Source organism: Pimephales promelas, chromosome 9, assembly GCF_988280905.1.
Source record: "Pimephales promelas chromosome 9, fPimPro1.hap1.1, whole genome shotgun sequence".
Lineage (NCBI taxonomy): Eukaryota > Metazoa > Chordata > Actinopteri > Cypriniformes > Leuciscidae > Pimephales > Pimephales promelas.
The window spans coordinates 20,842,360-20,912,763 of record NC_142777.1 but is presented as its reverse complement, the minus strand read 5'-3'; the positions used below and the strand labels follow the sequence as shown (position 1 = coordinate 20,912,763).

The window sequence follows — 70,404 nt, the reverse complement described above, 5'->3', positions numbered from 1 at the left end:
TCCAGAGTTTTGGGAAGATTGGAGAAACTTAATTTTTCGCCCAAAAAAAAAAAAACGTAAGGGGTACCACTGTCGTTTTTTTTTCGGGCCGAATTTTTGAGTTTCGATATCTCAGCTCTGGAAGGGGCTAGAACGTCCATTTTTGCACTCAGGTGTAAGTCTCATGGCCCTCTATCAGAATCCAGAGCTTTGGGAAGATTGGAGAAACTTAATTTTTCGCCCAAAAAAAAAAAACGTAAGGGGTACCACTGTCGTTTTTTTTTTCGGGCCGAATTTTTGAGTTTCGATATCTCAGCTCTGGAAGGGGCTAGAGCCTCCATTTTTGCACTCAGGTGTAAGTCTCATGGCCCTCTATCAGAATCCAGAGCTTTGGGAAGATTGGAGAAACTTAATTTTTCGCCCAAAAAAAAAAAAACGTAAGGGGTACCACTGTCGTTTTTTTTTTCGGGCCGAATTTTTGAGTTTCGATATATCAGCTCTGGAAGGGGCTAGAACGTCCATTTTTGCACTCAGGTGTAAGTCTCATGGCCCTCTATCAGAATCCAGAGCTTTTGGAAGATTGGAGAAACTTAATTTTTCGCCCAAAAAAAAAAAACGTAAGGGGTACCACTGTCGTTTTTTTTTCGGGCCGAATTTTTGAGTTTCAATATCTCAGCTCTGGAGGGGGCTAGAGCCTCCATTTTTGCACTCAGGTCTAAGTATCATGGCCCTCTATCAGAATCCAAAGCTTTGGGAAGATTGGAGAAACTTAATTTTTTGCCCAAAAAAAAAAAACGTAAGGGGTACCACTGTCGTTTTTTTTTCGGGCCGAATTTTTGAGTTTCGATATCTCAGCTCTGGAGGGGGCTAGAGCCTCCATTTTTGCACTCAGGTGTAAGTCTCATGGCCCTCTATCAGAATCCAGAGCGTTGGGAAGATTGGAGAAACTTAATTTTTCGCCCAAAAAAAAAAACGTAAGGGGTACCACTGTCGTTTTTTTTTCGGGCCGAATTTTTGAGTTTCGATATCTCAGCTCTGGAAGGGGCTAGAGCCTCCATTTTTGCACTCAGGTGTAAGTCTCATGGCCCTCTATCAGAATCCAGAGTTTTGGGAAGATTGGAGAAACTTAATTTTTCGCCCAAAAAAAAAAAACGTAAGGGGTACCACTGTCGTTTTTTTTTTCGGGCCGAATTTTTGAGTTTCGATATCTCAGCTCTGGAAGGGGCTAGAACGTCCATTTTTGCACTCAGGTGTAAGTCTCATGGCCCTCTATCAGAATCCAGAGCTTTGGGAAGATTGGAGAAACTTAATTTTTCGCCCAAAAAAAAAAAACGTAAGGGGTACCACTGTCGTTTTTTTTTTCGGGCCGAATTTTTGAGTTTCGATATCTCAGCTCTGGAAGGGGCTAGAGCCTCCATTTTTGCACTCAGGTGTAAGTCTCATGGCCCTCTATCAGAATCCAGAGCTTTGGGAAGATTGGAGAAACTTAATTTTTCGCCCAAAAAAAAAAAAACGTAAGGGGTACCACTGTCGTTTTTTTTTTCGGGCCGAATTTTTGAGTTTCGATATATCAGCTCTGGAAGGGGCTAGAACGTCCATTTTTGCACTCAGGTGTAAGTCTCATGGCCCTCTATCAGAATCCAGAGCTTTTGGAAGATTGGAGAAACTTAATTTTTCGCCCAAAAAAAAAAAACGTAAGGGGTACCACTGTCGTTTTTTTTTCGGGCCGAATTTTTGAGTTTCGATATCTCAGCTCTGGAAGGGGCTAGAGCCTCCATTTTTGCACTCAGGTCTAAGTCTCATGGCCCTCTATCAGAATCCAGAGTTTTGGGAAGATTGGAGAAACTTAATTTTTTGCCCAAAAAAAAAAAACGTAAGGGGTACCACTGTCGTTTTTTTTTCGGGCCGAATTTTTGAGTTTCGATATCTCAGCTCTGGAGGGGGCTAGAGCCTCCATTTTTGCACTCAGGTCTAAGTCTCATGGCCCTCTATCAGAATCCAGAGTTTTGGGAAGATTGGAGAAACTTAATTTTTTGCCCAAAAAAAAAAAACGTAAGGGGTACCACTGTCGTTTTTTTTTTGGGCCTAATTTTTGAGTTTCGATATCTCAGCTCTGGAAGGGGCTAGAGCCTCCATTTTTGCACTCAGGTCTAAGTCTCATGGCCCTCTATCAGAATCCAAAGCTTTGGGAAGATTGGAGAAACTTAATTTTTCGCCCAAAAAAAAAAACGTAAGGGGTACCATTGTCGTTCTTTTTTCGGGCCGAATTTTTGAGTTTCGATATCTCAGCTCTGGAAGGGGCTAGAGCCTCCATTTTTGCACTCAGGTCTAAGTCTCATGGCCCTCTATCAGAATCCAGAGTTTTGGGAAGATTGGAGAAACTTAATTTTTTGCCCAAAAAAAAAAAACGTAAGGGGTACCACTGTCGTTTTTTTTTTCGGGCCGAATTTTTGAGTTTCGATATCTCAGCTCTGGAGGGGGCTAGAGCCTCCATTTTTGCACTCAGGTCTAAGTCTCATGGCCCTCTATCAGAATCCAGAGTTTTGGGAAGATTGGAGAAACTTAATTTTTTGCCCAAAAAAAAAAAACGTAAGGGGTACCACTGTCGTTTTTTTTTTGGGCCTAATTTTTGAGTTTCGATATCTCAGCTCTGGAAGGGGCTAGAGCCTCCATTTTTGCACTCAGGTCTAAGTCTCATGGCCCTCTATCAGAATCCAAAGCTTTGGGAAGATTGGAGAAACTTAATTTTTCGCCCAAAAAAAAAAACGTAAGGGGTACCATTGTCGTTTTTTTTTCGGGCCGAATTTTTGAGTTTCGATATCTCAGCTCTGGAAGGGGCTAGAGCCTCCATTTTTGCACTCAGGTGTAAGTCTCATGGCCCTCTATCAGAATCCAGAGCTTTGGGAAGATTGGAGAAACTTAATTTTTCGCCCAAAAAAAAAAAACGTAAGGGGTACCACTGTCGTTTTTTTTTCGGGCCGAATTTTTGAGTTTCGATATCTCAGCTCTGGAAGGGGCTAGAACGTCCATTTTTGCACTCAGGTGTAAGTCTCATGGCCCTCTATCAGAATCCAGAGCTTTGGGAAGATTGGAGAAACTTAATTTTTCGCCCAAAAAAAAAAAAACGTAAGGGGTACCACTGTCGTTTTTTTTTCGGGCCGAATTTTTGAGTTTCGATATCTCAGCTCTGGAAGGGGCTAGAACGTCCATTTTTGCACTCAGGTGTAAGTCTCATGGCCCTCTATCAGAATCCAGAGCTTTGGGAAGATTGGAGAAACTTAATTTTTCGCCCAAAAAAAAAAAACGTAAGGGGTACCACTGTCGTTTTTTTTTCGGGCCGAATTTTTGAGTTTCGATATCTCAGCTCTGGAAGGGGCTAGAGCCTCCATTTTTGCACTCAGGTCTAAGTCTCATGGCCCTCTATCAGAATCCAGAGTTGTGGGAAGATTGGAGAAACTTAATTTTTTGCCCAAAAAAAAAAAACGTAAGGGGTACCACTGTCGTTTTTTTTTCGGGCCGAATTTTTGAGTTTCGATATCTCAGCTCTGGAAGGGGCTAGAACGTCCATTTTTGCACTCAGGTGTAAGTCTCATGGCCCTCTATCAGAATCCAGAGCTTTGGGAAGATTGGAGAAACTTAATTTTTCGCCCAAAAAAAAAAAACGTAAGGGGTACCACTGTCGGTTTTTTTTTCGGGCCGAATTTTTGAGTTTCGATATCTCAGCTCTGGAAGGGGCTAGAGCCTCCATTTTTGCACTCAGGTGTAAGTCTCATGGCCCTCTATCAGAATCCAAAGCTTTGGGAAGATTGGAGAAACTTAATTTTTTGCCCAAAAAAAAAAAACGTAAGGGGTACCACTGTCGTTTTTTTTTCGGGCCGAATTTTTGAGTTTCGATATCTCAGCTCTGGAGGGGGCTAGAGCCTCCATTTTTGCACTCAGGTGTAAGTCTCATGGCCCTCTATCAGAATCCAGAGCGTTGGGAAGATTGGAGAAACTTAATTTTTCGCCCAAAAAAAAAAACGTAAGGGGTACCACTGTCGTTTTTTTTTCGGGCCGAATTTTTGAGTTTCGATATCTCAGCTCTGGAAGGGGCTAGAGCCTCCATTTTTGCACTCAGGTGTAAGTCTCATGGCCCTCTATCAGAATCCAGAGTTTTGGGAAGATTGGAGAAACTTAATTTTTCGCCCAAAAAAAAAAAACGTAAGGGGTACCACTGTCGTTTTTTTTTTCGGGCCGAATTTTTGAGTTTCGATATCTCAGCTCTGGAAGGGGCTAGAACGTCCATTTTTGCACTCAGGTGTAAGTCTCATGGCCCTCTATCAGAATCCAGAGCTTTGGGAAGATTGGAGAAACTTAATTTTTCGCCCAAAAAAAAAAAACGTAAGGGGTACCACTGTCGTTTTTTTTTTCGGGCCGAATTTTTGAGTTTCGATATCTCAGCTCTGGAAGGGGCTAGAGCCTCCATTTTTGCACTCAGGTGTAAGTCTCATGGCCCTCTATCAGAATCCAGAGCTTTGGGAAGATTGGAGAAACTTAATTTTTCGCCCAAAAAAAAAAAAACGTAAGGGGTACCACTGTCGTTTTTTTTTTCGGGCCGAATTTTTGAGTTTCGATATATCAGCTCTGGAAGGGGCTAGAACGTCCATTTTTGCACTCAGGTGTAAGTCTCATGGCCCTCTATCAGAATCCAGAGCTTTTGGAAGATTGGAGAAACTTAATTTTTCGCCCAAAAAAAAAAAACGTAAGGGGTACCACTGTCGTTTTTTTTTCGGGCCGAATTTTTGAGTTTCGATATCTCAGCTCTGGAAGGGGCTAGAGCCTCCATTTTTGCACTCAGGTCTAAGTCTCATGGCCCTCTATCAGAATCCAGAGTTTTGGGAAGATTGGAGAAACTTAATTTTTTGCCCAAAAAAAAAAAACGTAAGGGGTACCACTGTCGTTTTTTTTTCGGGCCGAATTTTTGAGTTTCGATATCTCAGCTCTGGAGGGGGCTAGAGCCTCCATTTTTGCACTCAGGTCTAAGTCTCATGGCCCTCTATCAGAATCCAGAGTTTTGGGAAGATTGGAGAAACTTAATTTTTTGCCCAAAAAAAAAAAACGTAAGGGGTACCACTGTCGTTTTTTTTTTGGGCCTAATTTTTGAGTTTCGATATCTCAGCTCTGGAAGGGGCTAGAGCCTCCATTTTTGCACTCAGGTCTAAGTCTCATGGCCCTCTATCAGAATCCAAAGCTTTGGGAAGATTGGAGAAACTTAATTTTTCGCCCAAAAAAAAAAACGTAAGGGGTACCATTGTCGTTCTTTTTTCGGGCCGAATTTTTGAGTTTCGATATCTCAGCTCTGGAAGGGGCTAGAGCCTCCATTTTTGCACTCAGGTCTAAGTCTCATGGCCCTCTATCAGAATCCAGAGTTTTGGGAAGATTGGAGAAACTTAATTTTTTGCCCAAAAAAAAAAAACGTAAGGGGTACCACTGTCGTTTTTTTTTTCGGGCCGAATTTTTGAGTTTCGATATCTCAGCTCTGGAGGGGGCTAGAGCCTCCATTTTTGCACTCAGGTCTAAGTCTCATGGCCCTCTATCAGAATCCAGAGTTTTGGGAAGATTGGAGAAACTTAATTTTTTGCCCAAAAAAAAAAAACGTAAGGGGTACCACTGTCGTTTTTTTTTTGGGCCTAATTTTTGAGTTTCGATATCTCAGCTCTGGAAGGGGCTAGAGCCTCCATTTTTGCACTCAGGTCTAAGTCTCATGGCCCTCTATCAGAATCCAAAGCTTTGGGAAGATTGGAGAAACTTAATTTTTCGCCCAAAAAAAAAAAACGTAAGGGGTACCATTGTCGTTTTTTTTTCGGGCCGAATTTTTGAGTTTCGATATCTCAGCTCTGGAAGGGGCTAGAGCCTCCATTTTTGCACTCAGGTGTAAGTCTCATGGCCCTCTATCAGAATCCAGAGCTTTGGGAAGATTGGAGAAACTTAATTTTTCGCCCAAAAAAAAAAAAACGTAAGGGGTACCACTGTCGTTTTTTTTTCGGGCCGAATTTTTGAGTTTCGATATCTCAGCTCTGGAAGGGGCTAGAACGTCCATTTTTGCACTCAGGTGTAAGTCTCATGGCCCTCTATCAGAATCCAGAGCTTTGGGAAGATTGGAGAAACTTAATTTTTCGCCCAAAAAAAAAAAACGTAAGGGGTACCACTGTCGTTTTTTTTTCGGGCCGAATTTTTGAGTTTCGATATCTCAGCTCTGGAAGGGGCTAGAACGTCCATTTTTGCACTCAGGTGTAAGTCTCATGGCCCTCTATCAGAATCCAGAGCTTTGGGAAGATTGGAGAAACTTAATTTTTCGCCCAAAAAAAAAAAAACGTAAGGGGTACCACTGTCGTTTTTTTTTCGGGCCGAATTTTTGAGTTTCGATATCTCAGCTCTGGAAGGGGCTAGAGCCTCCATTTTTGCACTCAGGTCTAAGTCTCATGGCCCTCTATCAGAATCCAGAGTTGTGGGAAGATTGGAGAAACTTAATTTTTTGCCCAAAAAAAAAAAACGTAAGGGGTACCACTGTCGTTTTTTTTTCGGGCCGAATTTTTGAGTTTCGATATCTCAGCTCTGGAAGGGGCTAGAACGTCCATTTTTGCACTCAGGTGTAAGTCTCATGGCCCTCTATCAGAATCCAGAGCTTTGGGAAGATTGGAGAAACTTAATTTTTCGCCCAAAAAAAAAAAACGTAAGGGGTACCACTGTCGGTTTTTTTTTCGGGCCGAATTTTTGAGTTTCGATATCTCAGCTCTGGAAGGGGCTAGAGCCTCCATTTTTGCACTCAGGTGTAAGTCTCATGGCCCTCTATCAGAATCCAGAGCTTTGGGAAGATTGGAGAAACTTAATTTTTCGCCCAAAAAAAAAAAAACGTAAGGGGTACCACTGTCGTTTTTTTTTTCGGGCCGAATTTTTGAGTTTCGATATCTCAGCTCTGGAAGGGGCTAGAACGTCCATTTTTGCACTCAGGTGTAAGTCTCATGGCCCTCTATCAGAATCCAGAGCTTTGGGAAGATTGGAGAAACTTAATTTTTCGCCCAAAAAAAAAAAAACGTAAGGGGTACCACTGTCGTTTTTTTTTCGGGCCGAATTTTTGAGTTTCGATATCTCAGCTCTGGAAGGGGCTAGAGCCTCCATTTTTGCACTCAGGTCTAAGTCTCATGGCCCTCTATCAGAATCCAGAGTTTTGGGAAGATTGGAGAAACTTAATTTTTTGCCCAAAAAAAAAAAACGTAAGGGGTACCACTGTCGTTTTTTTTTCGGGCCGAATTTTTGAGTTTCGATATCTCAGCTCTGGAAGGGGCTAGAACGTCCATTTTTGCACTCAGGTGTAAGTCTCATGGCCCTCTATCAGAATCCAGAGCTTTGGGAAGATTGGAGAAACTTTATTTTTCGCCCCAAAAAAAAAAACGTAAGGGGTACCACTGTCGTTTTTTTTTCGGGCCGAATTTTTGAGTTTCGATATCTCAGCTCTGGAAGGGGCTAGAGCCTCCATTTTTGCACTCAGGTCTAAGTCTCATGGCCCTCTATCAGAATCCAGAGTTTTGGGAAGATTGGAGAAACTTAATTTTTTGCCCAAAAAAAAAAAACGTAAGGGGTACCACTGTCGTTTTTTTTTCGGGCCGAATTTTTGAGTTTCGATATCTCAGCTCTGGAGGGGGCTAGAGCCTCCATTTTTGCACTCAGGTCTAAGTCTCATGGCCCTCTATCAGAATCCAGAGTTTTGGGAAGATTGGAGAAACTTAATTTTTTGCCCAAAAAAAAAAAACGTAAGGGGTACCACTGTCGTTTTTTTTTTGGGCCTAATTTTTGAGTTTCGATATCTCAGCTCTGGAAGGGGCTAGAGCCTCCATTTTTGCACTCAGGTCTAAGTCTCATGGCCCTCTATCAGAATCCAAAGCTTTGGGAAGATTGGAGAAACTTAATTTTTCGCCCAAAAAAAAAAACGTAAGGGGTACCACTGTCGTTTTTTTTTCGGGCCGAATTTTTGAGTTTCGATATCTCAGCTCTGGAAGGGGCTAGAACGTCCATTTTTGCACTCAGGTGTAAGTCTCATGGCCCTCTATCAGAATCCAGAGCTTTGGGAAGATTGGAGAAACTTAATTTTTCGCCCAAAAAAAAAAACGTAAGGGGTACCACTGTCGTTTTTTTTTCGGGCCGAATTTTTGAGTTTCGATATCTCAGCTCTGGAAGGGGCTAGAACGTCCATTTTTGCACTCAGGTGTAAGTCTCATGGCCCTCTATCAGAATCCAGAGCTTTGGGAAGATTGGAGAAACTTAATTTTTCGCCCAAAAAAAAAAAACGTAAGGGGTACCACTGTCGTTTTTTTTTCGGGCCGAATTTTTGAGTTTCGATATCTCAGCTCTGGAAGGGGCTAGAGCCTCCATTTTTGCACTCAGGTCTAAGTCTCATGGCCCTCTATCAGAATCCAGAGTTTTGGGAAGATTGGAGAAACTTAATTTTTTGCCCAAAAAAAAAAAACGTAAGGGGTACCACTGTCGTTTTTTTTTCGGGCCGAATTTTTGAGTTTCGATATCTCAGCTCTGGAGGGGGCTAGAGCCTCCATTTTTGCACTCAGGTCTAAGTCTCATGGCCCTCTATCAGAATCCAGAGTTTTGGGAAGATTGGAGAAACTTAATTTTTTGCCCAAAAAAAAAAAAACGTAAGGGGTACCACTGTCGTTTTTTTTTTGGGCCTAATTTTTGAGTTTCGATATCTCAGCTCTGGAAGGGGCTAGAGCCTCCATTTTTGCACTCAGGTCTAAGTCTCATGGCCCTCTATCAGAATCCAAAGCTTTGGGAAGATTGGAGAAACTTAATTTTTCGCCCAAAAAAAAAAACGTAAGGGGTACCATTGTCGTTCTTTTTTCGGGCCGAATTTTTGAGTTTCGATATCTCAGCTCTGGAAGGGGCTAGAGCCTCCATTTTTGCACTCAGGTGTAAGTCTCATGGGCCTCTATCAGAATCCAGAGTTTTGGGAAGATTGGAGAAACTTAATTTTTCGCCCAAAAAAAAAAAACGTAAGGGGTACCACTGTCGTTTTTTTTTCGGGCCGAATTTTTGAGTTTCGATATCTCAGCTCTGGAAGGGGCTAGAACGTCCATTTTTGCACTCAGGTGTAAGTCTCATGGCCCTCTATCAGAATCCAGAGCTTTGGGAAGATTGGAGAAACTTAATTTTTCGCCCAAAAAAAAAAAACGTAAGGGGTACCACTGTCGTTTTTTTTTCGGGCCGAATTTTTGAGTTTCGATATCTCAGCTCTGGAAGGGGCTAGAACGTCCATTTTTGCACTCAGGTGTAAGTCTCATGGCCCTCTATCAGAATCCAGAGCTTTGGGAAGATTGGAGAAACTTAATTTTTCGCCCAAAAAAAAAAAACGTAAGGGGTACCACTGTCGTTTTTTTTTCGGGCCGAATTTTTGAGTTTCGATATCTCAGCTCTGGAAGGGGCTAGAGCCTCCATTTTTGCACTCAGGTCTAAGTCTCATGGCCCTCTATCAGAATCCAGAGTTTTGGGAAGATTGGAGAAACTTAATTTTTTGCCCAAAAATAAAAACGTAAGGGGTACCACTGTCATTTTTTTTTTCGGGCCGAATTTTTGAGTTTCGATATCTCAGCTCTGGAAGGGGCTAGAACGTCCATTTTTGCACTCAGGTGTAAGTCTCATGGCCCTCTATCAGAATCCAGAGCTTTGGGAAGATTGGAGAAACTTAATTTTTCGCCCAAAAAAAAAAAACGTAAGGGGTACCACTGTCGTTTTTTTTTCGGGCCGAATTTTTGAGTTTCGATATCTCAGCTCTGGAAGGGGCTAGAGCCTCCATTTTTGCACTCAGGTCTAAGTCTCATGGCCCTCTATCAGAATCCAGAGTTTTGGGAAGATTGGAGAAACTTAATTTTTTGCCCAAAAAAAAAAAACGTAAGGGGTACCACTGTCGTTTTTTTTTCGGGCCGAATTTTTGAGTTTCGATATCTCAGCTCTGGAGGGGGCTAGAGCCTCCATTTTTGCACTCAGGTCTAAGTCTCATGGCCCTCTATCAGAATCCAGAGTTTTGGGAAGATTGGAGAAACTTAATTTTTTGCCCAAAAAAAAAAAAAACGTAAGGGGTACCACTGTCGTTTTTTTTTTGGGCCTAATTTTTGAGTTTCGATATCTCAGCTCTGGAAGGGGCTAGAGCCTCCATTTTTGCACTCAGGTCTAAGTCTCATGGCCCTCTATCAGAATCCAAAGCTTTGGGAAGATTGGAGAAACTTAATTTTTCGCCCAAAAAAAAAACGTAAGGGGTACCATTGTCGTTCTTTTTTCGGGCCGAATTTTTGAGTTTCGATATCTCAGCTGTGGAAGGGGCTAGAGCCTCCATTTTTGCACTCAGGTGTAAGTCTCATGGGCCTCTATCAGAATCCAGAGTTTTGGGAAGATTGGAGAAACTTAATTTTTCGCCCAAAAAAAAAAAACGTAAGGGGTACCACTGTCGTTTTTTTTTCGGGCCGAATTTTTGAGTTTCGATATCTCAGCTCTGGAAGGGGCTAGAACGTCCATTTTTGCACTCAGGTGTAAGTCTCATGGCCCTCTATCAGAATCCAGAGCTTTGGGAAGATTGGAGAAACTTAATTTTTCGCCCAAAAAAAAAAAACGTAAGGGGTACCACTGTCGTTTTTTTTTCGGGCCGAATTTTTGAGTTTCGATATCTCAGCTCTGGAAGGGGCTAGAACGTCCATTTTTGCACTCAGGTGTAAGTCTCATGGCCCTCTATCAGAATCCAGAGCTTTGGGAAGATTGGAGAAACTTAATTTTTCGCCCAAAAAAAAAAAACGTAAGGGGTACCACTGTCGTTTTTTTTTCGGGCCGAATTTTTGAGTTTCGATATCTCAGCTCTGGAAGGGGCTAGAGCCTCCATTTTTGCACTCAGGTCTAAGTCTCATGGCCCTCTATCAGAATCCAGAGTTTTGGGAAGATTGGAGAAACTTAATTTTTTGCCCAAAAATAAAAACGTAAGGGGTACCACTGTCGTTTTTTTTTTCGGGCCGAATTTTTGAGTTTCGATATCTCAGCTCTGGAAGGGGCTAGAACGTCCATTTTTGCACTCAGGTGTAAGTCTCATGGCCCTCTATCAGAATCCAGAGCTTTGGGAAGATTGGAGAAACTTAATTTTTCGCCCAAAAAAAAAAAACGTAAGGGGTACCACTGTCGTTTTTTTTTCGGGCCGAATTTTTGAGTTTCGATATCTCAGCTCTGGAAGGGGCTAGAGCCTCCATTTTTGCACTCAGGTCTAAGTCTCATGGCCCTCTATCAGAATCCAGAGTTTTGGGAAGATTGGAGAAACTTAATTTTTTGCCCAAAAAAAAAAAACGTAAGGGGTACCACTGTCGTTTTTTTTTCGGGCCGAATTTTTGAGTTTCGATATCTCAGCTCTGGAGGGGGCTAGAGCCTCCATTTTTGCACTCAGGTCTAAGTCTCATGGCCCTCTATCAGAATCCAGAGTTTTGGGAAGATTGGAGAAACTTAATTTTTTGCCCAAAAAAAAAAAACGTAAGGGGTACCACTGTCGTTTTTTTTTTGGGCCTAATTTTTGAGTTTCGATATCTCAGCTCTGGAAGGGGCTAGAGCCTCCATTTTTGCACTCAGGTCTAAGTCTCATGGCCCTCTATCAGAATCCAAAGCTTTGGGAAGATTGGAGAAACTTAATTTTTCGCCCAAAAAAAAAAAACGTAAGGGGTACCATTGTCGTTTTTTTTTCGGGCCGAATTTTTGAGTTTCGATATCTCAGCTCTGGAAGGGGCTAGAGCCTCCATTTTTGCACTCAGGTGTAAGTCTCATGGCCCTCTATCAGAATCCAGAGCTTTGGGAAGATTGGAGAAACTTAATTTTTCGCCCAAAAAAAAAAAACGTAAGGGGTACCACTGTCGTTTTTTTTTCGGGCCGAATTTTTGAGTTTCGATATCTCAGCTCTGGAGGGGGCTAGAGCCTCCATTTTTGCACTCAGGTCTAAGTCTCATGGCCCTCTATCAGAATCCAGAGTTTTGGGAAGATTGGAGAAACTTAATTTTTTGCCCAAAAAAAAAAAACGTAAGGGGTACCACTGTCGTTTTTTTTTTGGGCCTAATTTTTGAGTTTCGATATCTCAGCTCTGGAAGGGGCTAGAGCCTCCATTTTTGCACTCAGGTCTAAGTCTCATGGCCCTCTATCAGAATCCAAAGCTTTGGGAAGATTGGAGAAACTTAATTTTTCGCCCAAAAAAAAAAACGTAAGGGGTACCACTGTCGTTTTTTTTTCGGGCCGAATTTTTGAGTTTCGATATCTCAGCTCTGGAAGGGGCTAGAACGTCCATTTTTGCACTCAGGTGTAAGTCTCATGGCCCTCTATCAGAATCCAGAGCTTTGGGAAGATTGGAGAAACTTAATTTTTCGCCCAAAAAAAAAAACGTAAGGGGTACCACTGTCGTTTTTTTTTCGGGCCGAATTTTTGAGTTTCGATATCTCAGCTCTGGAAGGGGCTAGAACGTCCATTTTTGCACTCAGGTGTAAGTCTCATGGCCCTCTATCAGAATCCAGAGCTTTGGGAAGATTGGAGAAACTTAATTTTTCGCCCAAAAAAAAAAAAACGTAAGGGGTACCACTGTCGTTTTTTTTTCGGGCCGAATTTTTGAGTTTCGATATCTCAGCTCTGGAAGGGGCTAGAGCCTCCATTTTTGCACTCAGGTCTAAGTCTCATGGCCCTCTATCAGAATCCAGAGTTTTGGGAAGATTGGAGAAACTTAATTTTTTGCCCAAAAAAAAAAAACGTAAGGGGTACCACTGTCGTTTTTTTTTCGGGCCGAATTTTTGAGTTTCGATATCTCAGCTCTGGAGGGGGCTAGAGCCTCCATTTTTGCACTCAGGTCTAAGTCTCATGGCCCTCTATCAGAATCCAGAGTTTTGGGAAGATTGGAGAAACTTAATTTTTTGCCCAAAAAAAAAAAAACGTAAGGGGTACCACTGTCGTTTTTTTTTGGGCCTAATTTTTGAGTTTCGATATCTCAGCTCTGGAAGGGGCTAGAGCCTCCATTTTTGCACTCAGGTCTAAGTCTCATGGCCCTCTATCAGAATCCAAAGCTTTGGGAAGATTGGAGAAACTTAATTTTTCGCCCAAAAAAAAAAACGTAAGGGGTACCATTGTCGTTCTTTTTTCGGGCCGAATTTTTGAGTTTCGATATCTCAGCTCTGGAAGGGGCTAGAGCCTCCATTTTTGCACTCAGGTGTAAGTCTCATGGGCCTCTATCAGAATCCAGAGTTTTGGGAAGATTGGAGAAACTTAATTTTTCGCCCAAAAAAAAAAAACCGTAAGGGGTACCACTGTCGTTTTTTTTTCGGGCCGAATTTTTGAGTTTCGATATCTCAGCTCTGGAAGGGGCTAGAACGTCCATTTTTGCACTCAGGTGTAAGTCTCATGGCCCTCTATCAGAATCCAGAGCTTTGGGAAGATTGGAGAAACTTAATTTTTCGCCCAAAAAAAAAAAACGTAAGGGGTACCACTGTCGTTTTTTTTTCGGGCCGAATTTTTGAGTTTCGATATCTCAGCTCTGGAAGGGGCTAGAACGTCCATTTTTGCACTCAGGTGTAAGTCTCATGGCCCTCTATCAGAATCCAGAGCTTTGGGAAGATTGGAGAAACTTAATTTTTCGCCCAAAAAAAAAAAACGTAAGGGGTACCACTGTCGTTTTTTTTTCGGGCCGAATTTTTGAGTTTCGATATCTCAGCTCTGGAAGGGGCTAGAGCCTCCATTTTTGCACTCAGGTCTAAGTCTCATGGCCCTCTATCAGAATTCAGAGTTTTGGAAAGATTGGAGAAACTTAATTTTTCGCCCGAAAAAAAAACCCGTAAGGGGTACCACTGTCGTTTTTTTTTCGGGCCGAATTTTTGAGTTTCGATATCTCAGCTCTGGAAGGGTTTAGAGCCTCCATTTTTGCACTCAGGTCTAAGTCTCATGGCCCTCTATCAGAATCCAGAGTTTTGGGAAGATTGGAGAAACTTATTTTTTTGCCCAAAAATAAAAACGTAAGGGGTACCACTGTCGTTTTTTTTTTCGGGCCGAATTTTTGAGTTTCGATATCTCAGCTCTGGAAGGGGCTAGAACGTCCATTTTTGCACTCAGGTGTAAGTCTCATGGCCCTCTATCAGAATCCAGAGCTTTGGGAAGATTGGAGAAACTTAATTTTTCGCCCAAAAAAAAAAAAAACGTAAGGGGTACCACTGTCGTTTTTTTTTTGGGCCTAATTTTTGAGTTTCGATATCTCAGCTCTGGAAGGGGCTAGAGCCTCCATTTTTGCACTCAGGTCTAAGTCTCATGGCCCTCTATCAGAATCCAAAGCTTTGGGAAGATTGGAGAAACTTAATTTTTCGCCCAAAAAAAAAAACGTAAGGGGTACCATTGTCGTTCTTTTTTCGGGCCGAATTTTTGAGTTTCGATATCTCAGCTCTGGAGGGGGCTAGAGCCTCCATTTTTGCACTCAGGTCTAAGTCTCATGGCCCTCTATCAGAATCCAGAGTTTTGGGAAGATTGGAGAAACTTAATTTTTTGCCCAAAAAAAAAAAAACGTAAGGGGTACCACTGTCGTTTTTTTTTTTGGGCCTAATTTTTGAGTTTCGATATCTCAGCTCTGGAAGGGGCTAGAGCCTCCATTTTTGCACTCAGGTCTAAGTCTCATGGCCCTCTATCAGAATCCAAAGCTTTGGGAAGATTGGAGAAACTTAATTTTTCGCCCAAAAAAAAAACGTAAGGGGTACCATTGTCGTTCTTTTTTCGGGCCGAATTTTTGAGTTTCGATATCTCAGCTCTGGAAGGGGCTAGAGCCTCCATTTTTGCACTCAGGTGTAAGTCTCATGGGCCTCTATCAGAATCCAGAGTTTTGGGAAGATTGGAGAAACTTAATTTTTCGCCCAAAAAAAAAAAAACGTAAGGGGTACCACTGTCGTTTTTTTTTCGGGCCGAATTTTTGAGTTTCGATATCTCAGCTCTGGAAGGGGCTAGAACGTCCATTTTTGCACTCAGGTGTAAGTCTCATGGCCCTCTATCAGAATCCAGAGCTTTGGGAAGATTGGAGAAACTTAATTTTTCGCCCAAAAAAAAAAAAACGTAAGGGGTACCACTGTCGTTTTTTTTTCGGGCCGAATTTTTGAGTTTCGATATCTCAGCTCTGGAAGGGGCTAGAACGTCCATTTTTGCACTCAGGTGTAAGTCTCATGGCCCTCTATCAGAATCCAGAGCTTTGGGAAGATTGGAGAAACTTAATTTTTCGCCCAAAAAAAAAAAACGTAAGGGGTACCACTGTCGTTTTTTTTTCGGGCCGAATTTTTGAGTTTCGATATCTCAGCTCTGGAAGGGGCTAGAGCCTCCATTTTTGCACTCAGGTCTAAGTCTCATGGCCCTCTATCAGAATCCAGAGTTTTGGGAAGATTGGAGAAACTTAATTTTTTGCCCAAAAATAAAAACGTAAGGGGTACCACTGTCGTTTTTTTTTTCGGGCCGAATTTTTGAGTTTCGATATCTCAGCTCTGGAAGGGGCTAGAACGTCCATTTTTGCACTCAGGTGTAAGTCTCATGGCCCTCTATCAGAATCCAGAGCTTTGGGAAGATTGGAGAAACTTAATTTTTCGCCCAAAAAAAAAAAACGTAAGGGGTACCACTGTCGTTTTTTTTTCGGGCCGAATTTTTGAGTTTCGATATCTCAGCTCTGGAAGGGGCTAGAGCCTCCATTTTTGCACTCAGGTCTAAGTCTCATGGCCCTCTATCAGAATCCAGAGTTTTGGGAAGATTGGAGAAACTTAATTTTTTGCCCAAAAAAAAAAAACGTAAGGGGTACCACTGTCGTTTTTTTTTCGGGCCGAATTTTTGAGTTTCGATATCTCAGCTCTGGAGGGGGCTAGAGCCTCCATTTTTGCACTCAGGTCTAAGTCTCATGGCCCTCTATCAGAATCCAGAGTTTTGGGAAGATTGGAGAAACTTAATTTTTTGCCCAAAAAAAAAAAAACGTAAGGGGTACCACTGTCGTTTTTTTTTTTGGGCCTAATTTTTGAGTTTCGATATCTCAGCTCTGGAAGGGGCTAGAGCCTCCATTTTTGCACTCAGGTGTAAGTCTCATGGCCCTCTATCAGAATCCAGAGCTTTGGGAAGATTGGAGAAACTTAATTTTTCGCCCAAAAAAAAAAAACGTAAGGGGTACCACTGTCGTTTTTTTTTCGGGCCGAATTTTTGAGTTTCGATATCTCAGCTCTGGAAGGGGCTAGAACGTCCATTTTTGCACTCAGGTGTAAGTCTCATGGCCCTCTATCAGAATCCAGAGCTTTGGGAAGATTGGAGAAACTTAATTTTTCGCCCAAAAAAAAAAAACGTAAGGGGTACCACTGTCGTTTTTTTTTCGGGCCGAATTTTTGAGTTTCGATATCTCAGCTCTGGAAGGGGCTAGAACGTCCATTTTTGCACTCAGGTGTAAGTCTCATGGCCCTCTATCAGAATCCAGAGCTTTGGGAAGATTGGAGAAACTTAATTTTTCGCCCAAAAAAAAAAAACGTAAGGGGTACCACTGTCGTTTTTTTTTCGGGCCGAATTTTTGAGTTTCGATATCTCAGCTCTGGAAGGGACTAGAGCCTCCATTTTTGCACTCAGGTCTAAGTCTCATGGCCCTCTATCAGAATCCAGAGTTTTGGGAAGATTGGAGAAACTTAATTTTTTGCCCAAAAAAAAAAACGTAAGGGGTACCACTGTGGGTTTTTTTTCGGGCCGAATTTTTGAGTTTCGATATCTCAGCTCTGGAGGGGGCTAGAGCCTCCATTTTTGCACTCAGGTCTAAGTCTCATGGCCCTCTATCAGAATCCAGAGTTTTGGGAAGATTGGAGAAACTTAATTTTTTGCCCAAAAAAAAAAAACGTAAGGGGTACCACTGTCGTTTTTTTTTTGGGCCTAATTTTTGAGTTTCGATATCTTAGCTCTGGAAGGGGCTAGAGCCTCCATTTTTGCACTCAGGTCTAAGTCTCATGGCCCTCTATCAGAATCCAAAGCTTTGGGAAGATTGGAGAAACTTAATTTTTCGCCCAAAAAAAAAAAACGTAAGGGGTACCATTGTCGTTTTTTTTTCGGGCCGAATTTTTGAGTTTCGATATCTCAGCTCTGGAAGGGGCTAGAGCCTCCATTTTTGCACTCAGGTGTAAGTCTCATGGCCCTCTATCAGAATCCAGAGTTTTGGGAAGATTGGAGAAACTTAATTTTTCGCCCAAAAAAAAAAAAACGTAAGGGGTACCACTGTCGTTTTTTTTTCGGGCCGAATTTTTGAGTTTCGATATCTCAGCTCTGGAAGGGGCTAGAACGTCCATTTTTGCACTCAGGTGTAAGTCTCATGGCCCTCTATCAGAATCCAGAGCTTTGGGAAGATTGGAGAAACTTAATTTTTCGCCCAAAAAAAAAAAAAAACGTAAGGGGTACCACTGTCGTTTTTTTTTCGGGCCGAATTTTTGAGTTTCGATATCTCAGCTCTGGAAGGGGCTAGAGCCTCCATTTTTGCACTCAGGTCTAAGTCTCATGGCCCTCTATCAGAATCCAGAGTTTTGGGAAGATTGGAGAAACTTAATTTTTTGCCCAAAAAAAAAAAACGTAAGGGGTACCACTGTCGTTTTTTTTTCGGGCCGAATTTTTGAGTTTCGATATCTCAGCTCTGGAAGGGGCTAGAACGTCCATTTTTGCACTCAGGTGTAAGTCTCATGGCCCTCTATCAGAATCCGGAGCTTTGGGAAGATTGGAGAAACTTAATTTTTCGCCCAAAAAAAAAAAAACGTAAGGGGTACCACTGTCGTTTTTTTTTCGGGCCGAATTTTTGAGTTTCGATATCTCAGCTCTGGAAGGGGCTAGAACCTCCATTTTTGCACTCAGGTCTAAGTCTCATGGCCCTCTATCAGAATCCAGAGTTTTGGGAAGATTGGAGAAACTTAATTTTTTGCCCAAAAAAAAAACGTAAGGGGTACCACTGTCGTTTTTTTTTCGGGCCGAATTTTTGAGTTTCGATATCTCAGCTCTGGAGGGGGCTAGAGCCTCCATTTTTGTACTCAGGTCTAAGTCTCATGGCCCTCTATCAGAATCCAGAGTTTTGGGAAGATTGGAGAAACTTAATTTTTTGCCCAAAAAAAAAAAACGTAAGGGGTACCACTGTCGTTTTTTTTTTGGGCCTAATTTTTGAGTTTCGATATCTCAGCTCTGGAAGGGGCTAGAGCCTCCATTTTTGCACTCAGGTGTAAGTCTCATGGCCCTCTATCAGAATCCAGAGTTTTGGGAAGATTGGAGAAACTTAATTTTTCGCCCAAAAAAAAAAAACGTAAGGGGTACCACTGTCGTTTTTTTTTCGGGCCGAATTTTTGAGTTTCGATATCTCAGCTCTGGAAGGGGCTAGAACGTCCATTTTTGCACTCAGGTCTAAGTCTCATGGCCCTCTATCAGAATCCAAAGCTTTGGGAAGATTGGAGAAACTTAATTTTTCGCCCAAAAAAAAAAACGTAAGGGGTACCATTGTCGTTCTTTTTTCGGGCCGAATTTTTGAGTTTCGATATCTCAGCTCTGGAAGGGGCTAGAGCCTCCATTTTTGCACTCAGGTGTAAGTCTCATGGGCCTCTATCAGAATCCAGAGTTCTGGGAAGATTGGAGAAACTTAATTTTTCGCCCAAAAAAAAAAAACGTAAGGGGTACCACTGTCGTTTTTTTTTCGGGCCGAATTTTTGAGTTTCGATATCTCAGCTCTGGAAGGGGCTAGAACGTCCATTTTTGCACTCAGGTGTAAGTCTCATGGCCCTCTATCAGAATCCAGAGCTTTGGGAAGATTGGAGAAACTTAATTTTTCGCCCAAAAAAAAAAAAACGTAAGGGGTACCACTGTCGTTTTTTTTTCGGGCCGAATTTTTGAGTTTCGATATCTCAGCTCTGGAAGGGGCTAGAACGTCCATTTTTGCACTCAGGTGTAAGTCTCATGGCCCTCTATCAGAATCCAGAGCTTTGGGAAGATTGGAGAAACTTAATTTTTCGCCCAAAAAAAAAAAACGTAAGGGGTACCACTGTCGTTTTTTTTTCGGGCCGAATTTTTGAGTTTCGATATCTCAGCTCTGGAAGGGGCTAGAGCCTCCATTTTTGCACTCAGGTCTAAGTCTCATGGCCCTCTATCAGAATCCAGAGTTTTGGGAAGATTGGAGAAACTTAATTTTTTGCCCAAAAATAAAAACGTAAGGGGTACCACTGTCGTTTTTTTTTTCGGGCCGAATTTTTGAGTTTCGATATCTCAGCTCTGGAAGGGGCTAGAACGTCCATTTTTGCACTCAGGTGTAAGTCTCATGGCCCTCTATCAGAATCCAGAGCTTTGGGAAGATTGGAGAAACTTAATTTTTCGCCCAAAAAAAAAAAACGTAAGGGGTACCACTGTCGTTTTTTTTTCGGGCCGAATTTTTGAGTTTCGATATCTCAGCTCTGGAAGGGGCTAGAGCCTCCATTTTTGCACTCAGGTCTAAGTCTCATGGCCCTCTATCAGAATCCAGAGTTTTGGGAAGATTGGAGAAACTTAATTTTTTGCCCAAAAAAAAAAACGTAAGGGGTACCACTGTCGTTTTTTTTTCGGGCCGAATTTTTGAGTTTCGATATCTCAGCTCTGGAGGGGGCTAGAGCCTCCATTTTTGCACTCAGGTCTAAGTCTCATGGCCCTCTATCAGAATCCAGAGTTTTGGGAAGATTGGAGAAACTTAATTTTTTGCCCAAAAAAAAAAAACGTAAGGGGTACCACTGTCGTTTTTTTTTTGGGCCTAATTTTTGAGTTTCGATATCTCAGCTCTGGAAGGGGCTAGAGCCTCCATTTTTGCACTCAGGTGTAAGTCTCATGGCCCTCTATCAGAATCCAGAGCTTTGGGAAGATTGGAGAAACTTAATTTTTCGCCCAAAAAAAAAAAACGTAAGGGGTACCACTGTCGTTTTTTTTTCGGGCCGAATTTTTGAGTTTCGATATCTCAGCTCTGGAAGGGGCTAGAACGTCCATTTTTGCACTCAGGTGTAAGTCTCATGGCCCTCTATCAGAATCCAGAGCTTTGGGAAGATTGGAGAAACTTAATTTTTCGCCCAAAAAAAAAAAACGTAAGGGGTACCACTGTCGTTTTTTTTTCGGGCCGAATTTTTGAGTTTCGATATCTCAGCTCTGGAAGGGGCTAGAACGTCCATTTTTGCACTCAGGTGTAAGTCTCATGGCCCTCTATCAGAATCCAGAGCTTTGGGAAGATTGGAGAAACTTAATTTTTCGCCCAAAAAAAAAAAACGTAAGGGGTACCACTGTCGTTTTTTTTTCGGGCCGAATTTTTGAGTTTCGATATCTCAGCTCTGGAGGGGGCTAGAGCCTCCATTTTTGCACTCAGGTCTAAGTCTCATGGCCCTCTATCAGAATCCAGAGTTTTGGGAAGATTGGAGAAACTTAATTTTTCGCCCAAAAAAAAAAAACGTAAGGGGTACCACTGTCGTTTTTTTTTCGGGCCGAATTTTTGAGTTTCGATATCTCAGCTCTGGAAGGGGCTAGAACGTCCATTTTTGCACTCAGGTGTAAGTCTCATGGCCCTCTATCAGAATCCAGAGCTTTGGGAAGATTGGAGAAACTTTATTTTTCGCCCCAAAAAAAAAAACGTAAGGGGTACCACTGTCGTTTTTTTTTCGGGCCGAATTTTTGAGTTTCGATATCTCAGCTCTGGAAGGGGCTAGAGCCTCCATTTTTGCACTCAGGTCTAAGTCTTATGGCCCTCTATCAGAATCCAGAGTTTTGGGAAGATTGGAGAAACTTAATTTTTTGCCCAAAAAAAAAAACGTAAGGGGTACCACTGTCGTTTTTTTTTCGGGCCGAATTTTTGAGTTTCGATATCTCAGCTCTGGAGGGGGCTAGAGCCTCCATTTTTGCACTCAGGTCTAAGTCTCATGGCCCTCTATCAGAATCCAGAGTTTTGGGAAGATTGGAGAAACTTAATTTTTTGCCCAAAAAAAAAAAACGTAAGGGGTACCACTGTCGTTTTTTTTTTGGGCCTAATTTTTGAGTTTCGATATCTCAGCTCTGGAAGGGGCTAGAGCCTCCATTTTTGCACTCAGGTCTAAGTCTCATGGCCCTCTATCAGAATCCAAAGCTTTGGGAAGATTGGAGAAACTTAATTTTTCGCCCAAAAAAAAAAACGTAAGGGGTACCACTGTCGTTTTTTTTTCGGGCCGAATTTTTGAGTTTCGATATCTCAGCTCTGGAAGGGGCTAGAACGTCCATTTTTGCAGTCAGGTGTAAGTCTCATGGCCCTCTATCAGAATCCAGAGCTTTGGGAAGATTGGAGAAACTTAATTTTTCGCCCAAAAAAAAAAAACGTAAGGGGTACCACTGTCGTTTTTTTTTCGGGCCGAATTTTTGAGTTTCGATATCTCAGCTCTGGAAGGGGCTAGAGCCTCCATTTTTGCACTCAGGTGTAAGTCTCATGGCCCTCTATCAGAATCCAGAGCTTTGGGAAGATTGGAGAAACTTTATTTTTCGCCCCCCAAAAAAAAACGTAAGGGGTACCACTGTCGTTTTTTTTTCGGGCCGAATTTTTGAGTTTCGATATCTCAGCTCTGGAAGGGGCTAGAGCCTCCATTTTTGCACTCAGGTCTAAGTCTCATGGCCCTCTATCAGAATCCAGAGTTTTGGGAAGATTGGAGAAACTTAATTTTTTGCCCAAAAAAAAAAAACGTAAGGGGTACCACTGTCGTTTTTTTTTCGGGCCGAATTTTTGAGTTTCGATATCTCAGCTCTGGAGGGGGCTAGAGCCTCCATTTTTGCACTCAGGTCTAAGTCTCATGGCCCTCTATCAGAATCCAGAGTTTTGGGAAGATTGGAGAAACTTAATTTTTCGCCCAAAAAAAAAAAACGTAAGGGGTACCACTGTCGTTTTTTTTTCGGGCCGAATTTTTGAGTTTCGATATCTCAGCTCTGGAAGGGGCTAGAGCCTCCATTTTTGCACTCAGGTGTAAGTCTCATGGCCCTCTATCAGAATCCAAAGCTTTGGGAAGATTGGAGAAACTTAATTTTTCGCCCAAAAAAAAAAACGTAAGGGGTACCACTGTCGTTTTTTTTTCGGGCCGAATTTTTGAGTTTCGATATCTCAGCTCTGGAAGGGGCTAGAACGTCCATTTTTGCACTCAGGTGTAAGTCTCATGGCCCTCTATCAGAATCCAGAGCTTTGGGAAGATTGGAGAAACTTAATTTTTCGCCCAAAAAAAAAAAACGTAAGGGGTACCACTGTCGTTTTTTTTTCGGGCCGAATTTTTGAGTTTCGATATCTCAGCTCTGGAAGCGGCTAGAGCCTCCATTTTTGCACTCAGGTCTAAGTCTCATGGCCCTCTATCAGAATCCAGAGTTTTGGGAAGATTGGAGAAACTTAATTTTTTGCCCAAAAAAAAAAAACGTAAGGGGTACCACTGTCGTTTTTTTTTCGGGCCGAATTTTTGAGTTTCGATATCTCAGCTCTGGAAGGGGCTAGAACGTCCATTTTTGCACTCAGGTGTAAGTCTCATGGCCCTCTATCAGAATCCAGAGCTTTGGGAAGATTGGAGAAACTTTATTTTTCGCCCCAAAAAAAAAAACGTAAGGGGTACCACTGTCGTTTTTTTTTCGGGCCGAATTTTTGAGTTTCCATATCTCAGCTCTGGAAGGGGCTAGAGCCTCCATTTTTGCACTCAGGTCTAAGTCTCATGGCCCTCTATCAGAATCCAGAGTTTTGGGAAGATTGGAGAAACTTAATTTTTTGCCCAAAAAAAAAAAACGTAAGGGGTACCACTGTCGTTTTTTTTTGGGGCCTAATTTTTGAGTTTCGATATCTCAGCTCTGGAAGGGGCTAGAGCCTCCATTTTTGCACTCAGGTCTAAGTCTCATGGCCCTCTATCAGAATCCAAAGCTTTGGGAAGATTGGAGAAACTTAATTTTTCGCCCAAAAAAAAAAACGTAAGGGGTACCACTGTCGTTTTTTTTTCGGGCCGAATTTTTGAGTTTCGATATCTCAGCTCTGGAAGGGGCTAGAACGTCCATTTTTGCACTCAGGTGTAAGTCTCATGGCCCTCTATCAGAATCCAGAGCTTTGGGAAGATTGGAGAAACTTAATTTTTCGCCCAAAAAAAAAAACGTAAGGGGTACCACTGTCGTTTTTTTTTTCGGGCCGAATTTTTGAGTTTCGATATCTCAGCTCTGGAAGGGGCTAGAACGTCCATTTTTGCACTCAGGTGTAAGTCTCATGGCCCTCTATCAGAATCCAGAGCTTTGGGAAGATTGGAGAAACTTAATTTTTCGCCCAAAAAAAAAAAAACGTAAGGGGTACCACTGTCGTTTTTTTTTCGGGCCGAATTTTTGAGTTTCGATATCTCAGCTCTGGAAGGGGCTAGAGCCTCCATTTTTGCACTCAGGTCTAAGTCTCATGGCCCTCTATCAGAATCCAGAGTTTTGGGAAGATTGGAGAAACTTAATTTTTTGCCCAAAAAAAAAAAACGTAAGGGGTACCACTGTCGTTTTTTTTTCGGGCCGAATTTTTGAGTTTCGATATCTCAGCTCTGGAGGGGGCTAGAGCCTCCATTTTTGCACTCAGGTCTAAGTCTCATGGCCCTCTATCAGAATCCAGAGTTTTGGGAAGATTGGAGAAACTTAATTTTTTGCCCAAAAAAAAAAAAACGTAAGGGGTACCACTGTCGTTCTTTTTTCGGGCCGAATTTTTGAGTTTCGATATCTCAGCTCTGGAAGGGGCTAGAGCCTCCATTTTTGCACTCAGGTCTAAGTCTCATGGGCCTCTATCAGAATCCAGAGTTTTGGGAAGATTGGAGAAACTTAATTTTTCGCCCAAAAAAAAAAAACGTAAGGGGTACCACTGTCGTTTTTTTTTCGGGCCGAATTTTTGAGTTTCGATATCTCAGCTCTGGAAGGGGCTAGAGCCTCCATTTTTGCACTCAGGTCTAAGTCTCATGGCCCTCTATCAGAATCCAGAGTTTTGGGAAGATTGGAGAAACTTAATTTTTTGCCCAAAAATAAAAACGTAAGGGGTACCACTGTCGTTTTTTTTTTCGGGCCGAATTTTTGAGTTTCGATATCTCAGCTCTGGAAGGGGCTAGAACGTCCATTTTTGCACTCAGGTGTAAGTCTCATGGCCCTCTATCAGAATCCAGAGCTTTGGGAAGATTGGAGAAACTTAATTTTTCGCCCAAAAAAAAAAAACGTAAGGGGTACCACTGTCGTTTTTTTTTCGGGCCGAATTTTTGAGTTTCGATATCTCAGCTCTGGAAGGGGCTAGAGCCTCCATTTTTGCACTCAGGTCTAAGTCTCATGGCCCTCTATCAGAATCCAGAGTTTTGGGAAGATTGGAGAAACTTAATTTTTTGCCCAAAAAAAAAAAACGTAAGGGGTACCACTGTCGTTTTTTTTTCGGGCCGAATTTTTGAGTTTCGATATCTCAGCTCTGGAGGGGGCTAGAGCCTCCATTTTTGCACTCAGGTCTAAGTCTCATGGCCCTCTATCAGAATCCAGAGTTTTGGGAAGATTGGAGAAACTTAATTTTTTGCCCAAAAAAAAAAAACGTAAGGGGTACCACTGTCGTTCTTTTTTCGGGCCGAATTTTTGAGTTTCGATATCTCAGCTCTGGAAGGGGCTAGAGCCTCCATTTTTGCACTCAGGTCTAAGTCTCATGGGCCTCTATCAGAATCCAGAGTTTTGGGAAGATTGGAGAAACTTAATTTTTCGCCCAAAAAAAAAAAACGTAAGGGGTACCACTGTCGTTTTTTTTTCGGGCCGAATTTTTGAGTTTCGATATCTCAGCTCTGGAAGGGGCTAGAGCCTCCATTTTTGCACTCAGGTCTAAGTCTCATGGCCCTCTATCAGAATCCAGAGTTTTGGGAAGATTGGAGAAACTTAATTTTTTGCCCAAAAATAAAAACGTAAGGGGTACCACTGTCGTTTTTTTTTTCGGGCCGAATTTTTGAGTTTCGATATCTCAGCTCTGGAAGGGGCTAGAACGTCCATTTTTGCACTCAGGTGTAAGTCTCATGGCCCTCTATCAGAATCCAGAGCTTTGGGAAGATTGGAGAAACTTAATTTTTCGCCCAAAAAAAAAAAACGTAAGGGGTACCACTGTCGTTTTTTTTTCGGGCCGAATTTTTGAGTTTCGATATCTCAGCTCTGGAAGGGGCTAGAGCCTCCATTTTTGCACTCAGGTCTAAGTCTCATGGCCCTCTATCAGAATCCAAAGCTTTGGGAAGATTGGAGAAACTTAATTTTTCGCCCAAAAAAAAAAACGTAAGGGGTACCACTGTCGTTTTTTTTTTCGGGCCGAATTTTTGAGTTTCGATATCTCAGCTCTGGAAGGGGCTAGAACGTCCATTTTTGCACTCAGGTGTAAGTCTCATGGCCCTCTATCAGAATCCAGAGCTTTGGGAAGATTGGAGAAACTTACTTTTTCGCCCAAAAAAAAAAACGTAAGGGGTACCACTGTCGTTTTTTTTTTCGGGCCGAATTTTTGAGTTTCGATATCTCAGCTCTGGAAGGGGCTAGAACGTCCATTTTTGCACTCAGGTGTAAGTCTCATGGCCCTCTATCAGAATCCAGAGCTTTGGGAAGATTGGAGAAACTTAATTTTTCGCCCAAAAAAAAAAAAACGTAAGGGGTACCACTGTCGTTTTTTTTTCGGGCCGAATTTTTGAGTTTCGATATCTCAGCTCTGGAAGGGGCTAGAGCCTCCATTTTTGCACTCAGGTGTAAGTCTCATGGCCCTCTATCAGAATCCAGAGTTTTGGGAAGATTGGAGAAACTTAATTTTTCGCCCAAAAAAAAAAAAACGTAAGGGGTACCACTGTCGTTTTTTTTTCGGGCCGAATTTTTGAGTTTCGATATCTCAGCTCTGGAAGGGGCTAGAACGTCCATTTTTGCACTCAGGTGTAAGTCTCATGGCCCTCTATCAGAATCCAGAGCTTTGGGAAGATTGGAGAAACTTAATTTTTCACCCAAAAAAAAAAACGTAAGGGGTACCACTGTCGTTTTTTTTTCGGGCCGAATTTTTGAGTTTCGATATCTCAGCTCTGGAAGGGGCTAGAACGTCCATTTTTGCACTCAGGTGTAAGTCTCATGGCCCTCTATCAGAATCCAGAGCTTTGGGAAGATTGGAGAAACTTAATTTTTCGCCCAAAAAAAAAAAACGAAAGGGGTACCACTGTCGTTTTTTTTTCGGGCCGAATTTTTGAGTTTCGATATCTCAGCTCTGGAAGGGGCTAGAGCCTCCATTTTTGCACTCAGGTCTAAGTCTCATGGCCCTCTATCAGAATCCAGAGTTTTGGGAAGATTGGAGAAACTTAATTTTTTGCCCAAAAAAAAAAAACGTAAGGGGTACCACTGTCGTTTTTTTTTTCGGGCCGAATTTTTGAGTTTCGATATCTCAGCTCTGGAAGGGGCTAGAACGTCCATTTTTGCACTCAGGTGTAAGTCTCATGGCCCTCTATCAGAATCCAGAGCTTTGGGAAGATTGGAGAAACTTAATTTTTCGCCCAAAAAAAAAAAAACGTAAGGGGTACCACTGTCGTTTTTTTTTTCGGGCCGAATTTTTGAGTTTCGATATCTCAGCTCTGGAAGGGGCTAGAGCCTCCATTTTTGCACTCAGGTCTAAGTCTCATGGCCCTCTATCAGAATCCAGAGTTTTGGGAAGATTGGAGAAACTTAATTTTTTGCCCAAAAAAAAAAACGTAAGGGGTACCACTGTCGTTTTTTTTTTCGGGCCGAATTTTTGAGTTTCGATATCTCAGCTCTGGAGGGGGCTAGAGCCTCCATTTTTGCACTCAGGTCTAATTCTCATGGCCCTCTATCAGAATCCAAAGTTTTGGGAAGATTGGAGAAACTTAATTTTTCGCCCAAAAAAAAAAACGTAAGGGGTACCATTGTCGTTTTTTTTTTCGGGCCGAATTTTTGAGTTTCGATATCTCAGCTCTGGAAGGGGCTAGAGCCTCCATTTTTGCACTCAGGTGTAAGTCTCATGGCCCTCTATCAGAATCCAGAGTTTTGGGAAGATTGGAGAAACTTAATTTTTCGCCCAAAAAAAAAAAACGTAAGGGGTACCACTGTCGTTTTTTTTTCGGGCCGAATTTTTGAGTTTCGATATCTCAGCTCTGGAGGGGGCTAGAGCCTCCATTTTTGCACTCAGGTCTAAGTCTCATGGCCCTCTATCAGAATCCAGAGTTTTGGGAAGATTGGAGAAACTTAATTTTTTGCCCAAAAAAAAAAAACGTAAGGGGTACCACTGTCGTTTTTTTTTTGGGCCTAATTTTTGAGTTTCCATATCTCAGCTCTGGAAGGGGCTAGAGCCTCCATTTTTGCACTCAGGTCTAAGTCTCATGGCCCTCTATCAGAATCCAAAGCTTTGGGAAGATTGGAGAAACTTAATTTTTCGCCCAAAAAAAAAAACGTAAGGGGTACCATTGTCGTTTTTTTTTCGGGCCGAATTTTTGAGTTTCGATATCTCAGCTCTGGAAGGGGCTAGAGCCTCCATTTTTGCACTCAGGTGTAAGTCTCATGGCCCTCTATCAGAATCCAGAGTTTTGGGAAGATTGGAGAAACTTAATTTTTCGCCCAAAAAAAAAAAAAACGTAAGGGGTACCACTGTCGTTTTTTTTTTCGGGCCGAATTTTTGAGTTTCGATATCTCAGCTCTGGAAGGGGCTAGAACGTCCATTTTTGCACTCAGGTGTAAGTCTCATGGCCCTCTATCAGAATCCAGAGCTTTGGGAAGATTGGAGAAACTTAATTTTTCGCCCAAAAAAAAAAAAAACCGTAAGGGGTACCACTGTCGTTTTTTTTTCGGGCCGAATTTTTGAGTTTCGATATCTCAGCTCTGGAAGGGGCTAGAGCCTCCATTTTTGCACTCAGGTCTAAGTCTCATGGCCCTCTATCAGAATCCAGAGTTTTGGGAAGATTGGAGAAACTTAATTTTTCGCCCAAAAAAAAAAAACGTAAGGGGTACCACTGTCGTTTTTTTTTCGGGCCGAATTTTTGAGTTTCGATATCTCAGCTCTGGAAGGGGCTAGAACCTCCATTTTTGCACTCAGGTCTAAGTCTCATGGCCCTCTATCAGAATCCAGAGTTTTGGGAAGATTGGAGAAACTTAATTTTTTGCCCAAAAAAAAAAACGTAAGGGGTACCACTGTCGTTTTTTTTTCGGGCCGAATTTTTGAGTTTCGATATCTCAGCTCTGGAGGGGGCTAGAGCCTCCATTTTTGCACTCAGGTCTAAGTCTCATGGCCCTCTATCAGAATCCAGAGTTTTGGGAAGATTGGAGAAACTTAATTTTTTGCCCAAAAAAAAAAAAACGTAAGGGGTACCACTGTCGTTTTTTTTTTGGGCCTAATTTTTGAGTTTCGATATCTCAGCTCTGGAAGGGGCTAGAGCCTCCATTTTTGCACTCAGGTCTAAGTCTCATGGCCCTCTATCAGAATCCAAAGCTTTGGGAAGATTGGAGAAACTTAATTTTTCGCCCAAAAAAAAAAACGTAAGGGGTACCATTGTCGTTTTTTTTTCGGGCCGAATTTTTGAGTTTCGATATCTCAGCTCTGGAAGGGGCTAGAGCCTCCATTTTTGCACTCAGGTGTAAGTCTCATGGCCCTCTATCAGAATCCAGAGTTTTGGGAAGATTGGAGAAACTTAATTTTTCGCCCAAAAAAAAAAAACGTAAGGGGTACCACTGTCGTTTTTTTTTCGGGCCGAATTTTTGAGTTTCGATATCTCAGCTCTGGAAGGGGCTAGAACGTCCATTTTTGCACTCAGGTGTAAGTCTCATGGCCCTCTATCAGAATCCAGAGCTTTGGGAAGATTGGAGAAACTTAATTTTTCGCCCAAAAAAAAAAAACGTAAGGGGTACCACTGTCGTTTTTTTTTTCGGGCCGAATTTTTGAGTTTCGATATCTCAGCTCTGGAAGGGGCTAGAGCCTCCATTTTTGCACTCAGGTGTAAGTCTCATGGCCCTCTATCAGAATCCAGAGCTTTGGGAAGATTGGAGAAACTTAATTTTTCGCCCAAAAAAAAAAACGTAAGGGGTACCACTGTCGTTTTTTTTTCGGGCCGAATTTTTGAGTTTCGATATCTCAGCTCTGGAAGGGGCTAGAACGTCCATTTTTGCACTCAGGTGTAAGTCTCATGGCCCTCTATCAGAATCCAGAGCTTTGAGAAGATTGGAGAAACTTAATTTTTCGCCCAAAAAAAAAAAACGTAAGGGGTACCACTGTCGTTTTTTTTTCGGGCCGAATTTTTGAGTTTCGATATCTCAGCTCTGGAAGGGGCTAGAGCCTCCATTTTTGCACTCAGGTCTAAGTCTCATGGCCCTCTATCAGAATCCAGAGTTTTGGGAAGATTGGAGAAACTTAATTTTTTGCCCAAAAAAAAAACGTAAGGGGTACCACTGTCGTTTTTTTTTCGGGCCGAATTTTTGAGTTTCGATATCTCAGCTCTGGAGGGGGCTAGAGCCTCCATTTTTGCACTCAGGTCTAAGTATCATGGCCCTCTATCAGAATCCAGAGTTTTGGGAAGATTGGAGAAACTTAATTTTTTGCCCAAAAAAAAAAAACGTAAGGGGTACCACTGTCGTTTTTTTTTTGGGCCTAATTTTTGAGTTTCGATATCTCAGCTCTGGAAGGGGCTAGAGCCTCCATTTTTGCACTCAGGTCTAAGTCTCATGGCCCTCTATCAGAATCCAAAGCTGTGGGAAGATTGGAGAAACTTAATTTTTCGCCCAAAAAAAAAAACGTAAGGGGTACCACTGTCGTTTTTTTTTCAGGCCGAATTTTTGAGTTTCGATATCTCAGCTCTGGAAGGGGCTAGAACGTCCATTTTTGCACTCAGGTGTAAGTCTCATGGCCCTCTATCAGAATCCAGAGCTTTGGGAAGATTGGAGAAACTTAATTTTTCGCCCAAAAAAAAAACCGTAAGGGGTACCACTGTCGTTTTTTTTTTCGGGCCGAATTTTTGAGTTTCGATATCTCAGCTCTGGAAGGGGCTAGAACGTCCATTTTTGCACTCAGGTGTAAGTCTCATGGCCCTCTATCAGAATCCAGAGCTTTGGGAAGATTGGAGAAACTTAATTTTTCGCCCAAAAAAAAAAAAACGTAAGGGGTACCACTGTCGTTTTTTTTTTCGGGCCGAATTTTTGAGTTTCGATATCTCAGCTCTGGAAGGGGCTAGAGCCTCCATTTTGCACTCAGGTCTAAGTCTCATGGCCCTCTATCAGAATCCAGAGTTTTGGGAAGATTGGAGAAACTTAATTTTTTGCCCAAAAAAAAAAACGTAAGGGGTACCACTGTGGTTTTTTTTTCGGGCCGAATTTTTGAGTTTCGATATCTCAGCTCTGGAGGGGGCTAGAGCCTCCATTTTTGCACTCAGGTCTAAGTCTCATGGCCCTCTATCAGAATCCAGAGTTTTGGGAAGATTGGAGAAACTTAATTTTTTGCCCAAAAAGAAAAACGTAAGGGGTACCACTGTCGTTTTTTTTTTCGGGCCTAATTTTTGAGTTTCGATATCTCAGCTCTGGAAGGGGCTAGAGCCTCCATTTTTGCACTCAGGTCTAAGTCTCATGGCCCTCTATCAGAATCCAAAGCTTTGGGAAGATTGGAGAAACTTAATTTTTCGCCCAAAAAAAAAAACGTAAGGGGTACCATTGTCGTTTTTTTTTCGGGCCGAATTTTTGAGTTTCGATATCTCAGCTCTGGAAGGGGCTAGAGCCTCAATTTTTGCACTCAGGTGTAAGTCTCATGGCCCTCTATCAGAATCCAGAGTTTTGGGAAGATTGGAGAAACTTAATTTTTCGCCCAAAAAAAAAAAAACGTAAGGGGTACCACTGTCGTTTTTTTTTCGGGCCGAATTTTTGAGTTTCGATATCTCAGCTCTGGAAGGGGCTAGAACGTCCATTTTTGCACTAAGGTGTAAGTCTCATGGCCCTCTATCAGAATCCAGAGCTTTGGGAAGATTGGAGAAACTTAATTTTTCGCCCCAAAAAAAAAAAACGTAAGGGGTACCACTGTCGTTTTTTTTTTCGGGCCGAATTTTTGAGTTTCGATATCTCAGCTCTGGAAGGGGCTAGAGCCTCCATTTTTGCACTCAGGTGTAAGTCTCATGGCCCTCTATCAGAATCCAGAGCTTTGGGAAGATTGGAGAAACTTAATTTTTCGCCCAAAAAAAAAAAACGTAAGGGGTACCACTGTCGTTTTTTTTTCGGGCCGAATTTTTGAGTTTCGATATCTCAGCTCTGGAAGGGGCTAGAGCCTCCATTTTTGCACTCAGGTCTAAGTCTCATGGCCCTCTATCAGAATCCAGAGTTTTGGGAAGATTGGAGAAACTTAATTTTTTGCCCAAAAAAAAAAACGTAAGGGGTACCACTGTCGTTTTTTTTTCGGGCCGAATTTTTGAGTTTCGATATCTCAGCTCTGGAAGGGGCTAGAACGTCCATTTTTGCACTCAGGTGTAAGTCTCATGGCCCTCTATCAGAATCCAGAGCTTTGGGAAGATTGGAGAAACTTAATTTTTCGCCCAAAAAAAAAAAAACGTAAGGGGTACCACTGTCGTTTTTTTTTCGGGCCGAATTTTTGAGTTTCGATATCTCAGCTCTGGAAGGGGCTAGAGCCTCCATTTTTGCACTCAGGTCTAAGTCTCATGGCCCTCTATCAGAATCCAGAGTTTTGGGAAGATTGGAGAAACTTAATTTTTTGCCCAAAAATAAAAACGTAAGGGGTACCACTGTCGTTTTTTTTTTCGGGCCGAATTTTTGAGTTTCGATATCTCAGCTCTGGAAGGGGCTAGAACGTCCATTTTTGCACTCAGGTGTAAGTCTCATGGCCCTCTATCAGAATCCAGAGCTTTGGGAAGATTGGAGAAACTTAATTTTTCGCCCAAAAAAAAAAACGTAAGGGGTACCACTGTCGTTTTTTTTTCGGGCCGAGTTTTTGAGTTTCGATATCTCAGCTCTGGAAGGGGCTAGAGCCTCCATTTTTGCACTCAGGTCTAAGTCTCATGGCCCTCTATCAGAATCCAAAGCTTTGGGAAGATTGGAGAAACTTAATTTTTCGCCCAAAAAAAAAAACGTAAGGGGTACCACTGTCGTTTTTTTTTCGGGCCGAATTTTTGAGTTTCGATATCTCAGCTCTGGAAGGGGCTAGAACGTCCATTTTTGCACTCAGGTGTAAGTCTCATGGCCCTCTATCAGAATCCAGAGCTTTGGGAAGATTGGAGAAACTTAATTTTTCGCCCAAAAAAAAAAACGTAAGGGGTACCACTGTCGTTTTTTTTTTCGGGCCGAATTTTTGAGTTTCGATATCTCAGCTCTGGAAGGGGCTAGAACGTCCATTTTTGCACTCAGGTGTAAGTCTCATGGCCCTCTATCAGAATCCAGAGCTTTGGGAAGATTGGAGAAACTTAATTTTTCGCCCAAAAAAAAAAAAACGTAAGGGGTACCACTGTCGTTTTTTTTTCGGGCCGAATTTTTGAGTTTCGATATCTCAGCTCTGGAAGGGGCTAGAGCCTCCATTTTTGCACTCAGGTGTAAGTCTCATGGCCCTCTATCAGAATCCAGAGTTTTGGGAAGATTGGAGAAACTTAATTTTTCGCCCAAAAAAAAAAAACCGTAAGGGGTACCACTGTCGTTTTTTTTTCGGGCCGAATTTTTGAGTTTCGATATCTCAGCTCTGGAAGGGGCTAGAACGTCCATTTTTGCACTCAGGTGTAAGTCTCATGGCCCTCTATCAGAATCCAGAGCTTTGGGAAGATTGGAGAAACTTAATTTTTCACCCAAAAAAAAAAACGTAAGGGGTACCACTGTCGTTTTTTTTTCGGGCCGAATTTTTGAGTTTCGATATCTCAGCTCTGGAAGGGGCTAGAACGTCCATTTTTGCACTCAGGTGTAAGTCTCATGGCCCTCTATCAGAATCCAGAGCTTTGGGAAGATTGGAGAAACTTAATTTTTCGCCCAAAAAAAAAAAACGAAAGGGGTACCACTGTCGTTTTTTTTTCGGGCCGAATTTTTGAGTTTCGATATCTCAGCTCTGGAAGGGGCTAGAGCCTCCATTTTTGCACTCAGGTCTAAGTCTCATGGCCCTCTATCAGAATCCAGAGTTTTGGGAAGATTGGAGAAACTTAATTTTTTGCCCAAAAAAAAAAAACGTAAGGGGTACCACTGTCGTTTTTTTTTCGGGCCGAATTTTTGAGTTTCGATATCTCAGCTCTGGAAGGGGCTAGAACGTCCATTTTTGCACTCAGGTGTAAGTCTCATGGCCCTCTATCAGAATCCAGAGCTTTGGGAAGATTGGAGAAACTTAATTTTTCGCCCAAAAAAAAAAAAAACGTAAGGGGTACCACTGTCGTTTTTTTTTCGGGCCGAATTTTTGAGTTTCGATATCTCAGCTCTGGAAGGGGCTAGAGCCTCCATTTTTGCACTCAGGTCTAAGTCTCATGGCCCTCTATCAGAATCCAGAGTTTTGGGAAGATTGGAGAAACTTAATTTTTTGCCCCAAAAAAAAAACGTAAGGGGTACCACTGTCGTTTTTTTTTTCGGGCCGAATTTTTGAGTTTCGATATCTCAGCTCTGGAGGGGGCTAGAGCCTCCATTTTTGCACTCAGGTCTAAGTCTCATGGCCCTCTATCAGAATCCAGAGTTTTGGGAAGATTGGAGAAACTTAATTTTTTGCCCAAAAAAAAAAAACGTAAGGGGTACCACTGTCGTTTTTTTTTTGGGCCTAATTTTTGAGTTTCCATATCTCAGCTCTGGAAGGGGCTAGAGCCTCCATTTTTGCACTCAGGTCTAAGTCTCATGGCCCTCTATCAGAATCCAAAGCTTTGGGAAGATTGGAGAAACTTAATTTTTCGCCCAAAAAAAAAAACGTAAGGGGTACCATTGTCGTTTTTTTTTCGGGCCGAATTTTTGAGTTTCGATATCTCAGCTCTGGAAGGGGCTAGAGCCTCCATTTTTGCACTCAGGTGTAAGTCTCATGGCCCTCTATCAGAATCCAGAGTTTTGGGAAGATTGGAGAAACTTAATTTTTCGCCCAAAAAAAAAAAAAACGTAAGGGGTACCACTGTCGTTTTTTTTTTCGGGCCGAATTTTTGAGTTTCGATATCTCAGCTCTGGAAGGGGCTAGAACGTCCATTTTTGCACTCAGGTGTAAGTCTCATGGCCCTCTATCAGAATCCAGAGCTTTGGGAAGATTGGAGAAACTTAATTTTTCGCCCAAAAAAAAAAAAAACCGTAAGGGGTACCACTGTCGTTTTTTTTTCGGGCCGAATTTTTGAGTTTCGATATCTCAGCTCTGGAAGGGGCTAGAGCCTCCATTTTTGCACTCAGGTCTAAGTCTCATGGCCCTCTATCAGAATCCAGAGTTTTGGGAAGATTGGAGAAACTTAATTTTTCGCCCAAAAAAAAAAAAACGTAAGGGGTACCACTGTCGTTTTTTTTTCGGGCCGAATTTTTGAGTTTCGATATCTCAGCTCTGGAAGGGGCTAGAACCTCCATTTTTGCACTCAGGTCTAAGTCTCATGGCCCTCTATCAGAATCCAGAGTTTTGGGAAGATTGGAGAAACTTAATTTTTTGCCCAAAAAAAAAAACGTAAGGGGTACCACTGTCGTTTTTTTTTCGGGCCGAATTTTTGAGTTTCGATATCTCAGCTCTGGAGGGGGCTAGAGCCTCCATTTTTGCACTCAGGTCTAAGTCTCATGGCCCTCTATCAGAATCCAGAGTTTTGGGAAGATTGGAGAAACTTAATTTTTTGCCCAAAAAAAAAAAAACGTAAGGGGTACCACTGTCGTTTTTTTTTTGGGCCTAATTTTTGAGTTTCGATATCTCAGCTCTGGAAGGGGCTAGAGCCTCCATTTTTGCACTCAGGTCTAAGTCTCATGGCCCTCTATCAGAATCCAAAGCTTTGGGAAGATTGGAGAAACTTAATTTTTCGCCCAAAAAAAAAAACGTAAGGGGTACCATTGTCGTTTTTTTTTCGGGCCGAATTTTTGAGTTTCGATATCTCAGCTCTGGAAGGGGCTAGAGCCTCCATTTTTGCACTCAGGTGTAAGTCTCATGGCCCTCTATCAGAATCCAGAGTTTTGGGAAGATTGGAGAAACTTAATTTTTCGCCCAAAAAAAAAAAAACGTAAGGGGTACCACTGTCGTTTTTTTTTTCGGGCCGAATTTTTGAGTTTCGATATCTCAGCTCTGGAAGGGGCTAGAACGTCCATTTTTGCACTCAGGTGTAAGTCTCATGGCCCTCTATCAGAATCCAGAGCTTTGGGAAGATTGGAGAAACTTAATTTTTCGCCCAAAAAAAAAAAAAACCGTAAGGGGTACCACTGTCGTTTTTTTTTCGGGCCGAATTTTTGAGTTTCGATATCTCAGCTCTGGAAGGGGCTAGAGCCTCCATTTTTGCACTCAGGTCTAAGTCTCATGGCCCTCTATCAGAATCCAGAGTTTTGGGAAGATTGGAGAAACTTAATTTTTCGCCCAAAAAAAAAAAAACGTAAGGGGTACCACTGTCGTTTTTTTTTCGGGCCGAATTTTTGAGTTTCGATATCTCAGCTCTGGAAGGGGCTAGAACCTCCATTTTTGCACTCAGGTCTAAGTCTCATGGCCCTCTATCAGAATCCAGAGTTTTGGGAAGATTGGAGAAACTTAATTTTTTGCCCAAAAAAAAAAACGTAAGGGGTACCACTGTCGTTTTTTTTTCGGGCCGAATTTTTGAGTTTCGATATCTCAGCTCTGGAGGGGGCTAGAGCCTCCATTTTTGCACTCAGGTCTAAGTCTCATGGCCCTCTATCAGAATCCAGAGTTTTGGGAAGATTGGAGAAACTTAATTTTTTGCCCAAAAAAAAAAAACGTAAGGGGTACCACTGTCGTTTTTTTTTTGGGCCTAATTTTTGAGTTTCGATATCTCAGCTCTGGAAGGGGCTAGAGCCTCCATTTTTGCACTCAGGTCTAAGTCTCATGGCCCTCTATCAGAATCCAAAGCTTTGGGAAGATTGGAGAAACTTAATTTTTCGCCCAAAAAAAAAAACGTAAGGGGTACCATTGTCGTTTTTTTTTCGGGCCGAATTTTTGAGTTTCGATATCTCAGCTCTGGAAGGGGCTAGAGCCTCCATTTTTGCACTCAGGTGTAAGTCTCATGGCCCTCTATCAGAATCCAGAGTTTTGGGAAGATTGGAGAAACTTAATTTTTCGCCCAAAAAAAAAAAACGTAAGGGGTACCACTGTCGTTTTTTTTTCGGGCCGAATTTTTGAGTTTCGATATCTCAGCTCTGGAAGGGGCTAGAACGTCCATTTTTGCACTCAGGTGTAAGTCTCATGGCCCTCTATCAGAATCCAGAGCTTTGGGAAGATTGGAGAAACTTAATTTTTCGCCCAAAAAAAAAAAACGTAAGGGGTACCACTGTCGTTTTTTTTTTCGGGCCGAATTTTTGAGTTTCGATATCTCAGCTCTGGAAGGGGCTAGAGCCTCCATTTTTGCACTCAGGTGTAAGTCTCATGGCCCTCTATCAGAATCCAGAGCTTTGGGAAGATTGGAGAAACTTAATTTTTCGCCCAAAAAAAAAAACGTAAGGGGTACCACTGTCGTTTTTTTTTCGGGCCGAATTTTTGAGTTTCGATATCTCAGCTCTGGAAGGGGCTAGAACGTCCATTTTTGCACTCAGGTGTAAGTCTCATGGCCCTCTATCAGAATCCAGAGCTTTGAGAAGATTGGAGAAACTTAATTTTTCGCCCAAAAAAAAAAAACGTAAGGGGTACCACTGTCGTTTTTTTTTCGGGCCGAATTTTTGAGTTTCGATATCTCAGCTCTGGAAGGGGCTAGAGCCTCCATTTTTGCACTCAGGTCTAAGTCTCATGGCCCTCTATCAGAATCCAGAGTTTTGGGAAGATTGGAGAAACTTAATTTTTTGCCCAAAAAAAAAACGTAAGGGGTACCACTGTCGTTTTTTTTTCGGGCCGAATTTTTGAGTTTCGATATCTCAGCTCTGGAGGGGGCTAGAGCCTCCATTTTTGCACTCAGGTCTAAGTATCATGGCCCTCTATCAGAATCCAGAGTTTTGGGAAGATTGGAGAAACTTAATTTTTTGCCCAAAAAAAAAAAACGTAAGGGGTACCACTGTCGTTTTTTTTTTGGGCCTAATTTTTGAGTTTCGATATCTCAGCTCTGGAAGGGGCTAGAGCCTCCATTTTTGCACTCAGGTCTAAGTCTCATGGCCCTCTATCAGAATCCAAAGCTGTGGGAAGATTGGAGAAACTTAATTTTTCGCCCAAAAAAAAAAACGTAAGGGGTACCACTGTCGTTTTTTTTTCAGGCCGAATTTTTGAGTTTCGATATCTCAGCTCTGGAAGGGGCTAGAACGTCCATTTTTGCACTCAGGTGTAAGTCTCATGGCCCTCTATCAGAATCCAGAGCTTTGGGAAGATTGGAGAAACTTAATTTTTCGCCCAAAAAAAAAACCGTAAGGGGTACCACTGTCGTTTTTTTTTTCGGGCCGAATTTTTGAGTTTCGATATCTCAGCTCTGGAAGGGGCTAGAACGTCCATTTTTGCACTCAGGTGTAAGTCTCATGGCCCTCTATCAGAATCCAGAGCTTTGGGAAGATTGGAGAAACTTAATTTTTCGCCCAAAAAAAAAAAACGTAAGGGGTACCACTGTCGTTTTTTTTTCGGGCCGAATTTTTGAGTTTCGATATCTCAGCTCTGGAAGGGGCTAGAGCCTCCATTTTTGCACTCAGGTCTAAGTCTCATGGCCCTCTATCAGAATCCAGAGTTTTGGGAAGATTGGAGAAACTTAATTTTTTGCCCAAAAAGAAAAACGTAAGGGGTACCACTGTCGTTTTTTTTTTCGGGCCTAATTTTTGAGTTTCGATATCTCAGCTCTGGAAGGGGCTAGAGCCTCCATTTTTGCACTCAGGTCTAAGTCTCATGGCCCTCTATCAGAATCCAAAGCTTTGGGAAGATTGGAGAAACTTAATTTTTCGCCCAAAAAAAAAACCGTAAGGGGTACCATTGTCGTTTTTTTTTCGGGCCGAATTTTTGAGTTTCGATATCTCAGCTCTGGAAGGGGCTAGAGCCTCCATTTTTGCACTCAGGTGTAAGTCTCATGGCCCTCTATCAGAATCCAGAGTTTTGGGAAGATTGGAGAAACTTAATTTTTCGCCCAAAAAAAAAAAAACGTAAGGGGTACCACTGTCGTTTTTTTTTCGGGCCGAATTTTTGAGTTTCGATATCTCAGCTCTGGAAGGGGCTAGAACGTCCATTTTTGCACTAAGGTGTAAGTCTCATGGCCCTCTATCAGAATCCAGAGCTTTGGGAAGATTGGAGAAACTTAATTTTTCGCCCCAAAAAAAAAAAACGTAAGGGGTACCACTGTCGTTTTTTTTTTCGGGCCGAATTTTTGAGTTTCGATATCTCAGCTCTGGAAGGGGCTAGAGCCTCCATTTTTGCACTCAGGTGTAAGTCTCATGGCCCTCTATCAGAATCCAGAGCTTTGGGAAGATTGGAGAAACTTAATTTTTCGCCCAAAAAAAAAAAACGTAAGGGGTACCACTGTCGTTTTTTTTTCGGGCCGAATTTTTGAGTTTCGATATCTCAGCTCTGGAAGGGGCTAGAGCCTCCATTTTTGCACTCAGGTCTAAGTCTCATGGCCCTCTATCAGAATCCAGAGTTTTGGGAAGATTGGAGAAACTTAATTTTTTGCCCAAAAAAAAAAAACGTAAGGGGTACCACTGTCGTTTTTTTTTCGGGCCGAATTTTTGAGTTTCGATATCTCAGCTCTGGAAGGGGCTAGAACGTCCATTTTTGCACTCAGGTGTAAGTCTCATGGCCCTCTATCAGAATCCAGAGCTTTGGGAAGATTGGAGAAACTTAATTTTTCGCCCAAAAAAAAAAAAACGTAAGGGGTACCACTGTCGTTTTTTTTTCGGGCCGAATTTTTGAGTTTCGATATCTCAGCTCTGGAAGGGGCTAGAGCCTCCATTTTTGCACTCAGGTCTAAGTCTCATGGCCCTCTATCAGAATCCAGAGTTTTGGGAAGATTGGAGAAACTTAATTTTTCGCCCAAAAAAAAAACGTAAGGGGTACCACTGTCGTTTTTTTTTTCGGGCCGAATTTTTGAGTTTCGATATCTCAGCTCTGGAAGGGGCTAGAGCATCCATTTTTGCACTCAGGTGTAAGTCTCATGGCCCTCTATCAGAATCCAGAGCTTTGGGAAGATTGGAGAAACTTAATTTTTCGCCCAAAAAAAAAAAACGTAAGGGGTACCACTGTCGTTTTTTTTTCGGGCCGAATTTTTGAGTTTCGATATCTCAGCTCTGGAAGGGGCTAGAACGTCCTTTTTTGCACTCAGGTGTAAGTATCATGGCCCTCTATCAGAATCCAGAGCTTTGGGAAGATTGGAGAAACTTAATTTTTCGCCCAAAAAAAAAAAAAAGTAAGGGGTACCACTGTCGTTTTTTTTTCGGGCCGAATTTTTGAGTTTCGATATCTCAGCTCTGGAAGGGGCTAGAGCCTCCATTTTTGCACTCAGGTGTAAGTCTCATGGCCCTCTATCAGAATCCAGAGCTTTGGGAAGATTGGAGAAACTTAATTTTTCGCCCCCAAAAAAAAAACGTAAGGGGTACCACTGTCGTTTTTTTTTCGGGCCGAATTTTTGAGTTTCGATATCTCAGCTCTGGAACGGGCTAGAGCCTCCATTTTTGCACTCAGGTCTAAGTCTCATGGCCCTCTATCAGAATCCAGAGCTTTGGGAAGATTGGAGAAACTTAATTTTTCGCCCAAAAAAAAAAAACGTAAGGGGTACCACTGTCGTTTTTTTTTTCGGGCCGAATTTTTGAGTTTCGATATCTCAGCTCTGGAACGGGCTAGAGCCTCCATTTTTGCACTCAGGTCTAAGTCTCATGGCCCTCTATCAGAATCCAGAGCTTTGGGAAGATTGGAGAAACTTAATTTTTCGCCCAAAAAAAAAAAACGTAAGGGGTACCACTGTCGTTTTTTTTTTCGAGCCGAATTTTTGAGTTTCGATATCTCAGCTCTGGAAGGGGCTAGAGCCTCCATTTTTGCACTCAGGTCTAAGTCTCATGGCCCTCTATCAGAATCCAGAGTTTTGGGAAGATTGGAGAAACTTAATTTTTTGCCCAAAAAAAAAACGTAAGGGGTACCACTGTCGTTTTTTTTTTGGGGCCGAATTTTTGAGTTTCGATATCTCAGCTCTGGAAGGGGCTAGAACGTCAATTTTTGCACTCAGGTGTAAGTATCATGGCCCTCTATCAGAATCCAGAGCTTTGGGAAGATTGGAGAAATTTAATTTTTCGCCCAAAAAAAAAAAACGTAAGGGGTACCACTGTCGTTTTTTTTTCGGGCCGAATTTTTTTTTAGTTTCGATATCTCAGCTCTGGAAGGGGCTAGAGCCTCCATTGTTGCACTCAGGTCTAAGTCTCATGGCCCTCTATCAGAATCCAGAGTTTTGGGAAGATTGGAGAAACTTAATTTTTTGCCCAAAAAAAAAAAACGTAAGGGGTACCACTGTCGTTTTTTTTTTGGGCCGAATTTTTGAGTTTCGATATCTCAGGTCTGGAAGGGGCTAGAACGTCCATTTTTGCACTCAGGTGTAAGTCTCATGGCCCTCTATCAGAATCCAGAGTTTTGGGAAGATTGGAGAAACTTAATTTTTCGCCCGAAAAAAACAAAACGTAAGGGGTACCACTGTCGTTTTTTTTTTTCGGGCCGAATTTTTGAGTTGCGATATCTCAGCTCTGGAAGGGGCTAGAGACTCCATTTTTGCACTCAGTTCTAAGGGGCCGAATTTTCCGAAAATTCGGGCCGAATTTTCCCCAGATAGGGGAAGTCTTCCTTTTTTTGGCTGTTGCCATTGCTCTAAATACAAACCCTTCACCAAACACCAACACCCTATCCCTCTCTCCTAATCCCACCCTAAATCCAAATACCAACACCAAATTACCTTAAATCCACCAAAGTGCAAAGATTTTACAAAAACAAAAAGACAAAGCAAAAAAGAATAGACTAAGTAGTGAAAAATAAATTTTGGATATTTAATGGATTATATTTATTAACTTTCAAAGTACAGCACTCTCCTCAAACACCCATCCACCAGACTAAGGCAACATTGACTCGTTAAATAAGATCTGGAGTTCGAGCCTTCTGACACCCAAAGCGAAACTCGCACGTGATCGGACAGAGAGTGAGGCTTCATTTGTCATCGATCACGTGACTCTGGAAAAACCAATAAAAACCCCGATACGGGGCTTCACTAGAAATTGTGTCGTATATGTGATACGCGCATTGAAGCTTCAGTGTCATACGTAACATTAGACCCTTCCAGAGCTGAGATATTGAGATCTCACTTAGCACTTATGCCATTATAAATATCTCAATATATCAGCTTTGGAAGGGTCTAGAGCCTCCATTTTTGCACTCAGGTCTAAGTCTCATGGCCCTCTATCAGAATCCAGAGTTTTGAGAAGATTGGAGAAACTTATTTTTTCGCAACTAAAAAAAAAAACGACAGTGATACCCCTCTCGTTTTTTTTTTTTTTTTTTTGGTGCGAAAAAATAAGTTTCTCGAATCTTCTCAAAACTCTGGATTCTGATAGAGGGCCATGAGACTTAGACCTGAGTGCAAAAATGAAGTCTCTAGACCCTTCCAGAGCTGAGATATTGAGATCTCACATAGCATTTATGCCATTATAAATATCTCAATATCTCAGCTCTGGAAGGGTCTAGAGCCTCCATTTTTGCACTCAGGTCTGAGATATTGAGATCCCTCAAACCCACTATTTTTATAATGGCATAAATGCATAGTATTAGTAGACTGAGAGGGTTAGGGTCACAATAAGTTGACATGTTGCAAAGTTAGTCAGTCGAATGTCTGTTGGAGGACCACATTAAATTGTTTGCAGATACAAAGAATACAAAAGATGGCAGTCTATGAACAGCATGTTCAAAAGGGACATTCAAAATCAAATGCTACCAAATATTCTTAATTCAATGTTTAAAACATTTGTTTTTCAACCCTGAGTGACTCACACTGTTTTCCCCAATATCAAAATTGTGATATGAGCTCTACTGTTCTGAAGAGACCTACAGTATTGACCCAATATCCCCATGCTCATGAACTTATATATAAGGGAAACAATCACCCTTTAAAGCCCTTTACCTGTGATTGCTCTTGTTGTCCAATCAGCATTCATGCTTTTAGCAACTCTTCCACTTGGCACAGGGCAAACAGATCTGTCTGTCTCAATGTTTGTCATTGTCAGTTGCTTAACCATTTATCAGCGGTCAGTAAGTGCACTGGCAGCTGGGACTTACTCGGCCATGAGTAAAAAAAAAAGAAGCATGTTCAAAAGGAATCAGGCAGCATTATTAACACACACACACACACACACACACAGTTTGTTTTTTGTTTTTTTTCCACAAACCCCAGTGACCTGTTTAAATGTTAGCATTGCCTCCCTCTGTGTGAAATGTGTAAGTGTCCCTCCTCCTCTTTGGGGCAGCACAGCACACACAACTGCCAGAAAAGTCCTCCTCACAAGGGGCAGGGCAAGTTAAGACAAACCAGGATAGAGTAAAGTAGGCAGTAAAACTAGTGCGGTTGTGGGCTGACATGTCATTTGAGCTAGAGGAAGGCAGGGGCAAACTTGAGACAGGACTTGGGAAGGACTGACTTGGATCTCTCTGAGCTTGCAAGCTTTTTAAAGAAATCCGTGGAGAGGTGTGAGTGTATGTGTTTGCATTAAAGCCCTAAGAAGAAAGGCATTACTTACATAACGTGACTTTACATCTGCCAGGCTTTCACCACACGGTAAGTTTTAGTTTCTGTGTTTAGGGTCTGTGCACACATACATGATTTTAGATGATTTGTCATTGCTCATGTGTGTTTACACAGTCATATTTGTAAATACTTTTATTTAAGACATATTATTCCAAAAGGAGAGTAAAATATGAAATTAATTTATGATCATTGCATGTGCAAAGACTAATATTAATGAAATCCTCTCACTCGTTACAGTAAGAGTAATAGATTTTGGCTCACTATTATACAAGCTGTGATGTAACTGAGCCTCAAAGTTGCTTGTCAAGTCCGAGCCCTCAGGGCCACAGCTCACAGCCTTATGCATGTCACTCTTCTCTGCCTGTGTGACTGACTCCTTAACCTCCTGAGACCCTGCGTGCACATACGGGGACATCACATTTTTGGTTCTGTGCAGCATAATACTTAATTCTGTGTGACTGGAACATGTTTTTAACAAACGAGGACACTTACACTGCCATCTGGTGGCGTCAGAAGAGAAAAAAAATTAACATAAATAATTTAAAGATGGCAGAGAAAACAGGTCACATGTCACGCAGCCACTCCAGACCAAAACTTCCACAAGGTAAACAATCTAATAACATTTCATTGTTGATTCTTGTTAAGTTATGCATAATAGTGTTGTATGTTTGAAACGGCATGCACATTTGACAAAATTTTGTAAAAATAAAGATTTACCAAGCTGCTAAAGTTGATGTCCCCATATGTGGACATTGGGACTAAGCTTCGTTGAAACTTGCAAAAAAAATGAAAATTTGTAGTTGCATTGAGCTTCGTGGCAGGCTCACACACTCGAGCGCGCGCACACACACACACACACTCAACGGGGCGGGGCTTCACTCACGATCGCGCATGCACACATACACACACTTGCTCACTCGCACACACACACACACGCGCGCACTCTCTCTCTCTCTCTCTCGCTCGCTCACTCACTCGCTATCGCTTACACACACATCACTCACTCGCGATCGCGCGCACACACACACACATACGCTCTCTCTTGCTCGATATCCACCGTGGTGGAGCTCTGAAAATCAAAAAATCCCCTGAAAAAGATGGGCTGATTTTTAGAATTGCGCATCCAATGGTGCACCTCTCCTGGGCACGAATAAAGCCCATGGAGGGTTCAGGGGCAACAGTTACACAGTCTTTCACACCGGTTAAGTGTGATCCACTGTTCCCACAGATAAAAAGAACATTTCTAGTTTGGAGAAGCAGAAATTTTGGAGCATTGCAAAAAAGAAATCAAATTTTCAATTTGTTTTGGATATGTTTTTTTATGTGGATATTATATATTATTATGGATATTATATTTCATTATTATATTTATTTTGTTTTTCCATATCAATTTTCAGAAGTTATGCATGCAAGAGTAACAATGAAAAATGTTCAGGCACAATGCTCATGCAGTAAAAAAAAAATAGATTTGCACTTTTTTACACAATGGTGTATTGATTGTTTTCTGTGCATACAGACAATTTTTTGTTTTTTGTTTTTTCAAAAAGTGCTTCATGTTCAAATATAATATCTGGTTATATTTCTTGCTCCCTCCTAACCCCAAAAAGCTAAGAAATCTAAAAGCACACCAAACCAAAACTCAGGTCTCAAGTAGTTAAGATAGACCCACTGTCCTTGCATGAGGACATCATTTTATGCAAAAACTACTTCCTGTACAAAAACAAATTTTAGTTATTATACTTATTAGGTCCTACTTGTCCCAAATAGCAAGAAAAATTATAAAATGCACACCAGGCAAACTCTCGGGTCTCAGGAGGTTAACACCTTTCACAGGTTGTAAGCAGACACAGTGTAATGCTAATGCCAAGCCATTTGCTTATACACATCACAATGTGCTAAATCTTTCTTTTTTTTTTTTTTTACAAAATGTGTTTTGCATGTAAAATAGATTATTTAGAAAGCAGTTTTAGTGCAACTTTGGTTTGCATATTCATTTACATGCAAAACAGGAAAAAAATTGATTCTCTAAAGCTGTTATATATGCTGTTTGTATATACATATACATATATATTCTACTGTTTAAAAGTTTTGGGTTGTTAAAATTTTTTAAATGATTTTGAAGGCCTTTATTTGTTCAAAATAGAGCAAACCAAATACCACTGGAAAATATTACAATTTAAAATAACTTTTTTTCTATTTGAATATCAATCATTTAATCAGAATCAGTTTTTTTTTCTTTTCTATTGCAATTTATTTCTATGATGTCAAAACTGATTACTCCAGTCTTCAGTGTCACTGTCACATGATCCTTCAGAAATCATTCTAATATGCTGATTTGCTGCTCAAAAAACACAAATATTTAATTTTTAAATAGAAATATTTTATAACATTATACATATTTTTACTGTCACTTATGATTGTTGTGTGCTGAATGAAACTATTAATCAATTTTAAAAAAATGTACTGACATGAAACTTCTGAAAGGGTTGTCTTTTAAATTATATATATATATATATATATATATAGCATTTATTTTTAAAGAGACAGTGCTATAACTAAAATGGATTTAATTTTACAAATGTTACAAAGATCATTGAACGAGGACCCTAGTGTTAACCTCAGTTTGCATTGCAGACTACATACTTTAAATACTTAAAAAAAAAACTTTATATAAACCCATTCTACTTCATTCGCATAAAGAACTTTAATAATGAACTTGTAAGCCATTAAAATAAACCAACAAGCTTAAGGCTTTAAATGCAAAAAAGCACACTGGCCAATAAGTGATGTGCCAAATATCTACGCCTATGGAATGAAATGAAAGCACTTTATCCCACTATTATGCAATAATGCCCTAGGCTTATGTAGATTGGGCAATACTAAAACTTGCTGCTTAAACTGCAGATATGTGCATGTGAGAACAAAGGCTGAAAGTGTTGTTGAATAATAAAGTTGTCATTTTGCATGCCTCAGCTCCACTTCGGTTCCCAATACTGATCTTGCAGAATCGAATCTTTACTTTGTGCATTTCTTCTGCACAGTCTGCACATAATCTTTTCTGCATGATTTGACTATGTAAAACATAGTAAAGAAAATAAATCATCTTCAGAAATCTTTCTTTTGGTACATACTCAACACTAAAAAACAAATATACATAGTGAACTTGATTTATTTATTTGAGAAATATTCTCTTGACAGTTTGTGCTAACAGGAAGAATGCTGGAACATTGCCTTACATTTTGCCGCTCCCTTGTGAGGAGGAAGAATGTGGACCAGGACTGTCTGGAGGAGTCCAAGCTGTGCCGCTGCCTCTCTACTGTCGATCTCATTGCCCTCGGGGTGGGAAGTACACTGGGGGCCGGTGTCTATGTGCTTGCTGGGGAGGTGGCCAAAGGCAATTCTGGCCCCAGTATTGTGGTTTCCTTCCTCATCGCAGCTCTAGCATCTGTGATGGCCGGCCTGTGTTATGCTGAGTTTGGTGCACGGGTACCCAAGACGGGCTCGGCCTATCTGTACAGCTATGTGACCGTGGGGGAGCTCTGGGCCTTCATCACAGGATGGAACCTCATTTTGTCATACGTCATTGGTAATTATGGATTAGTCATATTTTAAAGCAAAAATATAACAAATAAAATGATATTTTTCAAACATAAACTGATGTTTGGTTGGCACAGGAACCTCTAGTGTGGCACGTGCCTGGAGTGGGACGTTTGATGAGCTTATAGGGGGCCACATTGAAAAGTTCTGCAAATTTTACTTCAAAATGAATTTTCCTGGCCTGGCAGAGTACCCTGATTTCTTTGCTGTCTGCCTGATCTTACTACTGTCAGGTAAAAAAAAAAAAGTCTGTTAAAAAAACAAAATTATATTCTTCCTTGTTCTAGCATGCTCTATTCTGTGTTGTTGCTCATTGTTGGGTAAGTTACTCTAAAAAAGTAATGAATTGCTACTAATTCCATCTTCAACTGTGTTATTAGATTACAATACTAATTACTCTTTTAAAAGTATTTCATTACTTATTACTGATTACTTTCTAAATCCCATATGACGCTTGAACAGTTGAACAATAGAAGAATAGACATGAAACTGCTCTTTTAATTCTTTCAAATAAATAATATAAAATTGCATAAAATATTTTTGAACTGAGCAAAGTGTGAGCAAAGTTTTTAAAGGGAGATGGTTACATAAAAAAACTAATTTTAAAATTAGAGGTTAAATGTTGATGTTAAATCCACTATTATTATAAAATAGTTCTAGTCCATTAAATCATAAGTAACTAATCAAAACTTACTTACTCCCTTACTTTACTTTTTCAAGGGGAAAATTATATTACAGTAATTAATGCATTACACCCAACAATGGTTAGATTACTCATTTGTAAGTCACTTTGCATAAACGCATCTGCTAAATGAATAAATGTTTGAATGTCTTGCACCATTTAAGTTAAGTACTATTGGAAAAACTATTAAACAAATGATGTTTTTTTTTTTCATGTCTGTCACTGTGATTCTTTTATTCACAGGTCTTCTCTCCTTTGGGGTGAAAGAATCAGCTTGGGTCAACAAAATTTTCACAGCTGTAAATGTGCTGGTGCTGATCTTTGTTATTATCTCTGGATTCGTCAAAGGAGATGCGCTCAATTGGAACATTTCAGAAGAATCTCTCATAAACATCACCATTGTCAGAAGGTGAAGAATCTCTCTTTCTTATTCCTTCTCTTCTTTCATATGTTGATGAATTATGCAGCCTGATATGTGAATTATGATCATAACCATTCAAATATGAAAATACACTTCAATCTCCTTACAGGAATTTCTCACACACTGTTAATGTCACCAGCGATTACGGGGTAGGGGGCTTTTTGCCTTATGGCTTTAGCGGGACACTTGCTGGCGCGGCCACATGCTTTTACGCCTTTGTGGGATTTGACTGCATTGCAACCACAGGTATACAGTCACGCACAGTTATTTTCATTCCTCCAATCTGATCTTGAGTTCCAAGTGTGTTGATGTTTGTGATTCTGACCAGGTGAGGAGGTGAAGAATCCCCAGAGGGCTATTCCCATTGGTATAGTTGTTTCCCTGCTGGTCTGCTTCCTTGCCTACTTTGGAGTGTCAGCGGCACTCACCCTCATGATGCCCTACTACCTGCTGGATGAGAGGAGTCCTCTACCTTTGGCTTTTGAATATGTGGGCTGGGGGCCTGCGAAATATGTAGTAGCGGCAGGATCGCTCTGTGCTCTCTCAACCAGGTAAACATCTTTCTTTGTTCCCATAATGTTGTTCTGCTGGCCAAGTCATCTCACAAGACGGTATATTGAGATAGCATACTCGTATCAAACATTGGGAATACTTACAAAAAAAGTGCATTTATTAATTTTGTAATTTGTTTGTTATTCGGTTAAACACAACACTTTCCTAATTCATTTGGAATTCTCATGGAGTTCTTAGTTGGGTTTGTGGTGGTCTGATTATATGCTTTGCATCCCTAATGACTTTTTGATGGTGGTTTGTTTGAAAGAGAGCAATTTAAATAGTTATACATAGCATTTAATTAATCACGTTATTTTTTTTTTTAGCTTTTATATGATACAAGTTTTAACTTGCTCTATTTCAGAACAAAATTGTCATGTGGAATGAGTTTCTGTTTTTTCCTGGTGATATAAATCAGTAAGAATATTGTTTGGCATTAAGCAAAGCTGCATGAATTACACTCCACGGTATTTTTGGAATTATTATTAGATTTTCTCTAATATTAATCTTGATTAAGTTTAAAAACATCCTGGTGTGTGATTGGTAAAGTATACACCTCTTTTCTTGAACCCATGGAGTGCAACAGTGCTTCCAGCAGCGTTGGTTCCGGAAGTTTTTTTCCCTATTCATTTGTCCCAAAGGTATTTCAAAAAGTCTTTGTTAATGCATTTTAAGTCACTAAGCAAGCCAACCAGCTACTAAGTGAATCATAATGTTACAAACTTTGATTTGGATCAAAAAAAGTATTCAGACAAAATTACAAAGGTACAAGACAATCTCATGAAGCATTGCAAGCAGCATAATCAAATTAAGAAAGATGGAGTAATAAAACGACACTCGGTTACTTACGTAACCTCAGAATTCTCTAGCAGAGGAAACGAGTGTATGGGAAAATCCCTTTTCTCGAGAATACTGCAGCCAAAAATTTATCCTTTGATTTTTCTTATATGAAAAACACATTGTTGCACGGAGCAGAGCTTGGCGAGGCAGCTGGTATGCCTTTTGGTCGCTCTGTGGCAAATGCTGCAACCAATCGATGGACTGGTCATGACGTAAGCACCAATGAGGGAGCGCAGGCACCCTTGTGTGTCATGTCCCGCCAAAATAGGCGTGGCTTATTCCTATGTAAGCCGAGTCCAGAACGCAGCACTGCCTTGCCTACCTCTACTCATTGCAACAATACATTTTACATATTATTTACTTGTTCAGATGACATTTTCCTTGTTAGTAGTGAGTCTGAATGCCAGTATCAACACTGTTGATTGACAGCTGTAGTCTCCTCAATGTGTTCTTCCGCAATGTGTTGTGTAGAGGGTGTCGAACTACAACTCACGTAAAGTTGATAATTCTGCGAATGACTGCAATTGCAGATTTCAAACAGCTTTTAAAAATCTATTTCCTTATGGAGAAAATGAATGGAGTTTTTACTTCCAGAACTCGACTGTTGCACTCTATTGCTATAAAAGACCAAAATTGGGTAAATTATTACCCAAGACCAATCATTTTGATTCAAACTACTTTTCTTATGAATTCTCGTGGCATTAAAGCTGCAGTAGGTAACTTGTTAACATTTTTTTTTTTTTTTACATATTTGTTAAAACTGTCATTATGTCCTGGTAGACTATGAGATAGATGATCTGTGAAATAAATCAAGCTCCTCTGGCTCCTCCCAGTGGTCCTATTGCCATTTGCAGAAATACAACGCTCCCGGTCAGAAACAACCACATCAGTGCCAGGAGGAGTGTCTAAAGCTGCCTTTCCACTGCACACGAAAAACGACCACCATCATACCGGAAGTCATTCATTTCCAATGGAGAGTCGTACGGGAGCTGCGGGGAGTTCCGATCATATACATATGCGGAAAATTCGGATCCGATTTGAGCTTTGAACTGTTGAAATATCTGAACTTCTGCTGCTAGACCGTATGTGACCGGGCAACCGGATGTGATGTATTCTAATAAAAACTATGAGCGCGAGGCTAGAATTACAAATATTTTAACTCTTTAGTGTTTTTATGTAAACGCTCTTTTTGTAAAATATTGGTTATAATTAACTACAGCAGAAAAAAATATTTTATAATTATTCAGACGATATTTATATTGATTAGCTCTATAAAATCTACTAGCCTATGTTTTTATTTGAGATGTATTGAGGGTCATTTGTTTTGTGTAGATATATTTATGCATGCATTACATTCATTAAAATCATTAATTTTACCGAGGGATTGAGATTGAATATCCGACGGTAACGCGTGCTTCACGACCAATTTCAAAGTTCTGTGTGACTGACACTAGGGAGCAAAATACAACAATCATATGCGAATGTCGTGTGCAGTGGAAAGGCGGCTTTAGCAGTGTCAATCACGCTCATGTACGCGCTGATCACAAGGGGGTAATCCATCGACCGGAAGTTGAAGCCTCGCGGGAGCTGCCATCTTCCAATTGACTCCCATTCATTTTGGTGTCACTTTGACAGCGAATAACTTTACATCTGAGGCGTTTGAAGAGCCCATTTGTCCTTTATTTATTTCTAAAGAAACACGACAATGTATAAAATGCTCCATTACCTTGTAGCTTATGTTATGGCCCCGTAGAAGCAGTTTTAGTGAAAGTAGGCAGACAGATTTCTCATGCCACAACCACTAGAAGACAGACGGGGTGCTCTCGTCACATCTACTTTGGCAAGCTCTGTTTGAGTCTGCGCGTCAGGGATGGAAGTGCTTAAAAAAATAAAAAATAAAAAAAATCGCCAAAAACGGGCTTCAATCGTCTCAATGGAGTTCCAATGAGATAGCTCTGTCCATTTCTTATACTGTTTTGTGTGTTGTCCGTGAGGGGCTGCTGGCTTATACCTAAATTTTGTATTTGTTGTTGAACGTTCGCCGGTTCCCGGCTCCTTTTTCCCAAAACTACTGAACTCGTTACAAATACAGGCCTACTAGCAAACCTTATCTAGCATTAGGCGTACATATCTATAGAGTAATTACTTCAATTATATTACATAAGTTACGTTATCGATATATTATCTTACTAGCTATTTATAACTTATAGAAAGGTGCAACGTTATAAATTTCCTTTACATGTATTGTAATGATTTGAGGACCAAGTTTGTAGTCAAAGTATGGGCAGGCCTTAGTCCAGTGTTTCCCAACCCTGTTCCTGGCGGCACACCAACCCTGCGTGTTTTCTTTGTCTCCCTTATCAAACACACCTGACTCAACCCATCAGCTCATAATCAGGTGGGTTAATGAGCTGATGGGTTGAATCGGGTGTGTTTGATTAGGGAGACAAAGAAAACACGCAGTGTTGGTGTGCCGCCAGGAACAGGGTTGGGAAACACTGCCTTAGTCAATGTAAAGCATATTGTTGATGTTTCATCCCAACTAGTGAATGTGCCATACAACTTATTATCCGCCGTTGTCCCTGCTTACTAGCCTGCTCGTTCACGTCAGGCTCCGCTGTGGGGGAGGGCTGTAGCGCAGCAGAGAGCAAGGGGGTGGGACCTGTAAGTTGTGCTTGTTCAAATTTTCAGGCTAAGTCAACATTTTCTCAAAACTTTCTACTGCAGCTTTAATTGAAAAAAAAAAAAAATTAGGACACCATGGCATAGCCTATAGCAGTGTTTCCCAACCCTGTTCCTGGCGGCACACCAACACTGCGCGTATTCTTTGTCTCCCTAATCAAACACACCTGATTCAACCCATCAGCTCATTAACCCATCTGATTATGAGCTGATGAGTTGAATCTGGTGTGTTTGATAAGGGAGACATAGAATATGCGCAGTGTTGGTGTGCCGCCAGGAACAGGGTTAGGAAACACTGGCCTATAGGCCATGTGCAGAGCTCCCAGGAAAAAAAAGAAAAGATTTAACTGCAGTCTGGTCCCATTTGCTTCATTTGCTATGTGCTATGTCAAATTTTATATTTCCTAGTCAACATGAAACAGGATTTTGCAACCTTTATTACTTCTGTAATGTGTTGTTTTTTAGACTCAAACTGAATATTCACAAATAACAAAATGTAGCTGACTTTATTCTGTCCTTTGGGAATTAATTCAGTGAAAATGTTGTCTATATATCCTGTGATTGGAGGGCAGGAGCTAAAAGGCCGTAAAAGGCCGGTGATGTCAGTCGAAACAACAATGTAGTTTTCTGTGGAATAACATAAATTCTTTAATCATGCATAAGAAGACCAGAAATGTGTTAAGAAAGTAAACAGTGTTAATTTTGATTTCATGTTGACTTTAAAATAAAATCAGTATTTGTGGACACCTGTAATAGTACACAGCATTGAAGTTTTTGGGATCAGATCTGCAGCATGTGATTAATTGACACTTTGCTTCTGCTGATGTGTTTGCCTCACATGCAGTCTGCTGGGCTCCATTTTCCCAATGCCGCGTGTAATCTATGCTATGGCACAGGATGGGGTGCTTTTCAAAGTGTTAGCCCAAATCAATCCTAAGACGAAGACCCCTCTTATTGCTACAATGTCTTCAGGTGTAGTTGCAGGTGAGAGATGGAGGCACGATTGCTATGCAAACTGCCAATGTGATCCACCAGGCAAATGTGAAAAAGAGTGGAATTGTGAAAAAAACCTGGAAATGTCAAGAATTTTTTTAAAGAAAGAAATGTTCTTGTATATTTCAGGCCTGGATAATTCGTGTCTATTTATACTCATCTCCAAAATATTTTTTGAGTTTAATCTTTATATAAAAATATTTGCTCCTTCACACTTGCCGGTGTTGGTTAATGTGTTTTTTTCCTTCCAGAGTTGCAGGTATCTGAACCATGACTCCTTTTTTTTTTTAGCCTGTTGGGTTCTTTGTTCCCTCTTCCCCGCATTCTGTTTGCCATGGCAAGAGATGGTGTGCTATTCAGATTTCTTTCCAAAGTGAGTAAGCGTCAGTCGCCAGTGGCTGCCACTATGGCAGCGGGCACTACCGCGGGTAAGCTAAGATCGAGGTAGGCCTGGCATGGCCTGCTGTCCCGTTTGTGTCAGCCTGGTGGAGGTGCAGTGTGCCTGCTTAATTACCCTGTTAATGGAAGCATGCTTTCTATGGAAGCTTATTTCCGTCAAAGAATAAAAAATAAAAAAAGGTTATTGCGACTTTTTGCGACTCTGAATTGTGAGAAAAAAAGTCAGAAGTATGTGATATAAACTTGCAATTGTGAGTTAGAAAGTCAGAATTGCATTATATAAAGTCAAAATTGCGAGATATAAACTAAAGTTTTTTTTTCTCAGAATTGTAAGTTTAGATTTCGTATACTGTTTTTATAACACTCAGTTGTCAGAATTGTGAGATATAAACTAAAATGTGACTTTAAATGTGACTTTTTGTCGCCTTGCTTTTGGCTTGCTCAGTTGGGGTTATTTAATATTTAACAATATTATTGATCTGTGTTGTACTACTTTCATGTTATCACTGTGAAGCTGCTTTGATACAATCTGTGAAAAGCGCTATATAAATAAATGTGACTTGACTTGACTTTATAACTGACAATTGCGAGTACCTCACAGTTCTGAGAAAGTCAGTTATTCACACATAACTCGCAATTGCAAGTTTATATCTCACAATTCTGATTAAATAGGCTAAGTCAAAATTGAGAGATGTTAACATGCAATTATGAGATTATGGAATTATTATTATTTATTTTTTTTATATCTGTGGCAGAAACAAGCTTCCATAGCTTTCACTGTGGTGTTGGTGGTGGCGATAAAAATCTGTGAATAAATAGTACGTAGCTAATATCTCTGAAAATGTAATTTTGTGCATGCAAAAGTGATATGTAGAGGGCTTGAAAGAAAGGAAATTACCATTGCTTTGTTGGTATATACAGTATATCGTATGTAAATGTACACCAGCATATATGTATGTGTCAGGTGCAGATTTCTGATGAAAGCTGCAGAGAGATTCTTAGTATTTCCCCTACTGTGTGTTAATACAGCACTTTGATGCTAGCATGGGGTCAGCCATGCTTATGGATTCTGAGGACTTCTAAGGAATGAAAAAGCAGAGGGGAAGCTTAGTCGGGGCATGAGGACGCAGAGTAGATTTGGTTTTTGGAGCCGCCTGCACATTGCACATATTAATCCCATACCGTACCACTGTATGTTTGTTAGTACACTGCCTTCTTACTGTGAGGAATGTCTGAGCAGCTGTATATGAAGTCATAGGGCACATCTGGTGAAGATTTGATAAGAGGATCCCAATGCTATTGCATCCTGAGTTTAAAGTCATTGATGATGATACTTGGATTGTTTTGGAATCAGGATTTTTAAAATATGAAGATTTAATTTATTAAATGAATACCAATGAAATAATAAACTGTGCATGCTGTGTTGGTGTGTTTATGTCTTTTTGACATCCAAGCCACACTTATAAATGTATTAAATATATTGGATTAAATATCAATGTAATATGAAACAGATTTATTTGAAAAGCATACAACACACTTTTGCCCAAAAAAAAGTTAGCATAGTTTTAAATTATGCAACACAAAACAGTAGATATGCTGTTCACTTTCTGCATGTCCGCTTTGCAAAAATTGCTAAGAGAATTGAAATTATTTCTGAGAAAATAGAGATATTTACAATCGATTTTTATAATAGATTGTCATGCCATAAATGTGTGCGTTATAAGTGTGACTAAGTGTCTAGTTTAAGCCAATGTATGTAAACCATTTCATTTATGCAAGTATGGTTTGTGATATGCATGCATTTAATGTATTATTTTTAAACTCCACCTGATCGACTATTGTTTCATATCAACAGCTATCATGGCTTTTCTGTTTGACTTGAAAGCGCTGGTGGACATGATGTCTATTGGAACTTTGCTGGCGTACTCATTAGTGGCTGCTTGTGTTCTTATCCTCAGGTTAGTAAAACGATTAATTTCAAGAATTGATATAGTCTTGACCAAAATTTGTTAATATTAATATGCATCTTAAATGATGCGCTGACTAGTGGCAGAACTAATCAGACTGGTCAACGTAGTCAACTGGTCAATTTTGCCAAGTAAGACATGGTCATGGATCAACATTTAGTTGATCTTGGAACAACATTCATACCTAAACTTCATCCTAACCATAAATTCTACCTAAAATCTGAGGGAAATGATAACACTGATGTAGAAGCACCTAACCATAAACGAGCCTAAAATCGGATTGGTTGCTTGGAATGTTGATGTACTTGGTAAAAGCCCTAATCAACTAGTTACAAACAAGGTACAATGCTGTGTGTACTATTATTACCAATCTGCCATGTAGTGGTTGTGTCAGTTCTCAGTATAATGTGTGTTTGAAGGATTTGACAGATTTGTTATCTAGACAATTTTCTTGTGATAGTTTCTGCAGAGCTTAAATGATACTGCATGTCACATTTTACAAAAAGATGTAATAGTGTTTTAATCACGTTTCCTGTTTCTAGTGGCATAAGCAGCTGTTCTAATACAAAATGTACTGTGCGTGTCAGGTATCAGCCTGATGCTGGGTTTGAGAAGTCTAGGATCAATGAGGGCAAGGAAGATGTTGGCGAGTCTGAGCTGACAGAGTCTGAGTCTCATCTGAACATGCTGAAGGATAGAGGTGTAACCCTGCGCTCTCTGCTCAACCCTCCACTGCTGCCCACCGAACAGACCTCCTCTGCCGTCAATGCATCTGTTATCATCATGGGTTAGAACTGCAGCAGTCTGAGAGGTTTAAATGTCTTTACTGGTATGTAGTCATCCTGATCTGTGACTGTTTCCCCTGCAGTGCTAATTGTTTGTGTTGTGAGCACACTCAACACATACTACGGACAGGCCGTTATTGCCATGGAGCCTTGGGCCCTGGGGGTCTTGGTCGCATCTTTGTTCATCTTCATCATGTGCATCCTTCTAGTTTGCAGACAACCTCAGACAAGGAAGAAAGTTTCTTTTATGGTATGTAGGTTTAAAATCCAAAAGTTTATCTAAACTTAAAAGATAAAGTAAAAATAGTAATATTGTGAAGTACAGTATAATCATAAATTATTATTTTTGATTTATTTGAATATTTTTTTTAAATGTCATGTAATCCCATGATTTCAAAGCTGAATTGAATTTTCACCTGCCATTATTCCTGTCTTCAGAGTCACATGGTCCTTCAGAAATCATTCTAATATGCGGAGTTGGTTTGATCTTGAATAGAGTTGTGCTGCTTAATATTTTCTTGTTGCAACCATGATAGATTTTTTAGGATTCCTTGATGAGTAAAATGTTTAAAAGAATAGCATTTATTTGAAAAGGAAATCTTTCTTAACATTATTAATGTCTCTGCGGGCACTTTTGGTCGATTTGAGTCCTCCTGAATAAATCCACAACCAGTAGATTCAAGTGTTTGCGACAGTTACACATTTTTTTCAGTAACCACAATTAGTTTTCAGTTAGAAAGGTTGTTTACGCTCTTATTCGTTTTCTGTATTCAACACTCTCTCACGACCAATTCGTACGAATTCGACGAATGATTAAAAAGTGGCTAATTCGTACTAATTCGTACGATTTGTCTAAACCCACGTGATGGTTAGGTTTAGGAGCGGGGTAAGGGGTAGGTCATTTGTACGAATTCATTCGAATTGGCCAATTCGTAAAATATGTACGATTTAGCAAATCGCTCTAATTCATACGAGTGAGGTTGTATGAATTGTTACGAATTAGCCACTTTTTAATCATTCGTCGAATTCGTACGACTTGGTCGTGAGATCGGGTTGCTATATTTTGTTTTCTTTTCCTTTTTCTTTAATGGAACTTAAAAAAAGAAGATGCAGAATGTGCTCTTTTCCATACAATGAAAGGGAATGGTGACCAGTCAAGCAACTAATCATAATTTTGGTCACTTATGCACAAAAAAACATATGACCTCATCAAATGACCTCAAAAACGTGCAATATAGTAAACAAGTGGTATGAACTTCCAACCTTTCACTTTTATTGTATGGAAAATAACGTTGACATTCTGCATAAAATTAGGTTTAAAATAACAAAGGTGAGCAAAGCAAGACAGAATTTTCGTTTTAGGCGTACTATCCCTTTAATAAATGTGGGTCATGTTGAACCGTTGCTGCTGTGTTTATCTTGATGTGTATTCTGCCCAGAACAGCCCTGAGTTTTAGGGTAATAGCCTGTATAAAATATCTGTGTTTGCCAAGCACTCTGTGTTCTTTGGAGGGCCGTTTTGTGTGCTATTCTTATATGACTTGAAAAACAAAGTGATATGACCCGAAAGAGCCTCCATTAATCGTGTTATTTCTTTTTTAGTCTGGGTCATTTCATAAGTGAGTGCTGAGCAGAGTGCAGTCAAGCACATATCTGAATCAGCGTGTCATTTTTGCTTCAGGTTCCTCTGTTGCCCTTTCTACCCATCTTGAGTATATTTGTCAACGTGTATCTCATGGTTCAGCTCAGCGGAGACACGTGGATCCGTTTCTCCATCTGGATGGCCATAGGTACGTGCAATCTTTGGGCACACACACTCGCTGTATAAAGTGTGTCTAAAGGTCTCGCTGCTCTTTTTCTTCTCATTTTTGTTCTTTTTTAGTAAACAATGGCTTAAGTTTGACATGAACATTTTATATAAATCATAATTTTGATATAAATCCACAGGCTTCCTCATTTATTTTGGATATGGAATGTGGCACAGCGATGAACGCAAGAGGCATAAGCAGAACTGTGGTGTTGCAACGGAGAAAAAGAAACTGACATGCAGTGTGGAGTATGTGACACAAACAGAGAAGACTAGCCCATGTTAAGGAGCAGCAAACAAACTGACAGCATCTAGCTGTTATCTACAGCATTCACCGACCAGCTGACTGGCTCTGCATTCAGCTCTGCCTTTACAGTCACTGCCATCATGAACAATCACTGCAGCACTTCAGTGCTGATGCTGTCACTCACATGTGTTGTGATCATATCATGTACATTAGGGGTGCATGATCTGACAATGAAAATTCAATGTATTGACTATGGAATTGCCTCTATTTATACACTCTAAGGGCGTTTTTCAGAACTGTAGATCGCTTGCTTCGTTCCCACACAGGGATTGTTGAATTGTTTCAAAGTTGCAATTTCTTATTGGTGAAAAATTTACAGCCCTGTAGGACATGCGAGCAATTTGCTTTAAATGTGTTTGGAAGCAAAACGGAAAGCGTGTTTTAATTTTCTATAAAGTATTAAGATTTCCACAGTCAGTATCTCAAGGTTATTTCCATTGTTAGTTTCATAAATTAAGGGAGAAAAATATACTAAGCTTATATAATAAAGGTATGGGACAAATGGTAAAGTGGCATTATCAAATAATGTGGAACATTAGAATAGATATTGGTAAAACGAATAATTGCAGATATTGGTGAACATCCAGCTTTTCTTTTTTTTTTTTTTTACTAAAGTTTTTGATTCTAAGAATTATGATTAATTCTATTGACCATATCTTACTGTACGTGCCAGAGATGTTAAGCTGCTTAGATAACACTATTTCCTGTATTATGATAAACACTATACTTCTTATTTTTATCTATGTTACATTTGTTTTATGTAGTTATTGTTACATTTTTGACATATCCAATCTACAGTATTCAAAGGTCAACCTGTTGTTTAACAACCAGGTCTGATGACGTTGAAGAGGAGCAAGTTATGTATGTAATCAGTGTTTTGTCTTGTAAAATGACCTTTTTTCACTTTATTTACTTATATATTTGTTAGACTTTTTCAGAAACTTTTTTTGATGAATAATTATCAGTCGACACTACATAGTTCACCGCAGTCATTCAGTATATGAAAATCTGTGTGAGCCAGTTAAATACATGATGCCAGCAGTGGTCTAAGAATGGACAACCTGCACATCTAAAAGTGTTTCTTCTGCTAACTAGCACTCAAGTTCTTCTCTGCCTTAAACACTCTGTGTAAATGCAATGTAAATGAGTCATGAGAGGCTAAGATTGTGACACAAGGATTAATAAAAATGTGTTAAAGGGACTTTGAAATTAATTTTTGATGTTTTAGCACCTGAAGGGCATCCAAGATGTAGGTGTCTTTGTTTCCACATTATTTTCAATTTTGATATTTTTAGGTTAAACCGTTGTTGTCTGTCAGTCATATAATGGAAGTCTATGGGGATCTCCTAAAAGAGCATGCACAGAGATATGGAATGCCAAAGCTGACTAAATTAAAAATAAATAAATACATAAATAAATATACGAAGAAAAGTAAAAAAGCAAAAATACATAAATAAATACATAAATAAATATACAAAGAAATGTAAAAAAGTGCATATAAATGAGTATTTATACTTTTATTTCCATATTTATGTATAATTGTATTTTTCCACACATTTATGTATTTATTTATTTATACATTTATTTATTTCAACTTTTATTTATTTCCACATTTATTTCAGTATTTATGTTTTTATGTCTACATTTCTTTATTTTCACATTTATTTATTTCTATATTTATTTATTTCCTCATTTCATCATTTCCACATTTATTTATTCCAACATTTCTTTCTCCGTATGTTAATGAGGGGGGCGTGTTTTAACTCAGACATGAGCAATCGATCTCAGAGTGGCAGTGCTGAAGCTTTGAGGCCACAGTGACACCTTGTGGGCAATATCACATTTTAAGTCGTGTATATCACCCTAACTGTATGTAGGGTAGGCTATATAGGGTTTACACATGAATATGATAGCTGACAGCTTGCTTTTGGCTTGTGATTATTGACGATGAGACTCGCACCCCAGCGCAGAACACGGAGAGAAACCAGCGCACATTTTACTGACTCCCACGCTGCGCAAGCATATTGATCAATGAGTTTGAAACGTCCGCGGTTACATTCGCGTTTCCTAACTTCGTATGCATAACAGGTGACAATTCAAATGCTTAAAACGCAACCCATATTTAGATGCTGCTCTTAGATAGATATTGATTAATCACAAGTCATCAATTTTGAATTATTCTTAAATCAAACAAAGTGGCTCACTTAAACGCAGTGAGCCACGCATCTCACGCCATGCATTGGAGCACAGAAGCATCCTGCTCATTCAAACAGCACCAGTCGTGCCCGTGGTCGTGGTGATATTTCCCCCTGTAATTTGATTTTATATCAACCCAAACCTTATTAATAGGTAGGCTAGGCTGTACATCATCATGTCAAGTTCTTAATATAAATCGATGAACTACTCAGTTATAATAATAATAAGGCACTATGGCTGTTATCAGTAAAATCAAATTAACAAAAGTCATTAAAAGTCAAAATCTTAATACAGATTGCATGGCGTGAGAAGCGTGGCTGGCTGCGTTTGATTTTAGAATAATTCAAAATGTAGGCTATGTCTTGCCTTGTGATTAATCAGTATCTGAGCAGCATCGATGGGTTTTGTTTTAAACATTTGAATTGTCATCTGTTATGCATACGAAATTAGGAAACGCGGATGGAAACCGCGTATTGAGTCGTGTTTCAAACTCATTGATCAATATGCTTGCGTGGGAGTCAGTGAACTGTGCGCTGGTGTGCGAGTCTCATCGACAATAAACGCAAGCTATCAGCCCTATCCACCACGTTTAGGCCTACATTGTTAGTGGATACTTTCATGAGCTTTCATGTCCAAGTATCTGTTAACCCTATATAGCCTTCCCTACATACAGTTAGGGTGAAATACATGACTTAAAATATGATATTGCCTGCACAGCTCTAGCGGTTCGTTTGGTCACACACCAGAAGGTGTCACTGTGGCCTCAAAGCTTCAGAACTGCCACTTTGAGCTCGATTGCTAAAGTCTGAGTTAAAACACGCCCCCTCATTAACATACGGAGAAAGAAATGTTGGAATAAATAAATGTGGAAATGATGAAATGTGGAAATAAATAAATATAGAAATAAATAAATGTGAAAATAAAGAAATGTAGACATAAAAACATAAATACTGAAATAAATGTGGAAATAAATAAAAGTTGAAATAAATAAATGAATAAATGTATAAATAAATAAATAAATAAATAAATGTGGAAAAATACAATTATACATAAATATGGAAATAAAAGTATAAATACTCATTTATATGCACTTTTTTACATTTCTTTGTATATTTATTTATGTATTTATTTATGTATTTTTGCTTTTTTACATTTCTTCGTATATGTATTTATGTATTTATTTATTTTTAATTTAGTCAGCTTTGGCATTCCATACAGAGAAGGCCAAATTAAACATAATTTAATGCCTCGTAAATGTAAGTACACATTGATGGCCTAAGACACGAAACGAGCGGTTTGTGTGAGAAAACATACAGTATTTATATCGTTTTTACCTCGTGTAACCACAGCCATGTCCAACTGATATAAAGGCACGAGCACTTCGGTCTGCGCATGCACCGGAAGTGATCTCTTGCGCGTGTACATCACTCATTGTTTACACAGAGATTTCAAAAGTTTTACCTTTCACTGTGAAGATCTAAACATATTTAGATATATCGAAATCGTCTTCCATTGCGATTTCCTGTACATTTAAATAAGTTGACTGTCAGACAACAACGGTTTGACCTAAAAAAAATTAAAATTGTAAATACTGTGGAAACAGACACCTACATCTTGGATGCCCTGTAAGCTAAAGCATATAAAAAATGTATTTAAAAGTGAACTACTCCTTTAATGTCTCATCAAAGATTACTTTAAGATTACTTAAGAACCTTTGTATAGTTGTTTTTTTTTTTTAGTAATGATGTGTGGTTTATGCCATTGTCAAAACATTACAAAGTGGTTTCATACAAAGCAATAAAAGATTTATCCCCCTTTTTAAACAAAGATCTCTTACGAGAGGTTCTAACGTACTGCGTAATATCTTACGCTAGGGGAAAACCTCTTTTCCACAAGATTTTGAAGCCAAAAATGATCATTAATTTTTAATTAATGTAAAATTGCATGCAGACATAGGCAAGGCGGCTCGTGTCCTGGCTGTCCTGCGGCAACCGCAGCAGCCTATCGAGAGAGGCCCTTGGTGACATCAGATCCAATGGGGGATCTTCGCGCCCACTATGACACCTCCTGCCAAAGCGGGCGTGGCCTGGGCCTATAAATACAGCTCGATGGGCTGATGTGAACTGATTTTTCATCTCCTCAGCGAAGCCTACGCATCTCTGGATCCGGAGTGAAGAAGCTGCGCCGTCTGAGAAAAGCTTTCTGCGGGACGAGCCTTTGCATCTGAAGCTGCTGGCCTTCACCTCGCCGCCTTCAGTCGCCGTACCTGCTTCGCTTTTCGGCATTTATATACTTTTTACTCTGCCGAGTGTGTGTTCGCCGCTGCGACTCACACTCTCTCTCTCTATCTAAGAGCAGTGTCTTTTTAAAGATGCCTCATTCCTGTTGCTCGTGCTGAGCCGCACTTAGCGACGGGGACTGCCATTTCATCTGCATTTCCTGCCTGGGTATGGATCATGCAGCTCTTGCGCTCGCTGACGGCGGCTGCTATCATTGCTAGGTATTGCCATGGTGACTCTGAGGACTCGTCTGGCATTTTTCTCAGAACCTGCATTTCCGCCCGCTATAGTGCCGCGCCAGAAACAGCACCATACTCAGATGGTCCCCGAGCCTTCTCCAGCCCGTGAAAGCTTGCCGGTTTGCCCTCAAGCTTCACCAGCTTCACCGAAGGACAACTGCCGCCGTCCGCCAATGCTGCATCTGAAGAGGAGGCCAGCTGCTCTTTTCTGGCATCCGACAGTGAGGATTGGGTGAGCTCTCTGGCTCTTCGCGCCGAGAAATCCGCTGCACAGGCCATTGGGCGGGAACATGGCTTTTCTCACCATTGCTGAGAAACACCTATGGCTGACTTGATCTAAGATGGATCTCATCTTTGGATCATCCGTCAAAGATTTCGCGGATAAATTCGCTGAAGTTAAGAAGATGTCACAGGCTATGAAGCACTTGTTACCAAAACACTCTAGTTTTGCAGCAGATGGCCAAAAATTGCTTTTATGGCAATTTTTATGGCTTTTAATACCACCTAACCAAATAGACTGTTTCACAAGATGTCTGCCCTAGGCATACAGCACAACATCTGCCTGTGGATTAAAGACTTCCTAACAAAGAGGCCACAGTCAGTGAGGATGGGCTCACATCATTCCACAAATATGCTAATCAGCACGGGAGCCCCACAAGGCTGTGTGCTGAGCCCATGTCTTTACTCCCTGTATACTTATGATTGCATACCATCTAATGACAACAACATCATAATTAAGTTTGCGGATGACAAGACTGTGATGGGGCTGATCACCAATGGAGATGAGTATGCATACAGAGAGGAGGTAGAGAGGTTAACGACGTGGTGCAAGGAGAACAATCTTACCCTAATCATCAAGAAAACGAAAGAACTCATCGTTGATTTCAGGAAGAAACAATCTGCTCGCACACCTCTGCACATTAACGGGGAGATAGTGGAGAGAATATCAAGCTTTAAATTTCTGGGCGCACACCTCTCATGGACAACAAACATCAGCATCAGTGAAGAAGGCTTTCTCAGAATGGTTAGGAAAATAAATCTGTCAGGGCGGCTCCTGGTGTCGTTCTACCGCTGTTCTATCGAAAGCATTCTCACTTACAACATGCTGGTGTGGTATGGAGGCTGCTCAGCTGATGATAAAAAGGCCTTGCAGAGAGTTATAAAAACTGCACAGAACATCACAAATCAACAGCTACCTGCTCTGGATAACATTTATAACTCCCGCTGCCTGCAGAAAACACTCAACATCGTGACAAACCCGAATCACCCAGCCCATCAGTTTTTTGAACTGTTACCTTCTGGAAAACGCTTTAGATCAGGGGTTCTCAACTCCAGTCCTTGCGACCCACTGCTCTGCATATTGTGTATGTCTCCCTTATTTAACACATCTGATTCTGAGGATTCTCACAGTCCTCGCAGTGGGTTGCGAGGACTGTAGTTGAGAACCCCTGCTTTAGATCAATCAAAGCACGCACAACCAGACTCATGAACAGTTTTTATCCTAATGCCATCAGGATAATGAACCATGAACTGAAACTACATCCTCAATTCATTACCACAAGACTTTTTTGACATGTTACACAATTAAGTGGATAGCACTAAGCACTTTATTCATAATGGGAAACTTGCACTATGAACTAACTACTCTTTACTGTGTATGTATGTTGGAAGTATTAAAAATTGCATTGTATGCAAGTACAATGACAATAAAGTAATCAATCAATCAATCAAAAACAGCCGTCTGCTCAAAGCTCCCAGTCCCAGCCTCCGCCCGGCGCCGCTTCACAGCGCCCGGGACCAGATACCACGCTCTCGCTCTGCCAGCCGCCGCTCCCCTCCGCGTGGGCCCCGGCAAAAGATTGAGATAAAGCCAGAGGCCTCAAATTCTTCCTAGCCCTCCTAGGAAAACAACAGTGTTTAAGTCTCACAGCGGCCAGACTTTCACCGAAACCTTTTGCTCGTTCAGTTCCAGAAAATGCAACTGTTCCAGTGTATTTTGCAGTAAACAAGCCAGTACCACGACCTGCTTGCTTGCACACAAATGCCATTTCCACGGCGACCCAGATAAATCACATAAACAGGGTAATTTCTGGAATTCCGGCCACAGCCAATGGTGTTATGAGTGTAATAAAAATGCCCACAGCCCAGTGTTCATTTCTACACACAAACACAGCCCGCCACAGTACAGGTCGACCTAGATAAATTACATAAACAGTGTAATTACTGGTAATTCCGGCCATGGCTGATGGTGTGTTAAGAGTGTAATAAAAATGCCCACAGCCTAGTGTTCATTTCTACTCACAAACACAGCCTGCCACAGTACAGGGCTAGCACAAATAAAATCAACTATGTCAATTGTGCATTCAATGTAGTAAATGTTCCCACAACCCAGTGCCCACAAACACTACACTGCATGTCCCACAGTTTCTGTAAAAACTAAACCAACTCACATACAGACAGCTCAGGCCAACAGTGTTTTCAGTGCAATAAATGTGCCCGCTGTCCCGCGCCCATTCACTCACAGACATGTTAAAGGGACACTTCTTCCCTTTGCATTAAGCTTCGTATCTTTAGAAACCCGGTCATATTTTTGAATGGTCATGGCTTATTCCCTTACTTTCCCCTGAGATGGGAGAAATAAGGATTTAAAGGGGCAATAGAGGCTTCATCTCAAGCTCAGAGCGAAGGGGACATGTACAGCAGATATTTTCTGGTACCGAAAAAAGACTAACTTTGATGAGTTAAAACAATGTAAAAACATATGTTGTCATAATTTATTGATCATATTAAAAAAAATAAATAAACTTGAGAGTGAGTATAAATTATGACATGTTTGAACAAAATTGACTGGATTATCGTATTTTCGAGCCAAAAGGCACAAATAGGCGGCACCCCATGCAGGGTTAACTATAGTCCAGCAGAGGGCATTAGAGGATCATTGGATGGGACTCACAGATTGACACTAAAAGGGGAGTGTGCAGATGGGCTCATTGGACTGGGGGAATTCCTCTTTTTCGCGAAGGATGGAGCTGACTGTGTGTAAACGGGGTAGACTGTGGACGAAGAGTTGAATCACTGAAGAGTTGAAAACACAGCCTTGTTGAAACACTCCACTTCAGCCATCATGAAGCTCTGGCTCCTCTTCACACTGGTATTGCTTTGGCTGGAGGTCCAAAATGGTGAGCAGATCTCTCTTTGTTTCATCTGCCTTGCTATTCTTTCTTCATGAAGTCAACACATTGTATTTTCAATGCTTAAAAATAGTAAATAAGTGGAGAGATGTTATGGATGAACATTTACGGTGTGCCAGTGGTGACATTGCTGCCAATAGAAACCAAAATTCCAGAGCAGAAAGAGGAAAGATCAAATCAGGGCAGTTTTACTTAAACGTATGCTTAAATTATACAGCAGAGACCAAAGACAGAGAATCAGATCTGTTTGAGCTCATCAACAAGGCAAAAACTTGTGTTTTTCATCATCATGTGTCAGAAATGAATTTAAAAGGTTTAGAAAACCACTATATTGTTCAGTTTTCTACATTTTCGCACATAGAATGGGAAAGGCATGATTCCACTATTGCTGTTTGTACAGCTGTGAGCAGAAGTACATTTCCAGATGGCAGAATGCTCTCTCTCTCTTTCCTTTTCTTTGGCTTGGTCATAGGAGGCAGAGGAGTTATCAAGTGTCTCAAAAAGAGAAATGAAACACACATGCTGTGTAATGTTAATGTCCTACTCACATAATTCAGAGCAGAATGTTATTCCCAATGTTTGCCACTCTCATCCCAATGCATCTGCTGGTGACCAGGAAAACTCTGTTTTGGTTTACACAGGTGTTTGTCAGCAGGTCAAGCGTAAAAAAGAGGCTGGTGAGAACCGCATAAGACCAGGAAGAAAGAGGGCAAAGGTTCGCTACCCCAAAGTTAAAGAAAAGGAGGCAGGAAGCAAGGGCCAGTCTATTCTAACCCAGGTCCTTGATAAAGGCCGTTTTCTCAGACTGGGTGAGAGCCTATCCTTGAATCCTGGGAAAACATTGGAATTGAGATGCAAAGGAACCAAGATTGGCTGGGCATATCCCTCTTACCTGGACACCTTCAATGATAACCGCCTTAGGTATCCTTTATTCTTGCGTATCCAGTTATTTAACATGTTTGATTGAATAGTTTGGCTAAATCGGGCAAACGAATAGCTACAGGAGTATTTTATGTTTGGAATACAAGTGTTTCAAAGATACAGGAATGGATTAAATGGTCACATGATTCCGTTGCATGTGAAAGATTAAGTTAAGAATCAAAATAGAGATGCTAAAAATCACGACTCTGATAATAAGTTACTTCAGAAAAAATAAAATAAATAAAAGAACACTAATAATACTGTGTTCAAAATGGACACTACAGAAAAAAAAAAATGGTGGTCACACAATGTTTGGTTGCAGTAGATTTTTTTAGTTGCTAAGGGGTTGTTCTCTCATTAACATAATTGACCGAACATTTGCAGACATGAGAAAAATAATTGTTTAAATTAAATGTAATCTTTATCTAAAAAAAAAAAAAAAAAAAAAACACATTTCATTCTTTAACATTTCATTGAGATTTTTATTAATATTTTTAATTAGTTTTTGTTTTCATATTTTGTGTTAATGAAAGGTTTAGTATTTAACAATATCTTTATAGTCTTTTACATTTTTTTTTAAAAACTAAAACAAAGTTGTTGTGTTTTTTTTTACCTTTTTATTTCAGTTAAATTTCATTTTATTTCAAGTAATGATTTTTTTCTTAATGCTCTTAGTTTTAGTTAACTATAATAAGATTATAATATTTCCCTGAATGGATAAACTGTGTTTCTGATGAAAATTGCTATCATCAATATACATAGTACTTGAATTGTAGAATACGGCAAAAATAGTGCAGGTAGACATTTGGTATACAAGTATAATGTGTGGATACTTGTTTGACTCTGCCGTTCCAGCATCAAGCAGCATGAGCGGTACAGTCAGTTGACCCTCACGTCGCCCTCTGCTGCTGATACAGGAGAGTACAGCTGTTGGGTGTTGCTCTGTGATGGAGTAGAATGCGAAAAGGATGGAGAAAGTACCTCTGCTACCTACATATACTTTACAGGTACACCATCTGGTCTTATATCACACAAAGATACCTATGTGATCTTGAACCTCCAAAGACATTGTTACAATTATCCTTGTGTCTAGACAAAGATGAGCTGTTCGTCCCCTCTGCCATCCATTTTGAGATTATCTACCTGCGCCCTGATAAGCCCGCCATCATCCCTTGCCGGGTGACCAACCCCAAAATCAAAGTCTCGCTGCACAGGGAAGTTCCTGCAGAAGAAATCGCAGTAGATAGGACCCAGATATCTTACAATCCCACCAAAGGCTTCATCATTCAAAACCCCAGTCCAGAACATAAGGGAGCTTATTACTGCAAGGCCAACAGCACCACGAAAACCACCCCGCAAATATCCACTAAATATCAGCTGCTGTATGTAGAGGGTAAGAGGAGAACACAATAGTGTTGCTAATAACACTTGCTTTTAAACATGTTTTTGCCATTGTATGAATCTAAAAGAGATTTCCCCTTGTAGTGCCTAGTGGTCCCCCTTTTGCGACTATCGAGGCTTCAGTTAACACGGTGAGTGGTGGAGACATCTTTAACGTTACATGCACAGTCCTGGGAGAACCTGAGATGAATGTCAGCTTCAGCTGGAGGTATCCTGGCCAGGTGAGAGTTACTTTTGTTATTTCACCTCATCTGAGCTTCTGATTCAGGATGATTGAGACTATCATTTTATAATGTATTAATCACAGTATTATGCCATTTTGTGGACGCTACAGCTTTGATCATGATAACTATAAAAGGACAAACCACCAGGCAAGAGTTGAGATTACATAAGATTTTTAATGTATAAAGAAGTCTCTTATACTCACCTAGACTGTATTTATTTGATCAAGAATACACTAAAAATGGTAATTTTGTGAAATATTAATTTAAAATGTCTGTTTTCTATTTTGATATATTTTCAAATGTAATTTATTCCTGTGATGACAAAGATGAATTTTTCAGCATCATTACTCCAGCCTTTAGTGTCACATGATGCTTCAGAAATCATTCTGAAATGCTGATTTAGTGCTCATTAATTATTAGTTTTTAACTCAATTATTAATAATGATTCTTCTTCTTCTTATTAATGTTTTTGCTGCTTAATATTTTTGTGCAAAATGTGATACTTTTTTCATAATCCTTTGATGAATAGAAAGTTTAAAAGAACAGCATTTATTTTTAAATATAAATCTTTTGTAACACTATACATGTCTTTACTGTCTCTTTTAAAGTTGTTGAATTAATTTCTTCTTAAAAACAAAAAACAAAAACATACTTACCCCAAACCTTTGAATAGTAGTGTATCATGGTTTCCACAAAAATATTAAGCAGCGCAACTGTTTAGAAAGTTGATAATAAGAAATGTTTTCTTTTTTTTAACATCAAATCCTCATATTAGAATAATTTCTAAAATGATCATGTGACAGCTTAGTCATCACAAGAATACATTACATTTTAATACATATTGCAATGGAAAGCGGTTCTTTAAAATTGTAATTATATTTCACAATATTAAAATCATGAGACTTTAAAATATTTTAAAAAAAAATGAAAAAAAAAAATGAATAGGTTTCAATGTGTCCTTATTGTGTGTCTCTCAGGGTCAGAGACCAGTGAGCATTCATGACTCCTGGAGGCTGATAAACCGCGGCATGGGACACACCACACGCATCTCCCAGAGCATCATGATTGTGGATGATGTTGAAACGATCGATTATGGAAAGTACATCTGCACCACCAAAAATAAGAACGGAGAAACATTGGTGGCCACATCGGTGAAGTCACGTGACTAGAAAGAACATCAAGATTATATTGAGATGAGCTGGACTCCAATCACACTTCTTGCTTGTTATGAAAAAAAGAAAAAAAAAAACATGTATTCTATATATGACTTGGAAATAAAGTGCTTCTGAGACTTGATAAAGTTATAATGCAACACTATACTATACACTCACGGAAAGGAACACCAGACTAATGTTTGACCTCCTTTCGCTTTCAGAGCTGCCTTAATTCTATGTGGCATTGATTGCTGGTGCTGAATCGGTGCCACATAGAATTGTTGCTGAGGTGCTGAAAGCATTCTTTAGAAATGTTGGTCCATTTACTGATAGGATAGCATCTATCCCTCATTTCGACGGGGATGCTCAGAGAGGACGCTGACGTTTTTGTTCGCCGCGTCTCCGTCCGAAAATCCTTGCGGCAAGAACGGTTGCTATCTAACCAGGCTATACAGTATATTTATTGATCAGCACAACTATGGCCTCCAGTAAATACAACTAGTTTAAACTTTATGGATGCGTTTGTACGGATTTCGCCGATTCTAGGCTATAACCAGACTATAGCTACAGTATGTTTATTGACCAGCACTACTACGTCCAGTAAATATAACTAGTGCAAACTTTATGGATGTGTTTGTACGGATTTCGCCGATTCCAGCTGTTGTCAACTTACCAGACTGCCTTCTCCTGGGGCTTCTGTTGAGTCTGGCGGCTCTCCTCTGCTCGGCGCGGGTGCTGTGGCCGGGACACCTGGCCGTTTTCCGCGACTGGCACGATGTTTAAGTATTCCGTCACTCAACGGAGGAGTTTCAACAATGGCAACGTTCCATCATGCATACCAGTCATGCAAACAACTTGGATTGCTTCGCCGGCCGCGCTACACAGGAGCTGCGGCAGAAAGTTTGTTTTCTCCCGGTCTGATCACGGCATTCCA

General features: G+C 40.5%; 2 protein-coding genes across 3 annotated transcripts; both read left to right on the top strand.

The window, feature by feature from the left end:
* The first annotated feature begins 42,586 nt into the window (after positions 1-42,586).
* On the top strand, positions 42,587-59,066 carry slc7a2 (solute carrier family 7 member 2). 2 transcript variants are annotated; one of them, XM_039665646.2, is made up of 12 exons: positions 42,587-42,863; positions 46,032-46,419; positions 46,508-46,663; positions 47,356-47,521; positions 47,643-47,779; positions 47,862-48,084; positions 52,452-52,591; positions 54,855-54,957; positions 55,554-55,753; positions 55,835-56,001; positions 57,433-57,541; positions 57,699-59,066. In XM_039665646.2, exons 2-12 carry the CDS (start codon positions 46,050-46,052, stop codon positions 57,842-57,844), a joined length of 1,917 nt encoding a protein of 638 aa, XP_039521580.2. In that variant the 5' UTR covers positions 42,587-42,863; positions 46,032-46,049; the 3' UTR covers positions 57,845-59,066. The 2 variants fall into 2 exon arrangements, with proteins under 2 accessions (XP_039521580.2, XP_039521582.2); XM_039665648.2 differs by lacking the exon at positions 52,452-52,591 and adding an exon at positions 52,892-53,028 and having other exon boundaries at positions 42,599-42,863.
* Positions 59,067-65,574: 6,508 nt separating this feature from the next.
* pdgfrl (platelet-derived growth factor receptor-like) lies at positions 65,575-69,635 on the top strand. Its single transcript, XM_039665645.2, has 6 exons — positions 65,575-65,758; positions 66,412-66,691; positions 67,547-67,698; positions 67,785-68,084; positions 68,177-68,313; positions 69,294-69,635. The coding sequence occupies exons 1-6, from the start codon at positions 65,704-65,706 to the stop codon at positions 69,483-69,485; spliced, it is 1,116 nt and encodes a 371-aa protein (XP_039521579.2). The 5' UTR covers positions 65,575-65,703; the 3' UTR covers positions 69,486-69,635.
* Positions 69,636-70,404: the final 769 nt, after the last annotated feature.

Excerpts from the sequence above, each read along its gene's own strand:
- slc7a2 (XM_039665646.2), top strand. The coding sequence starts at position 46,050 with ATGCTGGAACATTGCCTTACATTTTGCCGCTCCCTTGTGAGGAGGAAG. Across the intron at positions 55,754-55,834 it reads TGCATCTGTTATCATCATGG|TGCTAATTGTTTGTGTTGTG; the intron begins GTTAGAACTGCA and ends TTTCCCCTGCAG. Across the intron at positions 57,542-57,698 it reads CTCCATCTGGATGGCCATAG|GCTTCCTCATTTATTTTGGA; the intron begins GTACGTGCAATC and ends ATAAATCCACAG.
- pdgfrl (XM_039665645.2), top strand. The coding sequence starts at position 65,704 with ATGAAGCTCTGGCTCCTCTTCACACTGGTATTGCTTTGGCTGGAGGTC. Across the intron at positions 66,692-67,546 it reads TTCAATGATAACCGCCTTAG|CATCAAGCAGCATGAGCGGT; the intron begins GTATCCTTTATT and ends CTGCCGTTCCAG. Across the intron at positions 67,699-67,784 it reads TACCTACATATACTTTACAG|ACAAAGATGAGCTGTTCGTC; the intron begins GTACACCATCTG and ends CCTTGTGTCTAG.